At 43.8% G+C, this 71,586-nt stretch overlaps 1 protein-coding gene and 1 pseudogene across 5 annotated transcripts; one reads left to right on the forward strand and one right to left on the reverse strand.

The window, feature by feature from the left end:
* The first annotated feature begins 7,997 nt into the window (after window positions 1-7,997).
* On the forward strand, window positions 7,998-58,623 carry ST3GAL5 (ST3 beta-galactoside alpha-2,3-sialyltransferase 5). Of its 5 annotated transcripts, XM_037159714.2 has the most exons (8): window positions 8,117-8,201; window positions 8,506-8,600; window positions 28,134-28,257; window positions 34,989-35,100; window positions 47,770-48,113; window positions 51,699-51,885; window positions 53,125-53,283; window positions 57,402-58,623. In XM_037159714.2, the coding sequence occupies exons 2-8, from the start codon at window positions 8,576-8,578 to the stop codon at window positions 57,648-57,650; spliced, it is 1,200 nt and encodes a 399-aa protein (XP_037015609.2). In that variant the 5' UTR covers window positions 8,117-8,201; window positions 8,506-8,575; the 3' UTR covers window positions 57,651-58,623. The 5 variants fall into 5 exon arrangements, with proteins under 5 accessions (XP_037015607.2, XP_037015610.2, XP_037015609.2 ...); XM_037159712.2 differs by lacking the exon at window positions 8,506-8,600 and having other exon boundaries at window positions 7,998-8,201; XM_037159715.2 differs by lacking the exons at window positions 8,506-8,600; window positions 34,989-35,100 and having other exon boundaries at window positions 8,111-8,201.
* On the reverse strand, window positions 39,084-42,478 carry LOC119059862 (60S ribosomal protein L13a-like; annotated as a pseudogene).
* Window positions 58,624-71,586: the final 12,963 nt, after the last annotated feature.

The raw sequence follows: 71,586 nt of genomic DNA on the forward strand, positions 1-71,586 counted from the left end.
GCCTAAAATGTGGTCTATACTGGAAAATGTGCCTTGTATCCTTGAAAAGAATGTATGTGCTGCTGCATTGGGGTAAAGTGCTCTAAAAAAATAACTAAACCCATCTTGTCTAATTTGTCAATTAGGCTGCTACTTCTTTGTTGATTTTTCTGTCAGGAAGGTCTATTTATTGATGACAATGGGATGTTAATGTCCTTACTATAACTGTATTGCTGTCAATCTCTCTCTTTATGTCCATCAATATTTGCTTTATATAATTACGTACTTCTATGTTGGGTGCCTAAATGTTTACAAGAATTATATCCTCTTTTTCAATGGATCATTTATTTTATTATTATGAAATGTCCTTCTTTGTCTCTTATATAGCCTTTGTTTTAAACTCTATTTTTGTCTAAGTATTGCTACTCCAGCTTTTTTTTCATTTTCACTTTGCATGAAATATCTTTTTCCGTACTTCGCTTTCCATTTGTGTGTGTCTTTTGATCTGAAATGAGTCTTTTGTAGACAGCATATGTAAGAGTCTTGTTTATTATCCCTTCATCCACCATATGTCTTTTGATTGGAGCATTTAATTAATTTGCATTTAAAATAATTGTTGATAGATATGTAGTTATTTCCATTTTATCATTCATATTTATGTTCTCTTTTGTTTCTTCTTAAAGAACTTCCTTTAACATTTTTTGTAATATTGGCTTGTCCATGATGAACTCCTTTAGCTTTTTCTCATCTATGAAGCTCTTTATTTCTTCTTCAATTTTAAATGATAGCCTTGCTGGGTAGTATGTCCTTCCTTTTCATCACTTTGAATATTTCATGCCAATTCTTTCTGGACTACAAAGTTTCTATTGAGAAATTAGCTGACAATCTTATAGGGGCTCCCTTATATATAACTAACTGCTTTCCTCTTACTGTTTTTAAGATTCTCTTTGTCCTTAACCTTTGGCATTTTAATTATGATATGCCTTGGTTTGGGCCTCTTTGGGTTCATCTTGTTTGGGACTACCTACACCTCCTGGATTTGTGCGCCTATTTTCTTCACTAGGATAGGAAAGTTTTCAGTTGTTATTTCTTTACATAGTTTCTCAAACCCTTGTTCCTTTTCTTCCAGTAGTCCTATAATGCAACTTTTGTTACACTTCATATTGTCCCAGAGGTCCCTTAAACTATCTTCATTTATTTTTGGATTCTTCTTTTTACTATTCTGATATATGCTTTCTGCTACCTTGTCTTCCAAATCGCTGATTTGATCCTCTGCTTCATCTCATCTGATGTTGATTTCTTCTAGCGTGTTCTTCATTTTAGTTATTATAGTTTTCATTTCTGACTATGTTTTATGGTTCCTATGTCCTTTTTAATGCTTTTTTTATCTCTTTTTTGAAGTTCTCACTAAGTTCCTTGAGCATCCTTATGGACGGTGTTTTGAACTCTGCAGCTGGTAGTTTGCTTGCCTTCATTTTGTTTAGTTCTTTTTCTGGAGTTTTGTATGGTTCTTTCATTTTGGACATATTTCCTTGTATCCTCATTTTGGCTGTTTCCTGATGTTTGTTTCTATGTATTATGTAGAGCTGCTACATCTCCCAATCTTGGCAGAGTGGCCTTATGTAGCAGGTGTCCTATTGAACCCAGTGGTGCAGGCTCCCTGTTCACCTGAATCAGGTGCTCCAGTGGTGTCTCTTGTGTACATTGTATGCGCTCTCTTATTGCAGCTGAGCCTTGATTGCTATTTGCAAGTTAGTGGATGGGGTTGACACTCAGGCTGATTAGTTGGTAGCTGTCTGTGGGTGGATCGGAGGCCCCTGGGAGTGGTTACGCTGTGAGCCAAGGCTAGCTTCCACTAGCACTGGGTTTGAAGCATTGTAAGCCAACTTGCAATCTTTTTGATAGCCCCACCTTTTTCTGTCTTTATACACTGTGTCCCTTTTTTTCCCCCTTTGAACATAGTTGGTTTTCTACCAAAATCTGTGTCTCCTGGATTGCAATTCCTAAAAAAAAACAAAAACAAAAAACCCCCACCAAATAAAGGGTTTTTATTTTATCTTGCAGTTCTTGGTCAAAATTGATTTCTGCCTCCCTCCAACAGGTGTCCTTGAGCTCTGAAGAGCTTCCATGGCCCTTTGTCAATTCATAGTTTTCCTACACCTCATCATGTCACTTGTTTTCTTTGTTAATTTAAGATATCCTTCTTTTTGGTTAGATCATTTGGTCCTTCAGGGCAAGGACCATGTGTTATGTGGGCTCTAGAGTATGATGGCCCACATTCAAATCCTGGCTTTGCTATGTCTTAGCCATAAGAACACGGACAGTTTACTTCATTTCCTGAAGTTTTTGCAAGCCTCACCTTCCTTAGATAAGATATGGGAATAAGAAGAGCCTGTCTAAAATGGGTGTTTTGAAGATAACAGTGAATTAACTTATGTAAAGCACTTAGCATAATACCTGGCACATAATAGGCACTCAACAAATGTTTGTGTAATTTTACATAATGGACAGAATGAGTGCCCGAATTTGCATGTTTCGGGTCCCACGGCTTCCAAAAGAATTTCATCTGTGTGGAACGGTTTCTTCAATCTGAACGTCCTTCTGCCAACAGAAAGCCTTCCCTGCCTGATGTTTTTGTCTCTTTCTCCTTGTTTGTTTTACTCCCGTAGAAAAACCTCAAGAGATTGACTGACTTCCTTTGTGCTTTGGGGCAGCAGACAGAGTCTGTGTTCTGTTGGCTGCAGCTGTGCTCCAGCTCCCTCGGGTTCTGAAGGAAAGACAGCATCTCAGGATAATGAGAATGGGAGCTGAATAAAAGGTGAAGCCCACCGGGAGAAAAAAATGAAGGCCATGGCTTGGCCAGATGAGTTGGTGATAGAGGGCAAGGGGGATTCCTGATCCCCTACTTTGCAAACATCCTCAGTCCTCCTTTCCTTTCTCTGGCCACCTATAAAATAGTCACATTAGTATCACCCCTAACAGCTTCGAAAATGACAGGTCCTAGGGAAACCACAGCTTTTGTCTTGGTGTCAGATGAGTCACTTGGCTGTCTCAAAGAAATAGTTCATCTGGAAAGGACTCAAGACCTCAGTAATTCGAACCACTGATCCTTCTCATTTTTATTTATTGTAACAAAAATAGTGTAACAACACGAAAGGACATTTCTTTAAAAGGAAGAAAGGATTACTCATGATCCCACCATCCTAACACCACAACTGTTTCCTTTTTCTAAGCTCTCTTCCAGGTTTGGGCCACATGACAGAACTTTGCATATAATCTATGTCCAATTTTTTGTTTTCACTTAATATTATATCTTAAGCCTTTTCCAGTGTTGCACATTAGCCTCCCTCTCCCTCTCTCTTTTTTTAAACTGCAACTATGCAGTTTACCATTGATTTGATTGAGGCATATTTAATGATTCCTTAACCCCTAGAGATTCTTGCTTACTAACTTGAATCTTTGATTTTGACTCTTTTAAAAATATTTTATTTATATATTTCTAGAGAGGGAGGGGAAGGGAGAGAGAAAGAGAGGGAAAAAAACACCAGTGTGTGGTTGCCTCTCACACACCCCCAGCTGGGTACCTGGCCTGCAACCAAGGCATGTGCCCTAGCCTGAGAATCAAACTGGCAACCCTTTGGTTCACAGGCTGGCACTCAATCCTCTGAGCAACACCAGCCAGGACTGAGGATGAGTCTTGGCAAATTGTAAATGGAATTTTGTTTTCTGGGCCCATCTGCACTCCTTACAGATCTTTCCTTCCTGCTAGACATTTTAGCCCAAGAATTCTCGCAGAATATCCCAATCCTGACCTACCCTCTGAGCCCATTCAGTGGACTATTAAAAAAATAACAATATAGCCCTGGCTGATGTGGCTCAATGGATTGAGTGCCAACCTGCAAACCAAAGGGTCACTGGTTGGATTCCCAGTCAGTGCTCATGCCTGGGATGCGGGCCAGTAGGGGCGCTTGAAAGGCAACCACACATTGATGCTTCTCTCTCTCTTTCTCCCTCCCTTCCCCTCTCTAAAATAAATAAATAAAACCTTAAAAAATAACAATATAGTTCTAGTTTTTCCATAAAATAAAAGCAGTATGTGCTCATGTTGTCCCATTTGAGTAATATATAAAAGCAAACATAATTAAAAATCTGCTATAATCTTGCTGTTCAATATCACATGCCAGTGTTCTTTATTGCTCTCAAAAATGTTGCTAGCACTTTTGATCCCCCTTGTCTCTGCTAGGTTCCTTTCCTCAAAGACCCTGCTCTGCCTTCTAACTTTACTTTAGAAGCTAACTTGTGTTTTAATGATCACAGCTGAATGAGTAAACCCTAGAAGTATATTACCTGAGACACTAGGTACTTGTTTCGGTAAAAATAAGCACAAACAGGTACATAATGCATCAGTTGGGGCACCTGAGGTTAACTAGTCTAACCTACAGTGGATTTCATTGACTCATAAACTTGGAATGTGTATATATAGCAAGCAATTAGAATGGGCGGCAGGGTGTTTTGATATAGTGGCTCAAAAACGTCAGAAAGAAAATGGTTTCTTTCTAACCTCTCTCTCTGCTTCCCACAGCCTACTCTTTTCCTAGGATAATCTCTTCCTGTAGTCTAAACTAGCGGCCTTAGCAGCTTCCAAGGCTACTTACTGCCTTGCTCCTGTCTAGCAGGAAAGGAAAGCATCTCTCTCCCACCAGCCAATAAAGTCCCAAGATTCCCTCTTCTTGGATCAGTCTGATTCCTACAGCCACCCATGAACCAATCCTAGAGGCAAGGAAGGTGAGCCAACCCTGGGTGGCTGACACCAGCATTCCTCCCCCTTTACAAATTCTGGTCTTTGGACCTCTTCACACTTCCCAAAATTACTGAGGATCCCCAAGAATCTTTTTAGTGGAAGTTTTATCTATTGACATTTGCCAAATTAGAAATTAATTAATTTCTATTAACCCAATTATTAATTGGGTTAATAGAAGACAGCTGAAGTTTTATATCTGCTTCTGCATTCAACCCATCGCTTTTTTTTTTTTTGGTTAAAGTAAATGAAGAAAGTCTGCTTCACTTCAATATGTAATTGGAAGAGAGAAGAGTATTTTAATGGCTTATAAAGAAAATTGTGGATATTCTTTTTTGATATCACACCAAAACTCTCTGAGAGATAACTTCTTAAAGATCTGTTGCACCATGGAATCTGAAACCTTATCTATAAACTTTTCATGTTGTTGAATTAACATTCATGATCTGCCTTACATATAAAATGAATGATTTTGTAACATCACGCATTAGCCATTTGGAAAACATTGATTCACTGGGTAAATGCAGATTTTCCAAATATTGACACATTATACCTTATCCAATATTCAAAAATCACATTGATTAATATCACCATTGATCCCATCAGAAGTGTCCTTAAATACTGAGAAGCTGTCAAGCTCATAATGATACAAATTTCCCAAAATTCAAAAATTTTTTTGAAAACTGGAATTTTTTCATCATTGGTAACAGTGAACTGCTTTCCTCAGACAGGCTTACTTAGTTCATTTTCAAGAAAATATACACTAAATATCCCAGATGAAATTAATCATAATTTGTCGGCTCTTTTCTCAAGTAAAAACAGTGTTCTGTGAAATAAAACAAACAGCTAGTCCAGCTTGCAGTGCAGATGATTGCACAAGTGATGTGGCGGTAATGGCTGAGTGGTTAAGGCATTGGACTTGAAATCCAATAGGGACTCCCTGCGCAGGTTCGAATCCCACCCACAAATGGTTGTACAAGTGCTTCCCCTTAGTTCTCACACTTCAGTTTGTAGTAGGGCTGTTTTCTGTGCAGTTTTTATTTTGTCATTTATTACAAAGATACATATGCAACAACTGAGATTTTAATAAAGTTAATATTTTTTACTACTCTATCAAGAACATTCTTAAGTGAAACTGCATTTTTTTTTTTACCACGAGTATGTGGTGGTAGACAGTAGTAGTGTGGTTTGGGGCCATTACCCTGATTTGTGAAGGCACCAGAAGTTTTGCACATTTTTGTTTTTAAGCCATTACCTACCTTTTGACAAAGGTAAGTAATGCCTTAGATTATTGTGAAATAATTTTGACTTTGGAGAGTCCCTGAAAGGTCCTCAGGGACCACCAGGTGTCCACGGACCACACTCTGAGAACCACTGACTTAGACCAACTCAGCCCCACTCATGGAGCTAAGTGGGGCAAGCTTACCTAGGAGAGGAAGGGCAGGATGAATGCTGAGGACAACCAAATGCCTGCTAACAGAATGACCAAAGTCATGAGCATAAGGATCTAAAGAACTGAAAAATCATGGTTGCTGTCCTGGATTTGCAGTCCCTTTGCCAGCAGGGTCCAGAAACTCTTTAAATACCAGTCACTGACATGAAGAGATTCCAGGGGAGACTTTGATATCTGGTGGTGGATCCTAATCTAATGTTTGGGGGTCTCTGCCTTCATCCAGAACAGTAGTAGCTAAAGATGGCTCTAAGGCCAACAAAAGGATGTTTTGGGGCAGGGTTTATCTTTTTGTGCAAGTGGGTCAGCCTGTCTCCCCACCAAATGTGGCTGGTTTGAATGAGGTAGTGGGTACAGGGCAAGCTAAATAGCTGTCCTATTAGGCTGAGATAGGAGGCGGCTTCAAGCTCCAATTCCTCCTTCCCACCACCTTACACCCACTCTTTCAAGCCATGGTACTGCTGGCTTCCAAGCCAAATGTTTTCAGGGCCTGGTTCTATGGACGAGGAGTATCTGGGAGAAAGGGGAAAGAGTAGATGAGGCGAAGAGAAGTGAAGCGTCCAATCAAGCAGGCAAGCCTCGGGCTGGCCTCCAAGACAGGCAGGGTGAGGTGCTCTCAGCATTGTCCTTGCAGCTGTCACTGAAGCAGGCAGCTGTTCTGCCTGGTTGGCCTTGGCCAACCTTCTGGATTAGATCTCCCAGTGACAGCTTTTCCTCCATTTTTTCTTTTTTCAAAATGCTCAAGTGTCCTTGCATTAGAATAATTCAGAAACATTTTTATGGCAAAACCTCTTTGGGAGATGTGAAAGCAGTCTTCCTACCCTTTCCTTTTGAAGGCTTGCCTCCTGATCTTTGTTACCCAGATGCAATTTTTTTTCTAGAACTCCTGACCCCAGAGAAGAACATAGACATCTTCAAACCCTGTTGGGAATTGGGCCGACCTGAAGAAGCCTTTGCGATGCGTGATAAGACCGTCACTTTTACACAAATATGTTTGGTTCAAAACATAGGACCATCCTTTCAAACAGAAAGTGGTGTCACAGGCACATAATGATGACATCGATCTGAGTTCATTAATCTAAAGGAAATTCTGAAAGCACTCAAGAGTCAACAAAATTTAATTTCTCAATTTTAGGATTCACTAATATTTACATTTTTTTTTTTTTTAATTCTAGAAGTAAAGGGGACTCCAGAGGTATGGAAATGGGGGCTCTGAGTACAGGTTCTGATTGCTCTGCCACTGAATGATTTGGGGTGACACCTGCTCTCTGGGCCTCAGTTTCCCACCTGTAAAACTGGCGGATAATCAGCACATTCTCTCTTATCCTACGCGTGGAACAACACAAGGCTGTCCACAAGTTGCCGGACACGCCCAGGCTGCCTTCGCGCTGGTCTGGAGGGCCCCAGGAGATCAGAACCAGTGTCAGTCCGGTGTGCTGCGGTGACGAGTAAAAAAGCTACGAAAAGCCCCTTCATTCACTGGCTCCGCACCCAGTCCTCTGTGCAGTGAAAGCCTATGACCGGTCTGAAAACACCTTTAGTTTCTTCCACCATTTAACCACACACATAGTTCAAGCAAGCTGCTGGTGCCTGGAACCCCCGCCCCAGCACGCAAACCACCCTAGATGAGACCATCCAGGAGCACTGGCTCCCTCAACCCCGCTGGGTGGAGGGACTGCGCGTCCTAGGGGCGGGGCCGCGGCTGTAGCCTTCAAGCCCTCCGACTGGTCTTTCGTGTCCTCGTGATTCGCCGTCCTGCCCTCACGCCCCACCTCCGCATCAGCGCCGAGGAGCCTAGGGTCCAGACTGAATGGGGCGAGCGGGGTGCTGGGGGCCGGTGGGTGCGCTGGGCCCTGGGGCTGGCTGTCGGTCGGCGCCGGCTCCCTAGTATGCGGATGAAGGAGGCAGGCAGCGTGGAGCGGCGTCCTCTGCAGCCGCGAACCAAGGCGGTGGCGGCGGCACCTGCCGGCCGAGGTAAGTGGCGCAGCCCCCTCCTCGGCTCAGCGGGGCCCAGGGGCTGGGGGCGGTGGTGTCAATCCCTCCTAGCCTCCGTCTGGTAGTGCCTGGTGGCTCTGCCCCAGCGCCTGTGGGCAGCACCCAAGGCACGGCACCCCCAGACGTTTTGCCGGGATGCGGGCTGAGAGTCGTGGCCTCGGGCCGCGTGGACTGGCGTGGGGCGCTGCGGCCCGCGCAAGTGTGGAGGCGGAGGAGGCGCAAGGATGAACAGTGGGGATTTCTTGTGGAGCCGCAATGGCCTTTAACCCCCAGTTTTCTGCAGCAGCTCAGGCTTTAATTCATTGCTGGAAGCTTCCAAGCCAAGCATAGCCGAGTTAACTCATTGCCGGGGGATGGAGTTGGAAGCTGCTTTAGAAGGTAACTACCAGCTCCTGAGAAACTGACCCTTGCATCCATCAGGAGGGCGTAGTGTGTGATATCTGCAGGTAGAAATTACCCAGTGGCCTTTCCTGCCTCCACTCTGTGCCCAGCCCTGCGGAGGAGGCACGTTTTAGTGACCTTTGGTTTCTTCTGAATTGTAAGCAGCGACTTGACTTCCTAGGCATGCATTTATTATGTGCCTTTCCTGCATTAAGTAACACAAGGTTTTTGGAGAGCATCTCAGAGGAGCTGGGCAAATAGGAAGAGGCAGTGTTCCACCCCTACCCCATACCAGCCGGGTGACCTTGGCCAACACTTCTGCCTCTGTGGGGCTCGGTCTCCTGGTCTGCTGGGAGGCTTGACTTGCTTATTGCCGAGGTCTCTTTCAGGGTTCCGTGGTTCTGGCCGCAAAATGTGTTTAGGAGTGAAGAAGATCCTGCAGAAACACTAGCTGACTTGAAAGATTGATTTTATGGCCGTATGTCTTAGTTTATGTGTTATATGACCTCTGCTTAATTAGGTTTAGTACATTTAGAAGAAAATTGCGTGTTATGCTTTATCTGGCACCTTTGGGTTGCCTGCTCGTCGTGATGGTACTGGGCTGGGCATTGGGGTTATAAAGAGGAAGGAGACTGACCACCTGCCCTTTGGGCTTGTGACTGCTAATCCTGTTCCACAGAAGGATGTTTGTCCTGAAGCTGTGGAAGAGAAGTCTGTGTCTATTGAGTGAAGGGCACATACTCAAGAACAGGATGGGCTTGTGTAATTCTGCAAGACTGACAGCTATGAAGAATGTCTTATATCTCTCCTGATGATCTGGAGATCACCTGAATTCCAACCAATGCTAGCTCTGACAAGCAGAGGTTGCTGCTGTGAGCTGCCTGAGCGAGAGCGCTGTAACCAAATGTCACAGGTCTTTTTAAACGTCTCTCCATAATGTGAGTGCTGCTGGTCCTGTGAGATGAAATGAACCTCGCTTGTAATTAGTAGCCATTTCTTCCTCTAGGGGAGAAAAGAAATGGGTGAAATAAGAAGGAATGAAAACTTTATGGAAAGGGAAAGAGAGGGCTAACAGGCATAAATTCTAAAAAAAACTTTTATTTATGACTTTAAAAAGTCATACTTTTTTAATGCTTACATTAAACATTGAAAATGGTTACCATTTTGGCACAAACTACCAAATTGTCACATGTGATCAAAATAGATCGGTATTGAATTCTAAGGATATATTCAAGGCAGAATAAGAACAACCCCATTGTTCTTTGATTTGCCTCCTCTAGTTCTTCCCTCTTTCCTTGCTGGGCTCTTGGGCAGCAATGAGGGATGTTTATCTAGCAAGTTGGTTCTTGGGAGGTGAACGAATGATAAAAAGAGGGTGTTACCAATTACCTGGCTGATGTTTCGGTCTTCATTTCTTTCTTTTTTTTTTTTTAGATTTCATTTATTTATCTTTAGAGGGGAAGGGGAGAGGGAGAGATGTCAATGTATGGTTGCCTCATGTGTGACCCCTGCTGGAAACTGGCCTGCAACCCAAGCATGTGCCCTGACTGGGAATCGAACCTCGATCCTTTGGCTCGCAGGCCTGCACTCAATCCACTGAGCTACACCAGCCATGGCTCAGTCTTCATATTTTTATGGGGCTCCCCCATGTATGTATTAAATTTGGTTTGTCTCTCTGTCTTATGTCAGTTTAACTATTAGGCAAGCCAAAGAGCCTAGAAGGGAGGAAGGGAAAAATTTTGTGCCCTTACATTCTCTTCCAGTCACTGCCTTCTTGAGGGTTGTCCCTGCTTGGCTTCCTGTGCTTGTATAAATGGAATCCAACCAAGTATTTGTCTTCTTTTCTCGCGAGTTAGGTTTCTGTCGTAGTGTGTTCACTCTCTGATTTGGCCACTGGGTGAATAATATACCACATACTTATCTGTGCACTGTTGATGGACATTTGGGAAGTTTTCAGTATTTGGCTTTTACAAATGCTGCCGTGACTGTTCTTTTACCGGTCTTTGGTATACATACATATGCATGCATTTCTAATGGGGGCGTACAAAGGAGTGATTGCTGGGTCATGCTTAGCTTTGAGAGTTACAGACAAAACTATTTTCCAGTTTTGGAATAACTGTGTTGGTAGTTCCTCACTACTAGCTGATGAGTACAACGTCACTTTTCACTGCATCTTTTCACCAAGGAGGTTGAGGCAGGAGTTGGACCAAGACTCAACATCGGATTCTACCTGGCTGTGCCCTATTTGTTCTGGGTGAGTGCAGTCATCTCTAGGCCCGTTTCCCGAGTCAGGTCGCAGGACAGGCTGATCTGTGGGAACCCTTTCAGCTCCATGAGTCCCCTGTCTCTAGGGAAGAATTTCTCTGGCCAAACTGCTTTGCTTTGTCCCAGCTCCCCTGCTTCTTACTTAGCTTTTATAATATTGTACTTTCTAGACTTTCCGCTTCTACTTTCTACTTCTCTGACCTGCCTTCCTTGCAGCTCTGGATTTTTGCTTAAGAATTCTCCTGTGTTTTAAGCGGTTTTTCAGCTGGTGTGCTGCAAGAATTTTTAAAACATGCAAAACCTGACTCTTTAGTCATGGGCACTGACCTCTTTTCTCTTAGATTGTCAAATATAAGAAATGACCACAGCCAACGCAACAATAGCCATCTGGTGTGAATGAATCAAAATGATACCTATTATTTTTGTTAGATGGGCAAAAATATATATATGTTTTTGGTGTGCTGCAGAATTTTAGTAACTATTTCATGTTATTGCCATGACATGAAAAAGATCACAAATTGCTGCCCCAGAGGAAAAGCCTATTTTTGTTTTGTCTTTTGAGGCCTTATAAGACATTTTTGCTCTTCTCTGACATGCCTTGGAAAAATATCTAAGATTAAGTGATTAGATGGTTCAGCAACTCCTACACCCATGAATTTCCCCATTTTCCTGCAAGCTTTTAATATCTGGAATCATAGTAGTTAAGTATCGTGATATGGTCCTGGCTGGTGTGGCTTAGTGGACTGAGGGCGGCCTGAAAACTGAAAGGTTACCTGTTCTACTCCCAGTCAGGGCACATGCCTGAGTTGTGGGCCAGGTCCCCAGTTGGGGGCATATGAGAGGCAACTGATGGATTTATCTCTTGTGCATCAATGTTTCTCTCCCTCTCTGTCTCCCTCCTTTCTCTTCTCTCTAAAAATAAAGAAATAAAATCTTTTTAGAAAAGTGTCATGATATGATTTGATTTATTCAAGGAGAGAAAATTGAAAACAAATTAAATTTCAAAAGTCTACTGTGATGGAATAGTAGTTCTGTCTTTTGAACTTAAAGTCTTTTTTTAAGGCCAGGTGTCGTTTTCGTAATTAAAGGCTTATTATATGTATTATATTCAGAGCAGGGCTGTTTTTCCATTACCTATAAGAGTTCCTTCTTCCTTAGCTTCCTCTCCCCCTGGCTTCTGCTTGTATTTGCTTATGCTTTTTCATTCTCTTCTGTCAGTTCTTCACCTCCATTCTGTGGTACTTTACAAAGCTGCCAATATGCTCCTCTCATTGCTTGTCATTTTTTGTAATCAAATCCTTAGCCATCCAGAACTTGGCTGGCACAGGCTGGTGGCTGGTGCAGGCTTCTTGCTTGTCCTCCCCTAGACTAAAGCTGTCAAATGGAAATATTACCCAAGCCACACATATAATTTAAAATGTGCAAGTAGCTGCATTTAAAAAATTGAAATAAGTGGATTGAGTTTTCATTTTCCAGGGAGATAAAAAGTTCTCAAGTTCTGAATATCTAATAACACAACTTCAAACAATATAAAGTAAAATGTAACAGAATAACAAAAAGAGTTGACAAATCAACCATCATAGTGAGAGACTTTAGTATATCTCTTCAGGTAACTGATAGAAGAAGTTGACTAAAAACCAATAATGAGTTATTCTAAAAAAGAAAAACCCACAATTAACCCTGGCCAGGGTTAATTGGTTCAATTAAAACACATCATCCTGATGTGCCGGGGTTGCAGGTTCAATCCCCAATCAGGGCACATACAAGAATCAACCAATGAGCGCATGGATGAGTGGAGCAACAGATCTCTCTCTCAAATTAATATATGAAAAATTTTTAAAACCCAACACAATTAATAAGCTTGATCAAACTGATTACATAGAAAACATAATCCCAGCAAGTAAAGACTATATTTTTATAAAAATGGAGTATACAGCAGGTCATAAAAATAATTTCCAACATATTTAAAATAGTACTATAGAGACAAAGGTTTCTGAACACAATGCAACTAAATTGCATATCAATTTTAAGAAATAATTTTTATTATCTTTTTAAATTAGATTTGAAAGTGTTTAAATTTGAAAGCTAGAGAGGTAATAATGAAAATATGTATCAACACTTTAGGATGAATTGTACACTTACAAAACTTGTGGGAGAGAAATGTGCAATATTAATTGCTCATATTAGCAAGAAAAAAGGCATGAATGAGTTAATCAGCTAAGTTAAGAAGTTAGGAACATAGCAATTAAAATAAATCCAATAAATGAGAAGGAAGGAATTTAAAACAAACACAGGTGAAATTAATTTGAATGATATATTTTACTTAATCCAGTATGTTCCATATGGTATCAAATCAAATTATAAAAATTGCTAATGAGCTCCTTTCCATTTTTCTGTTCAACTTAGTCTTCGAAGCCTGCTGTGTCTCTTACACTTACACAGAGCACTTCTCAGTGTGGTCGGGCCATATTTGAAGTGCTCAGCAGCCACACGCCGCTCGTGGCAGCTGCACCAGACAGCACAGCCCTAAATCTTAGCCAGTAAACGTGAGTGATTCATTTTGATAAAGGAAACAGTCGGAGCTAACGATGGGGTTCAGTTATCTGCCAAGTGAATCTCCAGTGGTAATCTAGCAGTGTTTTTGTGGCTGACAAAGAGAGTGGGCTCTTTGTGAAAATCTTGATGCTAAACATGCCTCCCCCCAAACCCACGTGCTACAAAAGAACAGGAAAAAGGATGAATACTCTACCGACTCACTTCATCCTCACCTGTTCTAGATATGTTATATATGTCAGCCCGTTTAATTTTCACAAAAGCCATGAGTTTGGCACCTTCCCATTTTACAGATGAGGACACTGAGGCTTGAATAAGTTAAGAAACCCCAGGGAGAGAGCTGGGATTCAGACGTGGGCAGTCCGGCATGAGATAGTAGGTGAGGCAGTGCTTCCCCATCTGTGTAGCATAGAGCACATTCCCACTCCGCCCCTCAGAAAGGCTCCTGTGGAAATTCTTCAGAGGGTTTAGCCGAGGCTGGTGAAATGGCTCCGTTCCCTGGTCCAGGTCATGCGTTCTCAGGCACACCTCCTGACTGGTCTCAGCTCATGGGAGGACTTCTCCATCACCAGTCTAGTCTCCCGAGAAGTCTCTCCAAAACCCAATTCCCGTTTCAGTTCCCTCCCTTCCTGCACTGGCTCCTGTGAGGATAGTGGTCCAACCTGCCATGGCACAGTCTGCTTCCTCTTCTAGCCTCTCTCGTACACTGTTCCTCCTGGGCCGGCCCTTCAGACACTCACTGGGAGTTTCCCCTCCGTGCCCGCGGTCCTGGCTCAGGGGGCACCTGCCTCCCCCTGCCCCCTACCCACCAAGTCCTACTCATTCCATCTTGAGGGGAGCCTTTTCTAAGCTCCCTCCCAGACACACATGTACACATGGGCACCCCAAATCTAAAACATCTCCTAACACTGCTCGTCTGACCTTTGTGGAATAAGTTAGAAAGAAGTACTATGAAAATAATTACATCGGTGATAAATCTACTTGTCTGATTTTTGAAATGAGATTGTGAGAGCCTTTTAAGAGAAGAGACTGTTCCTGTTGCTTCATTTCTAATGAGCTGATATTATTTCTAATGTTGCTAATGTCCACGTTGCTTTTTTCTAAATGAGGTGCGTGCTCCATGCTTGATTAAAAACCGGGCATGTGAATGAAGGTATGCGAGTTTGGGAGCCTGCCCAAATGCTCCTTTCCCTGACTTTTGAAGCAAAGAGAAAAGGGGATGTACAATGGGGGTGTAAAGGAAAACGGGTTCGTTTAGCCATGCCGCCTACAGACCTAAATATATGTTGTTGGTTTTAGGAATTCAGACATGTTTAACTTGTTTCGAGGTTATAGTGTCCTCATAGAATGTTCTTTTGTCTCCTATGCCATGACTGCCTCTCCTTCACTCTCTGAACTGCCAGGGCCTGTCGAACTCCAGGTTGTTTCAGGTGACTGTCCTTTTGCGAGGGTCATTGCCACTTGCTGATTTGGGTTTTTATATGAACAGTCTGGTTCCTCTGTTTCTGTAGGACAGATGGGATTTTTTTTTTGAATAGCAGATTATTGCATAAACTGCCTATGGAATCCTTCACCTTCCCTTACTCATCCACCCAGCCTGGCGCTCCCTGAGAAGTATTACAACGAAGGTCCTGTTGCGTGATACCACTTCATGGTCCCATATCTGAAGAAGCCACGCCCCTACCTTTTCTCTTTGGGCGTGGGTTCTCGGTTATTTTAGAGTTTGCACGCACTCTTTCCCATTACCCCATTCCATGCTGTTCCCATTACACCGAATTTGGGGGAAGGTCCCTGTGTTGGGGCCTGCTTGCATTGGGTCCCAGAGGTGCTCTTGTTAACTGTTAATTCTACTAATTTTCACTTTCTGTTATTAAGGATTATTTATTCAGCCCAACTACTTGTATTTGTTATGGTTAATTAACAGTGAACTCTTTTACTAAAAAGGTAACTTTGAGGTCTCACTTTATTTGGGGCTTCCACGGGTCTGCCACAGACTCGTTCTCCTTTGGCTCACCCTGCACTTGGACTTTGCTGTCACAGGCCCACCACCCAGAGCTGCTTCCCAAGGCCTGCTGTTGGGGCTTGGAGGGACGCCCAGGGGAGGGGCAGGTCTATGAGCACTTTCCTCAGTTTACCACAATATCATATCTTTCTCCCTCTGGCCCTCACCTCTGCTGTGAAATCACCTCAGGACAGTGGCCACATGCAGAGCCTTCTTGCACGTTTTTTTCTCTTTTTTTCATTAGTGGCCTGAATTTGTTATCGTGCAGGCCAGTCTCGGCTGACTGGGTGCTGTAAGTACAGTCCCTGCCAGTTCAGTCACCAAGTTCAGTGGCATCTTCTTCCTGCACATCTCTTGGCCCCCTTCTAGCCATCCCAGCGGCCTCAGCGGCCCCTGGACCACCCTGTCCTGGGTCACCTTCATTCCAGGGTGAGCTCACTATCCCCCTACTTAAGAACCACTTAGGGCCACCCAGTGCCTCCTTTGGAGGGCCTGGTTCCTTCTTAGCCACATCTCCCACGGGTCCCCTGTGATCTGGCCTGAGCACACCTCTGGGCATTTGGCGTGCCCTTCCTACCACCAAGAATGCCTGCTCCTGTCTTCCTGTCTTTGCAGTCTTGTCCATCCTTGAAGGACCCATTTACACACCTCAGCAAAGCCTCCCTGGTTTCCTGTGTTGGAGCTAGTGGTTCCATGCCCAGGGCACTCCAGGTCAAGGCATTACTCAGTATTTGGGGTATTTAGGTATTTTCGCTCTCCCTGGCTAGATGATTCATTTAAAGAAGAAAGGAGTTGTGTCTTATTTATTTTTAGATTCCCAGTGCCTGGGTTATGGAAGGTGCTTATTAAATACTTATTTAATGGATTATTAGGTGAACAAAAATATAAACCAGCCCTTTTCAGTTGGGCTCTACAAGAGAATTTCGCCCTAATACTCTAAGGCAGCCAGTTTATGTCATGAATAACTTCTCTCCTGTGCCTCTGGAATGAATCTGAGGATAGACCATCCTTGGGAGAATTGAGAAAACGGACACTGAGATCCTTCTCTGTAATTGTCCAGTGTGGCCCATCTTGAGAAAGGCTGGTATAGACAGCATGATCCTAGTCCTGATAAAATACACGTGTGCAAAGAGAAAAGCCCCATAGAATATAGACCAGAATGTTACCAGTGGGTATCCCTGGACCGTAGTGTAACAACCAGTATGTGATTTTAGAATGTTCTCTCTGCTTTTGCATGATTTCTGAAGTTTATAACTTTGTGATAACAGTTTGAAAAACTGTTTCTAGAGTAAGTGAAATCAGAGTTCACAAACTTGGTCATGCCTCAGTATAAAGTGGTAGAGGGTTTAACGCTTTTGTTTTCAAACCCAGCTCCCTGTGCCCTGCCACAGCAGACCAGGAATCACCCAGCTGAGCACCTCATTGTTGCCTCTGGAGAACTGGGCCTCAGTGTAAGGACGATGGTCTGCCAGGTCTCTCTGCACCCGGATGTCCCTTCGTGCTGCCGGTGGACACCTCGTAAACTGAAGGGCTGAGTTCTCAGCAGGCATGGCGCACCGTGAGAGACCCTACGTAGCATATTCATGAGTATTCATGGCTCTTCTCGCAAGCAAATCCAGAGGTGGTGTTTTTTGTTTTTACAATAACTCAGAGTCAACACAACCTGTAGTCATTTGGATTAAATCCGACAGAAGAGTTGCAAATGCTTACCAGCTATCGCTGCGACCAGCCCTAGTTTTTTCCCTGGAGTTTGACCTTGTGTGACATCATACACAATTTATCTTTATCCAGGCAAGAATCCACCAGTGGGTGGTAAACCAAGAAGATTTGGTGAGGAACAGGATATTTGCTTAGTCTCTAGCTCCCATCAAGTTACTTATTAATTACAAAGGGAAATTGTAACTTGACAGCAGCGAAACGTGCCTTCCACCACTTTTACCAGTTGACCAAATTTAACACCAATTCTGAGACAAATCAACATCGTGTGCCTCCAGGTGAAACACACTAAGAAGGGCACAGAATCATTTCCGTGATATTCCCACCCAAAATGGGTAACTGGAATCTAATTATGAAGAAACAGACAAACCTCAGTTTAGGGACATTCCGTAAAATAACTGGCCCATACTTTTCAAAAAATGCCAAGGACATGAAAGATAAAGGAACCATTTCAGATTAAAGGAGGCTGAAAAGATATGACAGCTGAATGCTGCTCATGATCCTGGTTTTTCCCTAAGGCGGGTGTGCCAAACTCATTTTTACTGGGGGCCATATCAGCCTCAAGGTTGCCTTCAAAGGGCCGAATGTAATTTTAGGGCTGTACAAATGTAACTACTCCTTAACAGTTAAGTGAGCGCTCGGCACCGCCACTGGGTAGAAACAAGGTGCTGGGCCAGATAAAACAAGGTGGGGGGCGGGATTCAGCCCTCGGGCCTTGTGTTGCCACCTGTGTTCTAAGGCCATTCGGGGACTACTAGAGAAATTTGTATTTCTCTAGGTCTTTAGAGTAGTTAACACTATCGAAGAAAAAGCAATTTCCTGATTTTTATCATTATACTGTGGTTGTTGTGTAAGGGAATGCCCTTGTTTTTAGGAAATCCTAAAACATTTAGGCATAAATATCATGTCTTCAACTTTTAAATGGTTAAAAACTAATCTGTGGGTTATATAATAGAATGCGGTAACAGGGCAGATGCGTTGGATATGAGCGACTGGGGAGTCTGGGTGAGGGGTGTCTAGGAATTCTTCGTACCACCTTGCAATATTGAGATTTGAAAGTTTGAGATTATGTCAGAAAATAAAGTCTAAAATCTCGGAAGCCTCTGGGTCACGGTGCTGCGGCCCATCCAGTACCAGAGGCACGGTGGTACTTTCGGTGTCTGCCCTTCCTGCCGTCCATACTGAAGTTGTTCCCCGCAGCACTGAGCTCTCCTCAAAGATGCCTTTGTTACCTCTGGCATCGGCAGAAAACGGGGGACCGCCACAGGCGGTGCGGCTTCACCTGACAGGAAGCTTTCTTCCTTCAGCCTCCCGTGGCGGTGACTGTGGGTGGAGACTTCGCTCCTGCTGGCCGTCCTCAGGTCTCTGGTTGACCGTCTCTGATCCACATGTTTACCTGTAGCCCAGACCCACAACTGTCCTGCCAAAGAGGCTTTTCAGGCAGAATGGGACTTTAAAAACATATTTAAATGCAGTTGAGAGTGTTCGTGCATGAATTCAGTGCACGTCATCAATGTCAATGTAAGAAACACCGAAACCTGCAGAGAATTTTTATGAGTTTGTTTGAGCCAAACTGACAACACATGCCAGGAGGCAAGATCTCAAATGCTCCAGAGAATAACAGTTTTGCATTTTCTTTTTTGCATTTGAAATTAAGGAGGGGAGATGAGGAAGACTGGAGAAAGCAAGTCAGGGATTTGATTATGGGATAGTTAACAAAATGATACCCTCTCTCGAGGGTTAACACCCCTTCAAAAGGTATTACTTCTGGTGTTTCGAAAGTGTGTTAACCTAGATGTGCAAAAACAGTGGACAGGCTTGGCTTCAAACTTTCCGCTACAGAAGTTGCAGCCCTGACTACCCACCATGACCTGCCCTGGGGCTCCGAGGGGGAACTGCATGCTGGGGCCTGAGGTTGGTTTGTGGATGGGTCTGCTTATCAGAATTTGCAAAGAGGAGTTCCTCTGAAACATGTCCAGCCCCCGAGGACCAGAACATGATAAGAATGGTGGCAAAACAGTTTCTCCTCTCTGTCTTTCCTTTCCTGCTCTTTCCCAGAAAGTCTTGTCTTTCACCCCACTCTATTTTTTCCTCTCTTGTGCCCCACCCCCTCTCCCCTTTTATATATTTTTTAATCCTTACCCAAGGATATGTTTATTGATTAGAGAAAGAGAGAAACATCAATGTGTTGTCTCTAGTAGGTGCCCTGACCAGGGATCAAGCCCTCAACTTAGGTATGTACCCTGACTGGGGATTGAACCCGCAACCTTTTAGTGCATGGGACAACGTTCCAACCAACTAAACCACTCAGCCAGGGCTCCCCCTTTTGTCTTTTTAAGTCTGCCTTCTTCCACTTGTTCCATTTTCCTGTTTGTCTCTCCTAACTGGCCACTCAATGTTAGCATCCACTGAAGCTAAGTTTTGTGTTTCCTGTTCTTACTTTGAAAAGTTGGTAAGTGAGGCGCAAAATTTAAGTGGACAAAGGGGTGGTAGAAATGTTCTTGGCCAAGCCTGCTTTTTATATATTAGCAAACATTCTCACAGAGGTGACTTGGCCACAGTCAAACAGGCAACAGAGGAACGGCTGAGTATTTTATCTCTTTCCTCTTCTCTTCAATGTCAACAGATCCAGTTGCTCCTTTCCCTCCCCCTCCCCGTGGTGGTGGGTGGGACAGTCATTGGATTTTGTTTATCTCCTTCTGCAACAGTGATTCTTGTTTGAAAAAGATTCATATCCCTGTTCTCCAAGTGCCAGGCTTGAGGTGGGCACTGCATAAATACCCAGTGGCTCTGGTATCTGGAAAGGCCCTGTCTTCTCGTCTGTGCTTGATAGGACCATGCTGAACTTGGGTTAGCTTTTCTGTGGGGATCTAAGTGCAGGCCACTGATCGGTGCACTTATTCATCAGTTCATTCAGCAAGTATTTGTTAAGTGCTTTTTACATGCTAAGTACTGTTTCAGGTTCCGAAGTTATAGCAAGAAACAAAATGGAGCAAGTCCCTTCTCTAGGAATTTTCAAATGGGGAGAGCAGACAACAGGCAGGCAGGTATGAGTAGCGGCGGGTACCCGAAGGAAAGCAAAGCAGGAATGTGAATAACCAGGCTTGAAGAGTGGAAATGCTGTATTGCCTAAGGTGGTCAAGGAGGGTGACTTTTCAAAAAATATTTTATATTGATTTTGCTATTACAGTTTTTTCAGTGTTTCCCCCTCTCTCTCCCCAGGAGGGTGACTTTTGAACAAAGACCACAGTGAAAATGGTGAGGGAGGGGGCCTTCTGGAGGAGGCAGAGGAAGCTGCAAGTGGAGACCTGAGGTGGGGATGGAGTGGGTAGGGGTCTGAGGAACAGCAGGAAACCTTCTAGACCGAAGTGGAGTGAGGAGGAGGAGGAGAGTGTAAGAAAAATGGGGCGGGGAGAGGGTTCTGGATTTGACCCTGCAAGGGTTGCTGCCCTTTTGGCATCTTTGCCACCTCAGTGAAATCTTAGAGAATTACCATGTATAGTTGCTGGACATGGTCTAGTTTTGGCAAATGTTTTTGTATCCTGAGACTCAGAATAAATTGCCTTAACGCTTTTAAACATGTGAAAAGCAGGCAGCTGGATGGTAGTAATGATGATGTATTCTCAACATTAGAGGAATACCGGCCGGTTGATTACAAGTAAAATTAAAAAGCATACCTCAGTATCACTGAACTGCTTGCATCTTGGCTAGTGGTCAAAATTAGTGGACTGTAGACTCTCCACTACACAAAAGTGTTGCATTCACAGAGCAACACTTTTATTTTTCATTGTAGGAGACAGGTCCTGATCATTTTGCACAGATTGTAGGATCTGAACATCCTTAGGCTAAAATCTGTTGTAATTACACTGCGAAAAGCTTGCGGAGAGCAGGGCTTCTCAAAGCTCCACACCCACATCACTCAGGGGAAAACTTGCTTCCAGTGCACATTGGGTGTCCTTACCCGGCCTTCCTGGGTGGGAGATTCTGAGGATGAGGTCCGGGAATCTGACGACATTACAGTGGTTCTTGTGCATAGTCAGACTGGGGGATCACCAACCGAGACAGCAGCCGAGGTATCAGTGCATTAAATTGAACAAATACTGTGAGATATCAGAGATGACAGGGTGTGTTCCCAGCACCACTGCTCTTGCTTGCACTTTTTGGTTTTCATATCGTGGGGAAATGGCACATTTCTAAAAGGCAAATGAAACGCCGCCCAACCAGTGGAAAACAGGGAAGTACCACACAGTGGGGGGTCCCCCCTTGGGGGTGGGAGTGAGATGAGATGGTTGAAGGAGCTGTGCTGGAGACGTACGCATCCAGGAACGAGTGTTGTCCTTCTGCCCATGTGCACACGTGTGAACTCCGTCCCAGCAGGCTCATGTGCCATGCGGGCCTGTGTGTGTCTGTTAGTTCCCACATGGATGCTGGAGCTTAAGTATCATCAATTTTAACCCAGTCTTTGAGTGTTCAGTTTTTGCACTGAGTTTTTCTTGTTTTTTTTATCCTCACCTGAGGACATTCTTCCATTGCTTTCACAGAGACAGGAAGGGAAAGAGAGAGTCATTGATGCTAGAGAGAAGCATCGATCAACTGCCTCCCATTTGCGCTTGGACCAGGGATTGAACCCATAGTCCTTTGGTGATGAGACAGGATGACGCTTCAACCAACTGAGGCACCCCTGCCAGGGCTGCATTAAGTTTAATTACCTTGCTAATCTATAAGTAAAAGGCCAAAAATAAGAGGCAAGGGTTTATTTGAGATCCAAAAGGATAGCTACTCAGAAAGTGCTGATTCAGGCAGAAACCCAAATGGTGTTTTGATTTAGGTGAAGGCAAGAGGTATTTATGAGACAGGGAATAATTACATGAATAGAAGGATAGGTATAGATTAGCCAGCATTTGATCTTAGCCAAAAGGCCCAGTGGTGATGTGATGCTAATTCTAAAGAATGTCTTTCATTTTCAGTCCCAGGAGTCAGAACAAAGAGTTGTTTGGAATACCGTATTTTGCTGTGTATAATGCACACTTTTTTTGCCCAAATCTTTGAGGGAAAAATAGGGATGTGCCTTATACATGCGTAGTACCAATTTGTTACTGGTACACAACATTTCTTGTACCTTGTATATGTTCTTGTGTTTTATAATTATTTGTTATACAGAATTTCTTGTACCATAGTACGTTCAAAAACTAAATGCTTAAATTTCTTTGTAATATAAAAAACAAGTATCTAAATGTAAATAAATAAGTTAATTAAAACATTAAAATGAAAGGTTTTTTCTCCTGAAAGTTTAGGCAAAAAATGTGGGTGCGCATTATACACCGCAAAATGCAATACTTTAGGCCCAATTCAGAGGTTATTTTGCCCTGTTTTCACATCCCAAGGTTTGAGGAGTAAAACATGCAGCACAGTTCCTCTAGGATGGCTGCTCTGATTCCATTTGAAAGTAGCTCTACTTATGTTGTTTTCTACACCTTCAAGGCTTTGAAGATACAGCAATGTTGGAATTTTAATATATATAAGGACGTCATCCCAGTGGGTAAAGTTGGGGTGCTTTTGCCCCCCAGGGGACATTGGCAATATCTGGAGACATTTTTGGTTGTCACAACTGGAGGAGGGGGAGGTCCAGAGATACTGGTGGCATCTAGGGGATAGAGGCCAGGGTTGCTGCAAAATGTCCTGTAATGCACAAGACAGCTTCCTACAACAAAGAATTACGCAGCCCAAATGTCAGTAGCGTGAGGTAGGCAAACCCTGCAAGAGAGCAATTGAATACTTCTTACCTGTGTTATGTTTTAGGATTCTAAATCTGCTTTCAGATTTAAAAAAAAAAAAAAAAGAGTTCCAAAGCTAAAACTAGTTTGAAATTAGCTACCTAGACCATACAAGGATGGTAGTCTGCTTGGGAGGAAATCGACTTCTGCAGTCAGTAAGAGAGAAATAACATGTCACCAGGAGGTCCACATGACAACAGTTAAAACCCTGTGTTCCCAGACAGACAGGGGCCTGGCCCTGAGTGGGTCTGCCTAGGGCCAGCTGTAGTGTGTGGGTTCTTGACTTCGTGTGGGAAAGATTTCACAACACGTGCCCAGATGACTGCGAGGATACAATTATTAAAGCTGGGGAGGGTGAAACAAGGAAGGGTTTAGTACAGAAGCAGCAGCAGGAGAGCCTAGGCTGGGCTGCCTGAGCTCCCTGGGAAGTCAGAGAAGAGGGGGCTTTGGGGACAGGTTCATGGGGTCAGCCTGGGACAAGCTGCCAGCTGCCCATTGCCTTAGAGTTGAGGGGACTCATGCCTGTGGGGAAAGAAGTGGGGGGAGAAGAAGGGAATGGCGCAGGCTCCTCCCCAGATGGAGAGCGTGCAGGTGCATGCTGCGTCCTTTGTCTTTGGGCTTTTCCCCCTTTTTTGCAGGCTTGGGGTCTTAGGGGAGGGTTTCAGTGGAATATTCATCAGTTCTCCAGGTGTGCCCTTTCAGGGTCATGGTCCCCTCTGGTTGGTCAGTGACAGGGCAAGGGAGTTGTTAGTCATTGCAATTGGCTCTGGCGTAGCCCACCTGGTATTGCTGCTTTTCTGGACCTGGAGCTGAAATACAACTGAGGCATAGGTGTTATCTCCAGGGAGGAAAGTTTGCCTTGAGGGCCAGGTCCTTGTTGTCCCAGTTTTGCCCCCTGCCAGGTCCTGGTGACCATCTGCACCTGGCTGTAAATTGCTTGGCCATTGTGTTCAGCTGTCTGTCTCTGTTTCCCTATTATACTTGTCAAGGACTTTTCCTAGCTTCTCACTATCCTGTCTCACCTGCACTGGTGAGATTTTGAGCATTTTTAACTAAACCGTTGTCTCCTCACCCCCAAACCCCCCTCCCTGTTGGGTGAGAGCAGAAGAAAGTTTGGAAGTACGCTTGCATGCACCACTTTCGTCATGGTGCCCATGGATGGGCTTTGGCAAGACAGCCTAGGGAGTCAGCGGTCTGACCACACTGTGCATCTGTGCTGGTATCGGACGCCACACTTCTGAGCAGTCTCCTTTCTCAGCCCTTCCCACACTGTTGTAGTTACATTCCCACTATCATTGCCCTACACTTTGGGTTTCTAGAAGGCGGGGCCTTACCATCTCAACAGATTTCCCTCCTCCTGTGACCTCTCTGTACTAAGGGCTGCACCATCCTCCCTGTCACTTGAGTTATCTTCCCTCCTGCCTGCTCACCACGCCTGATCTATCTCCAGCCCTGTCATTTCTGTGGCCGGGAGCCGTTCCTCTCACCCGGCCTCTGCCATCTTTGCGGAGACAGCCAGCATGGGCTGTGAGAGCGTGATGGTAGCTTCTCAGCAGCCTGCCATCCCAGACTTGCCTCTTTCTCCGTTGCTATCCCTGCTTCTTCCCCCGTGATTTTCTTCCATGTGTTTCATGATCGCTCATGAACAAAATCCTCAAGGGCTTCTTGTGATCGTCCATGACCTTCTGTGATTTTCCCATATGTTGACCCTGCTGACCTAATGGCTGTCTTAGGTCATGTTCTTTAGAAGCAGAGCCTAAAATGGGAATTCAAGGGCTCCTGGTTTATTGAGGGAGCTGCCAGGACAAAAAGGAGAGAGGGAGGGAAATGAAGCACGAGAAGCCGTTGAGCAAAGCTGCGGTCTCAGCTGAGTCCTCAGGAAGCTTTGGAGCTTGATTTGCTCTCCCAAAGTGATCCCACCTGGAGACAAGAGGTACCCCTGTCAGTCAGCCAGTCATTGGCTGGGGACAGAGAGCAAGCCTGCAGAGAAAGGGACAGCTGTGTTCTGTTGGCAGCCAACCCTCACAGCCGAGATACAGCATCAGCCCTGGGGTGTCCAGTAGGACCACAATATTACCCTTAACTCTTGCCTGCACCCCCCGTCTCCACCCTGTGCCATACTTTCTCAGCTATTCCGAGTCATTTGCTGTTCCCCCAAACGAACCAGGCCTTTGTGATTTGCTCATTCCATGCTTTCTGCCTATAGGGACGTCCTTTCTGGGTCTTCCCTCCTCACTCGGCCCCTCTGCCAGCTCCTGTTGCTGCACTGTGGCTGTCGTGCATTCTCCTTGCCATTGTGACAGGTTTCGTCTCTGTGCTGTCTTCTCCCTGAGGGCAGGCGCTCTGCCTTCTGTTTTGCTTTATCAAGTAGAACTCTTCATCTAAAACACAGAACCCCAAACACGATCTGAGTGAATTTTCTCACCTTTCCCGTGCACGGTGTGAAACCTACCAGTCTGGGTTTACAGGAGAGAAGTTCATTTGTTCCCTACTGTATGGATGCCTTTGGGCTTAAGTCTATTGGACCAGCTGAGAAAGGCTGGCTGGTGGAATAGACCATCCGTTGAGCGGCCTCCTGGACAACTGTGTAGTTATTTATCTTCTCAAATTCATCCCATGATCATAACTAACTACAAAAATTGACTTCCATTCCTATTTCTTTCTATAACCAAGACCCAGATTTAACTTTGCATGCTTCTTTTGATCATCATTTTTCCTGTTGCATTTGTCAGTAGATCTCTGTCCTTGTCCTTTGCTCTCCATCCTCACCAGGACGGGCCCCAGGCTCCCCTTCCGCCTGGACAGTGTCGTGCCTCCAGTCTTCTGTCTTCTTGTCCCCAGGCAGCCCTGTGGGCAGTAGACCAGTCTTCCTCCTCTTCTGCTGTGAAATCCTGCTTTCAGAAATCTCCCACCTTAAAAGACTTGCTCTTTCGGCTGCCCTAGTACCATCTTGTTCGCTTTCCCACGCAGTCCACTCCAGCCGTGCTGGTTTATTCACTGTTTTCTCAACTTTGGATTTTTGTTTATAATAATGTGCGCCTTGGCATGCCTTCATCGTTAAAAAACAAAGCAAAAGACACAAACAAAAGACCAGTCCCTTATATGTGTACCCACCTGTTCTGGGACCTGCCTTTCCCAAGTACCTGCAAGTGGAAGGGCGTGGACTTAGAGGTGGACAGGTGTGGGCTGCATTCTCAGCTCCTCGGTGAGTCACGTGTGGCCTCTGACAGGTTAAATGCAGCTAGCAAGGGAGTGAAGTAGTTACTTCTAAGACTTAGTGAGATCGCGTGTAGGCTCATTCCTTTGCCAAAATATTAACACCATCCCCACCCTTGTACTAGTAACTGTGTGCAGTTAATTTGGCAGTTTATCGTGTACTACTTTGTGGTGTTTTGAATGGTTAATCCTTAATTTTGAAAATGTTAGTGCTGGTTTTTCAGATGAACTGAAAGCCCCGGTCTTGCCCTTGTCTATCTTCATCAGGGCTTTGGTGAGAAGAATGTCTTCATCGGGCAGGCAGGCATTTAAGAAGAATCTGTTATATTTTTATGTGTGAGTAGAAATATATAATCTTTGAATACCAGGTCTTTCCTGCATGGAGATGATGGGTGAAGCCATGATGTGGAGGCGCTCTCCCTGGCAGTCTGAGTGGGAAGAGGCTCAAACTTGTGATTCCTGAGGCGCCTGCTCATGTAGCAAGGCTTTGAGGACTACAGTGTATTCCATGTGGTTTGCACCGTAATTTACCCACAAATGCCCTGTTGTTAGACATTTTAGATCTTTGAATAGAGTGTATGCTTTATTCTTTGCTATTATAATTTCCGTTAACAGTCAGCTTCAGTTTTAGTCTTAAATGTAACTGAGAAAATACAGTTTGTATGTGGGTGGGGAGGGGTGGTTATCTTATCTGATGACAGGCCAAAGCCACATAATACACGTTGCATTTAATGTCACATGTTTCTTGAGGGCCCGTATGTGCCCAGCCTTGTCCTAGATGATGGAGATACAAAGACGACAACGTTCTGGCCCCACAGCTCAGTCCTCTGGGTGCTTGGAAAAAGGTAGAGGAGACCTCAGTTAATTGTAGTAAACAGGTAGTGGAGTACAGCTGTGGTATTGAAAAATGGTCCTCGCAGAGAAGGCGAGCATTTAAGGATGAAGAGTGGTTGACAGGCAGACTGTTGGAGGGATTCCCACCGGACTGCGGAATGAGGGTGCATCCTGTGCAAAGGCACATCCAGGTTTCCAACAGTGCTTCTTTGTGTCGGTTTTTCCTGCGGTACCTTTGGGGATATTGTTTAGAAATTGAATATTTGAGAATAAAATTAACTCAAAAGAATAAGTACACAAGCATACCTGAGAACATATATATTTTTTTAAAGAAAAATTTCTTTTAAAATTGCCATATTTCCTTTTTTTCTTAGTTTAACAAATTTCTTATTACACTCTATTTTTAAACTGTGGTATTAACTGAACTTCATACAGAGAACTTCATACAGAAGTGTAAGAGGATGAGAATTGTGGGAGCCCGTCCCCACCCCCAGCTTCAACAGCCGTTGGTGTAAAGCTGTTGAGAGTCTTGTCTCATGTGTTCCCCTACCACACACTTATCCCCTTACTGATTTTTCAACAATCTCATTTCTGCCCTTTTATCTGTAAATATTTCCATATGTATTGCTAAAAGGTAAAGGCTCTTTAATAAATTAGACTTTTTATCTTGGGATAATTGTAAATTCACATGCAATGGTAAGAAATAATACAGTGAGATCCTGCGTAATCTTTACTCAGTTCCCCTCAGTGGTAGCATCTCACAAAACCATAGCACAGTAGCACAATGGGGATATTGACGTGCGGACAGGCAAGTCACGGAACATTTTCATCATCACCAGGATCCTTCATGGTGCCTTTTTATAGACACACCCACCACCCCGACATAACTCCTGACAACTACCAGTCTGTTCTCCATTTCTATAATTTTGTCATTTCAAGAATGTTCTGTACATGTAGTCATGTAGTCATACAATATGTAACCTTTTAGTCTTTGGCTCAGCATAATTCTTTCTAGGTTCATCTAGTTGTTTGCTTGTATCCATAGTTTGTTCCTTTTTATTACTGAGTAGTATTCCTTGGTATGGATGTACCACATGAAGGTTCTTTAAAACCATCCTCCACTTAACTCCTCCCTTTTCCTCCTCCTGTTCTCTCCCTCTCTCTTCACAGCAATGCCAAGTGAGTATCACTGTGTGAAACTGAGAAGCGATTGCTCAAAACCCTCCCTGCAATGGTACACCCGAGCTCAAAACAAGATGAGAAGACCCAGCTTGTTGTTAAAAGACATTTTAAAGTAAGTACAAGCCCTTGGGCCATAAGATCCCCCTGATTTGAGTCAACTGTGTAGAATTAAGAATAGAATACAGTGAGAGCCTTAATAATGACTCTTGTACTTGATCACACTTGGGCAAAGGATCATTTAAAGGCACATCAGTGAGATTCAAGGCACAGATGCCCTGAGTTTATGCATCAAGCTGTACTCAGTAAGAGTACAGTGCCCAGCCAGGGGGCCCCTCGGGCTCTGTACCCAAGCGTGGAGGCCCAGGAGGGCAGCTCTGATGGTGCACAGCTCTTCCTGCTGTTATTTAATGAAAGAGGGCTTTTTCCCTTAGCTATTTTCAGTTAATCTAAAATATGATTAATTAAAGGCCCCTAAAGGCATTTGAATCACATTAAATATTGAATACTAAAAAGGATGACAGGTGTCTCAGCCAGGTCACCTGTTTATGCTAATAAGTGGTAGAATAGTTAAAGGGGGAACTTGTCAGTTTTATTTGGTATCAGCTGAACCACGTTGAAAATTACCCCTTTCATGACTATATACAGAAATGTTACCCTGAAATCCAGTTTCCCTTCTCTCTTTACTAATGTATGAGGTGTAGATTAAAAATGGTGTGAAAAGGAAACATACATTCTTAAACACATCATTTTTCATCTCCTCTTAGTCATCAGCCAGTGTTTACTGATGTCTACACAGGCCTGGCACTGTGTTGGGTACTGGCTACATGGCCACAAACAGAACAGACCTGCCCCCCACACTTCTTACAGTGCAGACAAGACAGACTCGTGACCAGGAGTGGGATCAGTGCTATACACACTGGGCCTGCTTTCAATACCATTTTTCCTTCATTTAAAAAAAAACAAATCAAAATAGGGGAATTATTACATACACTGAATGTAATACTTTTTCAGGGGGCTGAAGAGAGGAATAAATAATACTATATTCACAAGATTAAAAATTTGATAGATATTAAAGGTACTCAATAAAAGACCTCCTCTCTGCTCCACACATTTTCTCTTCCCAGTTACAGATAACCAATACTTCCAGTCTTCTATATGTAAGAAATACTGTGTGTGTGTATCCATTCCTCCCTCCAGCCCCACTCTGCCCTGCTGCTTTTTTACACAAATGGTAGCATCCTATTCACTTAACGTTGTGCTTGTCCAGGTTCACATGGGGAGACTATTACAATGAGAATTAAAAAGTGTTGAAAATAACTTCCTAGCAATACTTTCTTGTACCAGAATCCTCAAATATTAAGAAATATTTAGAAAACTACCAGTCAACATGGTAGCATAGATGAACACAGCTAGCCTCCTCACACAACCACATCAAAATTACAATTAAAATACAGAACAACCATCACTTAGAACCATCAGAAATCTGGCTGAATGAAAATCTGACAACTACAGAATTAAAGAAACCACATCCATCCAGACTGGTAGGAGGTGCAGAGATGAGGAATGGGCTGGTCCCACAACCATGTGTGGTAGATAAAAATTTGGGAGGGATATCTTGGGAGCACCCTACACCAGGCCCCCCACCCTAGGGTTCCAGTGACAGGGAAATAAGTCCCCATAATTTCTGGTGGCAAAAACCAGTGGAGATTCATTTGGTGAAAGAAACTTCTACAGTCTCAAGCAGTTTCTCTTAAAGAACCCACACACGGATTAACCTACTCAGACTCATTCCCTCTGAGCTCCAGTACCAGGGTAGCAGCTTAAAAAGTACCAGTGGCAAAAGGGAGAAACTGAAGTGTCTAACATCAAGGTGAGAGCTGGGGGACAGCTTTCTCCCAGACACAAAGGAGGGCAGAGGCCATTGTTCCTTTCCTGAAACCTTCCCCAACAGCCACAGAGCCAGCAGGTGGGCACCACATCTAAGACTACATCAAACTGGCTAACATGGTTTCCTCCCAACACCCGCCCTGCTTGGAGATCCCATAAAACTTCCCTCATGGGGCTCAACCAAGCTGTTAACAGAGACTTTTCCATATGAATGGCTGGTTTTGGCTTATACTTCACGACATCCCGAACCCTCTCAAACAAGCAGTAGCCAGCCTCAGTGAGCCCCCAGCCCAGTACCTCTTGCTAAGTGGCCTCAGGCCCAGCAACTAGCAACAGCCAGCCTAGATTCACAGGTTGGCTTCACCTGGAAATCTCCAAGCCCAGCACAAGTAGCAGCCCTCTCAGACTGCTTTATAGCCCAGGCACAGTGGCTCTGGGCAAAACACAGGTTGGGGCTGACCTTGGCCTGCACCACCCAGGAAACATCAGGGCCAACACACCCAGTGGACAGCTACAGACCACATCAGAACACTATCACCCCAACCCTGTACAGCCGATCCTTCACTGAGGGCAGAAGTCTGTGGTCAGTGGTCACAGACAGTCCTTGCAGCTGACTGGTCTGGGTAAATGCCTCCCATTGACCTACCAACAGCAACTAAAGCTCAACTACAAGAGGAGGGAGTACTCAGCCCACACAAAGGGTGAACCTTGAGTACCCAGCTTGGTTGATAGGGGAGGCTGTGCCACTGGATCCTACAGGACACCCACTATATTAGGCCATGCTATCAAGACAGGGAGTCACAGAAGTTTTATCTAATACAAAGAAACAAACACAGGGAGGCTGCCAAAATGAGGAGACAAAACAATATGGTCCAAATGAAAGAACAGATCAAAACTCCAGAAAAAAAACTAAACAAAAGGAAGGTAAGCAATCTTTGAGATGCAGAGTTCAAAACACTGCTTATTAGGATGCTCAAGGAACTTAGTGAGGACCTCAACAGTGTAAAAAAGATCCAGTCAGAAACAAAGGATTCACTAATTAACATAAAGAACAATTTACAGGGAAACAACAGTAGAGTGAATGAAGCTGAGAATCAAAACAATGATTTGGAACATAAGGAAGCAAAAAACAACCAATCAGAAGAACAAGAAGAAAAAGAATCCAACAAAAACAAGGATAATATAACCAGAGTCTGTGACAACTTCAGGCATTCCAACAGTAGCATCATAGGGGTTCCAGAAAGAGAAGAGACAGAGTAAGAAATTGAAAAAATAATGAAAGAAAACTTCCCTAATTTGGTGAAGGAAAGAGACATGCAAGCCCAGAAAGCACAGAGAGTCCCAAACAAGATGGACGCAAAGAGGCCCACTCTAAGACACATCATAATTAAAATGCCAGAGGTTAAAGATAAAGAGAATCTTAAAAGCAGCAAGAACAAAGAAGTTAGTTACCTACAGCTGAGTTCCCATAAGACTGTCAGCTGATTTCTCAAAAGAAACTTTGCAAGCTAGAAAGGATTGGCAAGAATTATTCAAAATCATGAAAAGCAGGGACCTACAGCCAAGATTGCTCTACCCAGCAAAGCTGTCATTTAGAATCAAAGGGCAGTTAAAGATTCTCAGACAAGAAAAAAACTAAAAGTGTTCATCATCACCAAACCATTATTGTATGAAATGTTAAAGGGATTATTTAAGAAAATAAGATCAAAACTATGAAAACCATTAAAATGGCAATAAATACATATCTATCAACAATTGAATCTAAAAACCAAACTAAGCAAAAAAAAAGCAGAGACAGAATCATGGATATGGAGAAGGTTTTGATGGTTGCCAGGTGGGAACAGTGTCAGGGTATGGGTGAAGAGATGAGGGGACTAAGGAGTACAAACAGGTAGTTACAGAATAAACAGGTAGTTTATTAGTAGTTACAGTACAAACAGGTAGTTACAGTACAGGAAATGGAGTAGTCAAAGAACTTATACCCATGACCCCTGGAGACAAATAATGGTGTGGGAATTGCCTGAGGGAGTGGGAGGTGTTGGGTAGGGGGATAAAGGGGGCAAAATTGAGACAACTGTAATAGCATAATCAATAAAATATAAGTTTTTAAAAAATGCAAGAAGGAAAAAATATTTAGCATCTAGTGTGTACAGTGTACTATGCTAGATGCTGTATTTTTAAAACTGCCCCTTTCTTTAAAAAATAGGTTATTTTTCCCCTTAAGGTTATTCCTTAACTTTTCAAACACAAATTCTTTAAAGCAGTGGTTCTTAAACATTGGTTTAATTTTTTTTAACTTTTAGTTTGTTAGTATTACTTGGGGAGTTTATTAAAAATGAGATTTCTAGAACCATAATGAGGCCTCATTCTTCTCTCCAAATCTTGTGTGTATGTGTTTGCCCATGTGTATTTTAAACTATATAATAGTGTGACTGTATCAGATGCTTAAAGCAATGTTTTAGATGGTCTTAAGGGTGACTGGTGGCACTGTCTCCCCACAGTCAGCCTCATTTTTGGGTAGAATTCTTAGAGAAATAATGAGATTGTTTAAGGACTCACTCACTCTTTTCCTCCATTTTTTTATTGTGGTAAATAAAATACTCATACTATACAATTTACTATCTTAACCGTTTCTTTTTTTTGCAATCATCTCAATTTTTATTTTTTAAGTATTTTTATTGATTATGCTATCACAGTTTCCCCAATTTTCCCCCTTTATCTTCCCTCCCCCCTGCCCCGCAACCACCCTTCAGCATTCCCTCCCCAGTTCATGTCCATGGGTTGTACGTATAAGTTCTTTGAGTCCTCTGTTTCCTACACCATTTTTATCTCTCCTCATCTATTTTATGCCTACTAATTATGCTTCTTCTTCCCTGTACCTTTCCCCTGATTTCGCCCTTCCCGTCCCCGCTGAAATCCCTCCATGTGATCTCCATTTCTGTGATTTGTTCCTGTTCCAGTTGTTTGCTTAGTTTTTGTTCTTGTTTTTTAGGTTCAGTTGATAGTTGTGAGTTTCTTGTCATTTTACTTGTCATATTTTTGACCTTCTTTCTCTTAGATAAGTCCCTCTAACAGTTCATATAATAATGGCTTGGTGATGATGAACTCCTTGAACTTGACCTTATCTGGGAAGCACTTTGTCTGCCCTTCCATTCTAAATGAAAGCTTTGCTGGATAGATCAATCTTGGATGGTGGTCATTGCCTTTCATGACTTCGAGTACTTCTTTCCAGCCCCTTTTCGCCTGTAAGGTTTCTTTTGAGAAATCAGCTCATAGTCTTATGGGCAATCCTTTGTAGGTAACTGTCTCCTTTCCTCTTCCTTCTTTTAGAATTCTCTCTTTATATTTAATCTGGAGTAACTTAATGATGATGTGCCTTGGTGTGTTTCTTTGGGTCCAATTTTTTGGGGACTCTCTGGGTTTCCTGGACTTCCTGGATGTCTATTTCCTTTGCCAGATTGGGAGCATTTTCTTTCATTACTTGTTCAAATAAGTTTTCAATTTCTTGCTGTTGTTCTTGTCCTTCGACACCTCTATGATTCAGATATTGGAACATTTCCGATTGTCCCAGAGGTTTGTCAGACTCTCTTCACTTTTTTGAATTCTTGTTTCTTCATTTTATTCTGGTTGTATGTTTATTTTTTTCTTTTGTCCCAAATCGTTGCTTTGACTCCTCATTTTCTTCCTGTCGCTGTTGGTTCCCTGAATATTTTGCTTTATTTCACTTTGGGTATCCTTCATTTATTTTTTCATTTTTTGACCAAGTTCGATCAGTTGTGTGAGCATTTTGATTACCAGGCCCTTAAACTCTCCATCAGATAGGTTGGCTATCTCCTCATCGCTTAGCTCTCTTTCTGAGGTTTTGCTCTGTTCTTTCATTTGGGCCTTATTTCTTTGTCTCATGCACCTGATAAGCTATAAGGGGGCGTGGCCTTTGGTGTTCACCAGGGCAGGGCAACCCTCTACGCTGCCTGTCAGGGAGGGGCCAGAGAGGGAACAGTGCAGCTCCCCTGCTCTTCTCTAGCACACTTTCCAATGGACTATGAAACTGGGAGTTTCTCCCACTGCAGTGAGGCCATAGTCCACAGTCAGCCCTGAGTTTCAGTTCACCTTCAGCCAGCCCTGCTCACATGGCCTGCCACCTCCCCACAGTTCTTCTGAGTCAACTGGTGCAGTCTGCTGCCTTACTGGTCTGGTTGTTCTGGTTGATTTTTTCTTTAATTCCTTGGTTGTCAAGAGTTTCATGTGGTTTGATTTTCTAGCCCTTTTGGTTGTTTATTGATTTTATATTGGTTGTTATGCTCCTTTTCTTTGTTCGAGGAAGCGAAGGGTTTCTAACCACACCTCCATCTTGACCAGAACCTGATTATCTCTTGACCATTTCTAAGAGAACAATTTGGCAATGTTAAGTACTTTCACATTGTTGCACAACCATCACACCACTCAGCTCCAGACCTTGCAAAACAGAAGGTCTGCACCCATTCAACACTAACTCCCCATTCCTGTCCCCCCGCCCCTGGCAACCATCAGTCTGCTTCTGTGTCTGCAGTTCTGACTACTCTGCCTCCTTCATATAAGTGGAATCATACAGTATTTGAAGGATTGACAGTATCTTAAAGCAGGAAAAATTTAAAGCTGAGATTGTGTAGTTCAAAAGCTATTACTTGCTTCTTTAAAGTCCAGTAAGCTGCATTCTGATTCAGATTTTATTAGGGTGCCTTGGTGGGGAAAGATTAAAAAAACTTTTTTTGTAATAAAGATGATCATAAATGACTAATTTATCTGCTCAGAAAATAAGAAGTTGTGCCTTCAGTTGACCACTGAGGTCAACTTTAAAGATGGTACTTTTATGCTGCATGACAGGCAAACTCAATTTGGGTTAGGTTTTCACTTATTTCACAGTTGCTCCTGATTATCACGTGACTGCATCATTCTACCTAATTGATTTTTTTCTAGGTGTATATTGCTTGTGTTTGGAGTGTGGATCCTTTATATCCTCAAGTTAAATTATACTACTGAAGAATGTGATATGAAAAAAATGCATTATGTGGACCCTGACCGCGTAAAGGTTAGATATTCTTCCATTGGTGTGGTTTAAATTAAAACGTTTCTGAGCATACATTTAAACAGTAATATCGTCTCTAAAGTATTATAAATAAATGTTCATGAAAGTTATAAACAGAGGGGAAACACTTAGTCTTAGCACTCTAAACCCAGAATCAGAGACAATCCACCCTAAAAAAAACCCATCCAGCTCAGCCAGCCGACTCTCAGTGTTCTTCCCCTTTACTGAAGCCGTGGGGTGGCGTGGGGGTGCGTTCCATCCCACACGCTCTCAGACACCTGCCCTGTAATTCGGAGGCCATGATGCTCTGAGTGCACATGTTCTTGAAGCAGAAGGGGAAGAATTTCTGTTAGCATCACCTGTCATTCCTGTGTTTCATTTTGCTTTGTAGTGATTTCGCATTGTATTTCATGATTTTTCCCTTAAATTTATATTTATTTTTCTAAATCAATTGACCTATTAAATGCTAATTTCACTGATTATTTGAGTGGTTAAATTATCCAATAACATTCAGCCTTGGATGAAAGAAGAAATGATTTTAAGTAAGGTAGCGTGGTAATAATGATAACCAAACACGTACGGGTGCTTCACATATATCTCATTCATTAATTGTCATGACTGGGAGGTTTCTCCGAATCCTCCTCGTTTTATAGATGATGGCCTAAGAGGTTAAGCTCTTGCCCAAGTTCACATCTACTTTAGTTAACTAATCTAGCTAATCTACTTTAGTGTGTACTGTGTAACTGTTCTAAAAGTGCTCTGATAATATAAATTCATTTAACCCTCTGACCAATCCTGGGGCTGTAGGACTGGGGGATGTATTAACCCCAGGTTAATACCTACATTCTATTATTACCTGCATACCTAATAACTACATCCTACTACATACCTATTATGAACCCCAGCTCACGGGTAAGGAAGTGGAGGGACAGGATATTATCACCTGTCCAAGGTTACCATACCTGGTAAGGGGTCAGGGCTCGGACCCAGCAGTGTGATTTCAGAGTCTGAGCTCCGGGTGACTCTGCTCTCTGCCTGGTGAGGGAGTGCCCACAGAGAAGCCAGAAGATGTGGGCAGTGTGATAACAGAAGAGAGCTTAAGTTTCTGACCTAGATTCAAGTGTAAATGTCACTTAATAACAATGAGACCTTAGGCAATTTACTTAATTGTCTTGAGACCCAGTGTTCTTAGCTGTGAAATATAGTTAACAGCATCTATGTAGTTGGATAGTCATCCAAGTTGAGTTAGATAGTGTCCACAAAGCTCCTCTTCTGATCCTGATTTTTATTCACGTTTCTGATTTTGTCTGTCTGTCCTAAGTGCCTCAAAGTTTTGGTGGCATAGACAGGTATAAACAAGTAAGTAAAAAGAGTGTATCTAATAAGTGCACAGGCTGGCCTATGCAGACCCTTGTGTCTCAGGGGACTTGCTGTCCCAGCTGCATCTGCCCTCACTTCACTGACTCAGTTCATCGGTGTTAGCACATCTGCTTTGCTGGAGCAGGGTGTGTCCAGTAGCCTCTGCTCAGGCTTTCTCTGTCCTCCTGATGTGGTGGCCTTGCAGACATCCCCAAGGCCCTCCCCAGCGCTCTTGGATAAAGTTTTCAGACATCCTATCTCTTTTTTGTCTCCTGTGAACTCTTCCCTTTATTCCTTTGCTGCACTCCACATTCTCTATGCATCCTCTTGTGTACTGCCGACCACCTGATCAGCTGCAAAGATAATTGTTGAATGGGGGTTATCCGAGGAATGTGAGCTGTCTTGTGCAGGGTCGAGCACACCATTTCACAAGTACAGATTGGGGAAGAAGTGGTTTAGTAACACCCTGGGGAAAGTTAATTTTTTGGTTTTAGTGCCTGGCCAGTGCTATCTGCGTCAGTGTGTGCCATGGCTGCCTATTAATAGACCAGGGGTGGTTTGCTGGTCCCCACAGTGTTCAGATCAGTACTCTGAACATTATGACTGTCACTCTCTAAGGTTCCCCCAAGGAATCATTGTGACTTCTGAGAATGACCAGAGAAGAGACTCAAGATCATGTCCGTGAGGAAACTTTTAGGGAATGAGGACGTTTATGTAGCCTGAGGGAGAGAAGACCTGGTATAGGGTGTATAGCAGCTACTGTCAACAAGCCAAGGACTGCCCCATGCAAGGGTCACCCTGCCTAAGTGGCCTTAATGTCAGAGATGCAGACCAGTGGGTGGGAGCCAAGCTGAATGAAGGGTTTGATGTTCCAAGGCTTTCAAAGATGGAATAAACAGTCCACCTTTTTGACAAATCTCTGGAGGTCTTTAAGCAAAGCCAGGATAACTGTTTTGGGGGCTCTATAGGTAGAATTCAGGCCTCAGACAGTAGGTGGCTAGATCCTTTCTAGCCCTGAGCTTCTATGGTTCTCACAATTGACCGGTACCTGGCTACATTGTTTAGACTGGTGTCATAAGTTGGGGCTTTCCCTGTGCTGAAAGCGGGTACCTGGGCACCACTAGTCCCCAACTCAGTGACTTTCAAACTGATTTCAGTGGTACTTTGAAGCTTCTCTGAAACTCACCAGACTCCCTCTGGTATTATGATTTATGTAAGCATCTTGTTGCCCCCTCTAATGTCAGGGCCAAGGTTTATAAAAATACATATTTTCTGGACCCTGGCCAGGTAGCTCAGCTGGTTAGAGCATTGAGCCACCAGGGTTATATGGTGGCACCAAGGTTGTGCCACCAGGTTCAGTCCCTGCTCAGGGCACATACAAGAATCAACCCAGAAAAAGTTCAGCTATTGTTAATATAATGAGAACAGTTTGCATGACATCGATATAACCTGGCAGCCAAGGAAAGTGGCCTGGAATGTGCATCATGAACAGTGACAACTTCACTGTACTAGTCAGTGGGGCAGTAGACACCAGTGAGTGAGCATGTGCACTGTGTGGTCATCACATTCAAAATGACTGAGGGAGTAGAGCAATGAATCTTCATCAAATTTTATGTTAAGCTTGAACATTCCTACATGGAAACTATTCATATGATTCAGAAGGCTTTCAAGGATGATGCAGTGAGTGCAGCATAAATAAAAATTTGGCACAAAAGCTTCAAAGATGGTTCAGAATATGTTGAAAGTGATCCACATTCTGGGAGGCCTGCAACAAGCAGAACACCTGAGAATGTTGAATGCGTATGGGCTGCAATCCACAAAGATTCATGACTGACAGTGTAGGAACTAGAAGCTGATCTTGGGATTCCAAAACCTACTGTTTTGGACCTACCCTCTCCAGGCCAAACAATTAATAAGGAGTACAACCTTAATGTTCTTCATTGGTTGATAAATGCAATACGACAAAAATGGCTGCAGCTGTAGGCAACTGGTAATTGGCAGCTTCATCACAACAATGTACCTGCTCACACATCATATTTGGTGCAGAGATTTTTGGCAAAACATCAAATCACCCAGGTGACTCAGCCCTGATACTGCCCAGATTTGGTGCCTTGTGACTTCTGACTTTTCCCAAAACTAAAATCACGTCTGAAAGGGAAGAGACTTCTCACCATCTGTGAGATTCAGGAAAATACAACAGGGCAGCTGATGGTGATTCCAACAAAGGATTTTACAGTGCTTTGAACAGTGGAGGAGACACTGGGAGAATTGTGTGAGGTCCCAAGGTGCCTACTTTGAAGGGGACTGAAGCATCATTGTCCTGTATACACTGTTTCTTTAATCTTGCATCTTCTTCAGTAAATCTCTCTATTTTTCATATTACATGGCTGGATACTTTTTGGACTGACCTTGTAAATAAGTGGAACAGTAAATCGAGGCATCTCTCTCTGTCTCTCTCTTTCTCTCTCTCAAATTAGTAAATAATGAAAAAATTTAAATATGTAGTATCTGGAATTTCAAGAAAAGGATCATGATCTCAGGTTGCCCTTGTGTCTCACCCATTGCCCCAAATTCATGTCTCCTTACCCACCTTTTTTTTGAGGAATCAACAGTCAATTTTATTGGATTCAGACTAGGAATCCATGGGTCTCAAGGACCTCTGTGTATCTGTCAGTTTTCTTCTTCACATTCTTTTCAGCCTGTTTCTGCAGCCTCATGAGCTGCTTTTCCTTTTGGTAATGAATCTTGGCCTTCTCCTTCCTCATCTCCTCCATTGTGTCTGTGACTGCCAGCTTCATGAGCCAGGCATACTACACGGGCAGAATCTATGTAGGCATCAGACGCACAACCCTGAGAGCAGCAGGAACTGCCATTTGCTCTTTCTTGTTGTAGGGTGGCAGGAGCCCATCAAACACATTGAGGCTACCCAGGGCAGCCTGGCCCTGCTTGGTCTGGGGGGGCAACATGCCTCTCAGGGTCCACCAACAGATGTGGCTGGAGACTCAGAAATGGTAGGTACTTCAACTTGTTTCTGCAGAAATTGCCAGAAATGTTGATGCCCTCAGAGCACACGACCACCACCTTCCGGTCCTGCTTTGCCATGATGGCCGCCAGGCGCCCAGGAGATGGTGTCAGCCACTGGCACCCAGACCTGCCCCTCCGCTATCTTCTGCAGCTGCCTGGAAAAGCTCCTTACCTGCCTGCCTGCATCCAGACATGACCCACTCATTGAATATAGTTGAATCTAATGTGTTGCTTCTCAGATTCAAATTTCTTATTTCTCTTCATTACCTTTAGGAGAATATCCAGACTTCTGAGTCTGGCCTGTAGGGTTCTTCATGACTTGATTTCTAGCAGTCACTTCAGCCTCCCTCTGCCATCTCCACGACCCCAGCACTGCCTGTATCAGGTGCACCGAACCCCCTCACAGGTTGTCAGTTGAGCCTCTTTCTTCTTCCTCATTGTGGTTGTGATTTTCATTTCTCTGATAAGTAATAATGTTGAACATCTTTTCATATGCTCACTGTCCATTTGTATATCTTCTAGGAAGAAATCTCTATTCAAATTCTTTGTCCAATTTTTAATTGGGTTATTTGTCTTTTTATTATTGAGTTGTAAGAGTTCTCTACATATTTAGGGTACCAGTCCCATATCAGATATATGACTTGCAAGTATTTTCTCCCATTCTGTGGGTCGTCTTTTCTCCCTCTTCATTTTTAGCACAACCATTTCTAATTTTGATGAAGTCCAGCTTGTCTCTTTTTCCTTTTGTTCCTTGTGCTTTTGATGTCACACATAAGAAAACATTGTTTAATGCTATGTTTTCTTCTAAGAGTTTTATAGTTTTAGATCTTAAAGTTTAGTGCTTTATAGTGTGTGTCTTTGATACATTTTTGTGTTAGTTTTTTTTTAAATATTTTATTTATTTATTCTCAGAGAGAGGGGAAGGAAAGGAGAAAGAGAGAGAGAGAAACATCAGTGTGTGGTTGCCTCTCATGTGTCCCCCACTGGGAACTGGCCTGCAACCCAGGCATGTGCCCTGACTGGGAATCGAACCGCGATCGCATGGTTCGCAGGCCCGCGCTCAATCTGCTGAGCTACACCAGCCAGGGCCATGTGTTAGTTTTTATATATGGAGTGAGGTAGGGGTCTCACTTCATTCTTTTGCATGGGGCTCTCCAGTCATTCCAGCACCATTTTTTGAAGACCTTTCCCTGTGATGGCTGCATTCTTTCTTCTCTGCCTGGAGCCCTTCCCTTCCTTTGCCTCTCTGTTACCTTCCTGTTACATCAAATCTCAGCTTGGGGATTACCTTTTCTAGAGGCGTTTTCTGCTCATCCTTCTATCTGGCTTCTGCAAGCCCCTTCATACCTTAATCCTAACACTTGCCACTGGTATTTTGACTGTCTTCCTCATGGTCCAGCAAACAAGCCCTTGGGGAATAGGGATTGTGTGCTAACATTTTACATTAATGAAAATGTACTTATCTATGTTTATCTCCAGAGGAAAGGGGAGATATTACTTGAACTACAGTTTTATGTCTCATCTTTGATCTCCAAATTATACAGAAAATCTACAGCTTAATAACAGGAAGTTACTTTCAGTAATACAGATTAAGTTTAAAATTTCTTTGAGAAGTAGGCGATACCTCTTGTTTAACTGTCTATATCTATCAGAAAACAGTAGATAGAAAAAAGCTCCCCAATCACTTTCCCCCTAAAACATGGAATACGAGTCCTCCATTTAGGCTTATGGGGCCAGTTTTAAAGCCTAAATTTGCTGCTGGACCAACAACAGATTCTGACAGCCAACAGCGCCCTGCCCTGATTGGCTCCAGTGATGATTCCTGACCAGTCACTAACAATGGGGATGGGAGTACCTGATAGCCAGGGTCAGCCTCCCAAGCCCACTGGCCAGGTGGAGAAGGTGTGGACAAAACTGTGGTTCCCTACAAAGAAGGAGGGAAGTGGAGACCCAGGAGGCAGCCCACGGTAACTACCACATCAACCCAGTTCTGAAAGATTTCTAAAAGATTATTTTTTGCAATGATAAAAGTTCAGATAGTACAGAAATTAATAAAGTAGAAAGTTCCCTGTTATTTGTGGAGACAGGGGGAAGAATAAGGGGGCACACCTGTGTGTGACAGTCTCATTTCAGAAGTTAACAAAATAGAAAGTAAAACCATCCTACAACTATGGGGGAATTAGGGGTGTCTTTTAGTCTGTTACCTTGAGACTTTTTTTAGTGTAGCTTTTTAACATTGTTGACCCTGTCAGAATGCCACACTTTCCACAATGGTCCTCACGGGTTGTGATGCTTCATTTGAGGCAGAGGGAGTTGTGTGTACAGAAACAGGTGCCTCAGAGGGCCTTGCAAATTAGTGGGATGCAAGAGTTGGATATTGCTGAGGATTCGGGGTGAGAAATAGCAGAATATGAGACTGAAAATGAAGTAGGGCTAGAAGTGCAAGTCCTTGTATGCCACACTGAGCAGCTCCTAAATTTGATGGGTAGTTGTACATCATTAAAAGGAGAACAGAAACTCTCTCTCAAGTACCCAGAATAGGGGAAATATTCGAGGAAGCTGGTCGGGTGGTCATGGTATTCTCAGTGGCCATGAGATGATGTTCAGAATGAACTCTCCACAAAGAAAACCCCACCTGCCTCCAGGCTGGTGGTGGAGTGGGTCTGAAGCTTTTGGATAATGTGAATTATCGTGGATGTGTATTAGCAGAAGAGGGTCTCAAAGCCACAAGGCTGGGGTGCTGTTATCTTTGTTGATGACATTCAGCAACTTGTTAGTGGAACCCTACTGATTCTGTTGAACTCAAAGTGTTTGTGTTGCAATTGCCTGCAGTACTACAGAGATGTGTGGCCATGTTGGTTGAGGGTTTTGTATTTTTTATTTAAAATTATCCCTTAATGTGCTACTTGTTAAGAGACTAACAGTGGTCCCTGCAGGAATGCTCGGACACTTTGAAAGTATGGCTCACATGTGAAATTGCACTTACCCTCGTCAGCATCTCCCACTGCCTTCTCCTCTGGCAACCACCATACAGTTGGTAACACAAACACGTGATGGAGTACTGCTCAGCCATATAAAAGAAGGAAATCCTGCCTTTTGCAACAACATGGATGAATGTCAAGGGAATTGGGCTAAATGAAATAAATCAAACCGACAAAGACAAATCCGTATGATCTCACTTGTATGTGGGATATAAAATAAAAAGCAACATACTTCAATTTTTTTAAATACCCTTCCATGAAATTTCACACTGGTTTTCCATGGCAAATCGCCAGTCAGTGATGTTTGCAACTGCCACATGTCTGTTTATTCTCAGTTGTGGGCAGCCAGCAAGCTCAGCCTGGAAGACCTAAAAACTGAAGCGCTCATTCCCATGCCTTGATTTGAGAGATGTGGGAGTTCCTGTGTCTTTGAGAGTCACCAGCTCTGCTTCCCAGTGTGTCTTCCCTGTGAAATGTCATCCACACCCTTCCACATCCATCCTTGCTGCCTACCTTGGCTTCCAGCCTTGGAGCTGTCTGCAGCAGGGGGGAGGAAGTCCTTTCTCTCTTTATCACAGCCCTGCAAGGCGAGATCCCCCAGGCAGAGAAAGGCTGGGATTATACATCTTTGAAGGAATTAAAACAAAAGAAGAAAAAGAATTGCTGCAGCTTTAGGCATTTCTGGTGGCATTTGGAACATTTTCCCTACTGCGGTTGATTTATTGCACCTGCTGTGAATGAGGTCCAGGAGGGGTCACAGTCAGGGGCCGATTCTAAACTTGTGCTCTGCTCATAGTGTAGAAAATTAAGTTTGAAGCCTGAAATGGAACTCTGCCAAAGTGGAAATGGAATGAAATTTCACTCTTTCCAAATGAACCTTCTAAACAGAACATTTGGCAGCCCAGCAGCGTTGTGCATGGGTTTCCGGCTCGGTCACCTACCTCGCTTTACAGTCATGAGTCAGTCCCTGAGCTTCTCTAGGTCTCTCTTGGCACCTCTGAGATTCCATTTCTATCCTGGGAGATTTGTAAAGCTGGATGCTCGGGATGTCACTGTGTAGTGAAGAATTAGATCTTTGTTCCCTAAAAATTGCTGTTTCTAAGCTTCAGACCCAGAATCTAGGGACAGATGTGTTCAGTGGGCACAGCCCCTCTGCCCTGCCCCCGCCAACCAGGCATTAAGGGCTTGCTGGGTGGCAGGTTAGGTCAGGAACCGGCCCTCAGTTCTGGGGCTGCTCAGGTCATGACCGGTTCCTCGCTGGGCTTTCTCACCGATTCTTCCTGAAGATGCCAATTTGTATTCAGACAACTGTTGTTGTCTGGGATGTTTGTGTGCTCTCTGTCTGTAGAGGCTGTGTGTGGCTTTGGAGTTTGGGAAGTAATCATTAGTGCAAGTTAGCTTGGCAGCTCTGCCTTTACTAGTTATGCTACCTGGGAAGTGAACCCACAGAGTGATGATATTGATGAAAGTCTCTCAAGGTGTCATAGGCACCGAGACACCTTGACATAGGAACTGAGGCAGTGATTATGCATAGTGTCTACAGCATTGTCTGAGGCTGAAAGACTATCAGTTTCCCTTGTCAGAACCAGGGTCAGAGCCTCAAGATGTAAACAGCGTGATCTTTCCAGGTAGAGATAAATTTTCAAAGCTATAATTTGTTTAAAAGGAGGGGGTTCTGTTATAATAAGACAGGTATGTTTCTACAAGAAAATATATTATAGTAGCTGCACACAGAAGTATGGCGGCAGCCAGGCCGCGGAGTGCAGAGCTGTGGGGCCGCCGTGGGTGGGTGGCCATGGAGGATATGTTCAAGGTGGGGCAGCGTGGCTCCACCAGCCACCCCTGGAACAGGGAAATCTAAGGCGGAGAGAATACTTGACCAGCAGGTTCCCTGAAGAGAGGAAAGCTGAAAACATTGTCCAAGGAAGATTTTATTAAGTTTGCCAAGAAGTAGATGATGCTAATACAGAAAGATAAAACAAGATGTATAGATACTGGATTGAAAATATTCTTCACCCCACTACCATTTAATCACTACTATTTAACTGGATCTGCTTGCCAGCAAATCCAGTAAAATCTTAGTGTATTGGAATCTATTATTGTTTAACATTCTAACCATTTGCCTCTGATTTTTTTATTATCTCACATCTTGAAACTGCAATTACCTTTGAATTATTAAAATAAAGTCAGAGAGGAGGATTTTTTAAAAGATTTTACTTTCTTATTTTGAGAGAAAGGGGAAGGGGGAGAGAAAAATCAATGTGTGGTTGCCTCTCACATGCCCCCCCCACCAGGGACTGGGCCTGCCACCCAGGCTTATGCCCTGCCTGGGAATCGAACCAGAGACCCTTTGGTTCACAGGCACTCAATCCAATGAGCTACACCAGCCAGTGAAGGAGGGTTTTTAAAAAAAATGACTTGTTAAAATTAGGCACATTTTAGATTAAAGACTTAAACATTAGAATCCAAACCATAAAAATTCTGCAAGAAAATAGAGGCAGAGGCAGTAAACTTTCCAGCATTGCTCTTAGTGGGGTTTTTGGATATGTCACTTTGGGAAAGGGAAACAAAAGAAAAACAAACACATGGGACCACGTCAAACTAAAACATTTTTGCACAGCAAAGGAAACCAGCAACAAAACTAAAAGATCCTGTCAAGTGAGAAGATATTCACCAGTGATATATCCAATAAGAGGTTTATATTCAAAAAATAATAAGGAATTCATACAACTTAGCACCAAAAAGACAAACAATCCAATTAAAACATGGGCGGAGGCCCTGAACAGACGTTTCTCCAAAGAGGACACCCATATGCTCAGCATCACTAACCATCAGGGGAACGCAAATCGAAACCACATCGAGACACCACCTCACACTGTCCAAACAGATGTCAGCAATAAACAGGTGCCGGCGAGGATGTGGAGGAAAGCGGACCCGTGTGCACTCACTGTCGGTGGGGATGTAAACTGGCGCAGCTACTATGGAAAACAGTGTGGAGGTTCCTCAAGAAATTAAAAGCAGAACTACCATATGACCCAGCAATCTCACTTCTGGGTATTTATCCAGAGCAATTCAAAACACTGATTCAGCATACTCTGGTTTCTCTTCAGATCGCATAAATCTTTCGCCTTTTACAAAATAGTGATTCAGAAAGATATATGCATCTCTAGGTTTTATTGCAGTATTATTACAATAACCAAGATATGGAAGCAACCTCAGTGTCCATGGATAGACGACTGGTTGAAGAAGAATATTCCTCGGCCATAGAAAGATTTAAATCTTGCCATCTGTGACAACGTGAGTGGTCCTAGAGGGTATTGTGCTAAGTGAAATAAGTCAGACAGAGAAAGACAAATACCATATGATTTTACTTATATGTGAAATCTAAAAAACAAAATAAGTAAATAAACAAAACAGAAACAAACTCATGGTTACAGAAAACAAATTGACCTTTGCCAGATGGGAAGAGAGTTGGGAGCTGGTAAAAAAGGTGAAGGGATTAAGAAGTATAAGTTGGCAGTTATAAAAATAGTCATAGAGGTCCTGGCTGGTGTTGCTCAGTGGATTGAGTGCCTACCTGCAAACCAAGGGTTGCAGGTTAGATTCCCAGTCAGGACACATGCCTGGGTTGCGGGCCAGGTCCCCAGTAGGGAGTGTGTGAGAGGCAACCACACATTGATGTTTCTCTCCTTCTGTCTTTCCCTTCCCTTCTCGCTAAAAATAAATAAATAAAATATTTTTAAATGGTCACAGATAAATAAGTACAGCATAGGGCATATAGTCAATAATATTGTAATAACTATGTATGCTGTTAGATGGGTACCAGACTTACTGGGGTGGTCACTTACTAAGTTATGTAAATGTCAATCACTATGTTTTACAGCGGAAATTAATATAATATTGTATGCCAAGTATAATTGAAAAATAAGAAATACAAAAAACGTGTTGTACAAAAACCTGACAATTAAAAATAACAAGCCTGAGAAAAAACATAGTTGGGGCAAACATTTAAAACTATTACAACAATAATAATCCTCATAGTTGTGCTGATGCAGTTCAAAAGACATGCTCAATCCTAAAAATATGCCAGTAAATTTAGAACCATGCACACGCGTGCACTTGCTGGTGCTCACATGCTCGTGAAGGTAGCTTGGTGGCAGGAAGTGTAAGGGAGGACCAGGGCTGCTGGGTGCAGAGATAAGGACAAAAGGCACAGTGATGGGGGTGAATTTTCTGCCAGTCGGTTGGTTCTAAGGCAGCATTTGACCAGACTAAGCCAAGAGGGAGACTGGGGCAGATGGGCATTTGTACCATGTTCTTCTGTGAGTCACTGTGCACAGCAGGGCTGGTGTACTTGGCATTCAGTAGTTCCTTGTTGATGCAAAATGTTAATGTACAGGGGAAATTGGGTAGGAAACCAAGGCAACTTCTGTGTTGACACATCATTCCCTGATTAGACTTCAAGTGATCTGCGTTTTAGACTATGTGAAGGTCATTGCCCCAACTGATAAATAAGCCTTGTTTCTCATCCCACTAGATTGGAAGCTGAAATATGAAAAAAATGTTTACTTGTGGTAAGAAACACACAATATAAAAGTTACCATCTTAACCGTTTTTAAGCCTTAAGTATATTCATTGTGAAACAGATACCTAGAACTTTTTTATCTTACAAAACTGAAACTCTACCCATGACACAAGTACTTCCCATTTTCTCCTCCACTCAGTCCCTGGTAACCACCATTCTACTTTCTATTTCTGTACATTTGAATACTGTTGATACCCTATATGAATGGAATCCTACAGTATTTGTATTTTTGTGACTGGCTTGTTTTCGTTTCTTTTGTATTGTATTTTTTTTCCATTACCATGTAGTCCTCTTACACTGCCCTCCCCCCTCCAACCCTCTGCAATCACCACATGTGACTGGCTTATTTCACTTAGTGTAATGTCCCGAAGGTGCGTCCATGTTGTAGAATTTTATGAAACATGAAATCTTAAAACCTCAAAATATATCTCCTATTCCCCAATTGTTTTTGAACAAGGTTAGGCTGGAGATGGTACAAGGTGGAGGTCCTTTCTGCTTTACTAATATAATGAAAAAAAAAAAGTTCCGGTTCAGGCTGCCTCCTTGCCATGTGATTCTCCCAGGTTTTTTCTTCAAATTTCTAGCATAGATTAACTCTTAAGATCAGATGATCTGTGGTAAAAAAGAATCCAAAGGGGAGCTACGTCAGACACCTTACAATGCCTGATATGTTTCTGATGCTCGGGAGTGTGTTAAACTCCGATTGGCATGATCTCATTCCAGAGAGCTCAGAAATACGCTCAGCAAGTCTTGCAAAAGGAATGCCGACCCAAGTTCGCCAAGAAGTCCATGGCACGGTTGTTCGGGCACAGGTACAGCGTGGACTTGCCACCTTTCGTGAAGAAAACCCCTGAAGTGAACGAGGCCGAGTACAAGTACGACCCTCCTTTTGGATTCCGGAAATTCTCCGGGAAAGTCCAGGACCTCTTGGAAGTGCTGCCTGAGCACGACTTTCCCGAGCACTTGAAAGCCAGGAGTTGCAGGCGCTGTGTGGTTGTCGGAAGCGGCGGAATACTCCGAGGACTAGAGCTGGGCCACGCCCTCAACCAGTTCGACGTGGTGATAAGGTACCTTAGTTTCCAACCAGCCCTTCTCCTCCAGAGTTGAGTTCACGGCTGTTGGTCCGTGCGGCACCAGGCACCGTGAGGACACGGCTGTTGGTCCGTGCGGCACCAGGCACCGTGAGGACAGGGCAGCACAGTATGTCCCTGCCATCAGGGAGTTAACTGCGTAAGAAATTGAAACAAAAACATGAAATGATTATTAGATGTTCCAAAGTGCTGAATAGACCCCAGTTTGGCAAAACGCTTTCAGAAGAGGTGAGGTTTGGAAGGATGGGTCGATTCAGATCAGCCAGCAGAGGAGGAAGGCTGCGCCATGCAGGCGGGGAGGAGGATGGGGGAGACCGAGTCAGTGGGATGCCTGGCCTCTGGGAGCGGGCTCGGTGCGGGGGTCCTGGACGGTGGGGGGCTTGCGGTACGGACGGCAGGGGAGTTTTTATGCATCCAACGGGCCATCAGACGATCAGCCGAGATTCTTCTCAGTTTAGCTAGCTATAAATTTTTCTGATTATAAAAGTAAAATGTTTATTCTTGAAGATTAAAAATAGAGGAAAATAGAAGAAAGAAAATATCACTCAGTGTAAATAACCAAGCACTATTAATTTGCTGTATTTTTTTCACGTTTGTTCTATATACATACTAATGAGTACATTTATATTCTTATGGAATATTTTTCTCTTTTAACTTAATAGTGTAATAGTTTCTGAAGCCATTAAATGTCTTTGGGAAACTGACTTTACTGAGTGTTTAATATTCCTCTAAATGAGTGTATCATAAGTTATTCAGCCATTCTCCAATTGCAGGACATTTAGAATGTTTCCAGTTCTTTGTTTTTGTAAAAATGCATCACACATTCCCATACATATGTCTTTATGTACATCCCTGATTATTTCCTTGGAAGTAATTCCAAGAATTCCTAGAATTGTTGGCCTAAAGATATTTGAATGCTTTTAAGGCTCTTAATTTATTTTAGTAAATTGTCCCTATCTTAAGGGTGTGCAGAACTGGGAGCATGATGAAAGGTAGGCGCTCATTAAATTTGTCGGAGTAGGGTGTGGATTTGATTGAAGGCAGGAGAAAATAGGGATGGGAGCCTGGGTTTAGAGGTGGCGATAAGGGCCCCAAGGCCCCCCAGTGTGCGGGCCCGACATGAGACAGAGAATGGAGAAATAGAGGCTAAAGCACAAATATGAGAGACATACTGGAACAGTAAGTTACAGGACTTTCTGACAGTTTGATAATTACTGTCAGAGGACACCAGGTGTTCTACTCTGAGGGTCTGAGACAGGAGTGGGACCACTGGCAGAAATAGAGCAGTTGAGGGAAATCTCTGGTTAGTGAGAAAAGGTGACAAGATCCATGTCAGATATTTTAAACTCAAAGTGATGATGTGACAATGTAACACCTGTGTCTCCAGTAGCTGAGACCTCAGGCAGTTTTCCTAACTGGACTGTGCCTTCGTTTCCTCGTGTGTAAGTGGCAGCGCCAGCGCAGACCTGACAGGGTTACCGTGAAGACGAAATGAGCAAACAGATTAAAGGCACTTAGAGTCGCGTCAGGCCTAGAGTAAATGCTCAGTGAATGTTAGCTTCCGTTTTGGGGGGAATGTGGAGGAATGTGGGGGCTAAGGAGGAGAGGGCAAGGGGTATAAGGTATTTGTAGGAAAGAACCACACTTTTTGAAGTTTCAAGAGATAAAAGAAACAGGTGAGAACCAAGTTTTAAGTCAAATCAGGTACCATAGGCCCAGACCAGAAAGCAGGAACAGTGTGAACTGGGAGTGTAAAGATTCAGGTGAAGGCAAGGGTATCTGCTGCCTTTCACTGGCAGATGTCTGTGTGACAGTGCGTGTCGTGTGCTTTAGATGTCCTCATTCCTTGGCAAAGCTCTCAGCATTGGCCAGTGTTATAGATGAGAACACCATAGGCCCCAGGCTCCAAGCCAGACCCCAGCATTCCAAATGCAGCATTTTGAAGCTTTGAGAACCTCAGCCAAGGCCTTCTGTGAGCAGCTGAATGGTCTCCCGTGCACAGGCTGCATTGGGGGAGGCAGACAGGACCCCATGCCCATGTGTGGGGCACGACTGGGAGATGGGAGGTGAGGAGGTGAGAAACCAGGGGTGCCTATAGTACACACTGTGGTCCAGAGGGGAGATGTGAGACAGACGGGCAGCCCTGAGCAGTGGAATAGTGGGATTGGCTCTTCGGGGAGGAGGGTGAGCAGTGAGACCTGGATGAGGAGCCTCACCTGGCAGGAAGGAGGAAGGGCCCTGGGAGAGCAGGAACGGGGGCTGGGAAGGCGCCTGGTGATGGCAGGTACCAGGCTGGGGAGCGTGGATTTTACACACAGGCACTGGGAGGCCCTGAGCACTGGCGAAAGAGAAAAGGTGGCTGTAGCATAATTATGAGGGAGAAGCTCAGTTAAAAAGCTTTTGGGGGTAACTGTTAGACTTAAACTGATCCCAGGCCTAACAGAAGTTGCAAAAATAATACGAAGAATCCCATTCACCCTTCTTCCAGGTCCCCCAACTGATAACACTTTATCACATCAACTTTATCATTCTCTCTGTGTATATACTGTTATTTTTTTCTGAATCATTTCAGAGTTAGTTGCAAATATGTAGCTCCTTTACCTCTAAATCCTTTAGTGTGTGTTTCCTGAGAACAAGGACATGCTATTATAGAACCAGAGATAATATTCAGAATGAAGAATTATAACACTAATACAATAGGCCTTACCTACAGTTTTTATTCAGATTTCACCAGTTATCCTTATAAAGTTCTTTATTTTAAAAAAGAAAAGAAAGAGGGGGAAAAGCAGAAAAAGAAAGAACAAATAACTGGTCCAGGATCATACTTGGCATTTAGTTGTGTCTAATATCTTTTGATAATCCAGGGGTTAGGTGTCTGAGATCTAGAAGAGGAAGTGACAGCAGAATAGAAAAGAAAGGTTAGATACACGTGACACAGTTCAGGCGAAGGACCAGACTACAAGCCTGTGTGACAGGGCGAGTGTTCTCACTTTGGGAAGGATGCGTAGACTTTTCCCCAAAACAACTACCCTGGTAAAGCCTTCACTGCTCTAACAGTTGTATGTCCCAAATCCTTGCTTAAGACCAGGCTGCGCCTGGTCCCGCTGCTGCCCCTGCTTCAACCCTGTCCATATGTAACTGCCACTCTTGCCTCCCTTGCCCCGGTTTCTAGGTTTTCCTCTCTGGTTACCTTTTTGAAATTCTAGCAAGAGCCACCAACATTTGAGCACAGTGGGAGGCTTTCAAGGAAACATTACCAGTACCCAGAGAAAACCCCAAGTATGATGTGTTTGGATTGGCTTAAAGCAGCAGGACTAGAGAGAATTGCGTGACATTCAGAGTCCCTCAAGGGGGACTGGAGGCTGCCTTCATCAAGCACCTGGGAAGGGCTGAGCTGTAGGGGAGAGGAGGCTGCCGGGAGGGCATCCTACCGCCAACCTCGTACTCATTCCCAGTCCCCCCAAAAGAATAGAGAACATGAGGAGGGGATTTTTTTTTGTAATGTGATAAGGTGGTCAATGTCCTGCTCTGTCATTTATCTTGTCCTTTTTATTTAAATAGGTTAAACAGTGCACCAGTTGAGGGATATTCAGAGCACGTTGGAAATAAAACTACTATAAGGATGACTTACCCGGAAGGCGCCCCCCTGTCTGACTTTGAGTATTATTCCAATGACTTGTTTGTTGCTGTTTTATTTAAGAGTGTTGACTTCAACTGGCTTCAAGCAATGGTAAAAAACGAAACCCTGGTAAGCACTAGAAATTCAACCATCAGATGTGACTTTGTGAAAAGTGAAGGGGTCTCTTGTTGTAATTATAGACTTGCCTTTGAAGAGACACAGTGGAAGGCACACTTTTGTGTTTTCTGTAATAACCACTCCCTGTAGAAACTCCGCAGAACTTCTTGCTGGAAATGCCTTTCAGAATTTGATGGAGTCACAAGTGGAAATCATGATCATTACTCAATGAGAATATCCAGTTTGGGACCAAAAGTGTTAACATGAACGGTGATGATCTACCTTATTCACCAAAATTAAACTTATATGGCTTTTGGCTCTTTCTAGAAATTGGGTTTATACAGATTAATGTAAATCATTATTGAGGATATTCAAAAGTATATACATAAAATCTCCTAGGAATGTTCTCAGAGAACTTCTCCAAAAGCACTGTGATTGGTGGTATTCTTGTAAGCGTAAATTCACAGCATTCCACAGGGGCAGATCTGGAGGAGATGCCCCTCACTTGGTTATATTCCTGTTGTTTGTCTTTACAATGACCAATCACGTTACTTTATTACCCCATCCATTGTGCTGAAATAAATTTCAGAGGCCAGCTGTCACAGAGTACGTGTGCATTTATAAACACTTGAACCAAATAGCTGTCCATAATATTAATAGAACAGATTAGACTTTTCACATAAGCTTCACATGATGGAGACTTTGTATCTCCAGAGCTTGATTCTGTACAGGTTATCATGGTCTTCTGGACTTTCTGTTGAGTAGAAGTTGTTTTAGTTGGAAGATGAAGCACATACGAAATGACTTACAGTTACCAAGAGACTTCACAGGACAGGGAAGCAGGGTAAGTGGAGAGAGAGGACACAGGGTGAGGGCCTGATCAGAGCGGACACCCCCAGCACTTCATACTCTTGGATTAGCTCTGTTCACTAGTCTTCCCTGGGCCAATGGTGGTTTTCAACCCTGAAAAGGCTACCATCTCAGGTCTCTTCCTGAAGAATTTCTTCCCCAAGCAAACAAGAGCTGTGTCTGCAGTTTCTGTCCTTGTTCAGTGCCACCTTCATAAATCAGGTCCTTTTGAGTTGCTTTTTTGAGTCAAGATACTGAATTTGCAAAGATCTGTGCTACAGAAGGCAAGCCCTCAAGGGGCTACAACCACGGGCTTGGCCTGCTCATCAGGGGGTCTTTTCTCCCTCCACCAATCAGATGACAACTAAATACTACTAATGATTGCTTGTTTTCTTTCCTTAGCCATTTTGGGTACGACTCTTCTTTTGGAAGCAGGTGGCAGAAAAAATCCCATTACAGCCAAAAAATTTCAGGATTTTGAATCCAGTTATTATCAAAGAGACTGCGTTTGACATCCTTCAGTATGCAGAGCCTCAGTCAAGGTTCTGGGGCCGAGATAAGGTATTTTTGTTGCTACTGAAATTTAACTATTCTCTGCGTTTGAGGGGCGGCATCTGCACAAATTTCACCTGGGCTCAGCTGCATACCTAGAGGCACTTTCCAGTGGAGAAACTAGTCCGTGGTTAGAGGCTTCATCTGTATTCTCCACTCTGCACTTTGACTCCAGGGCTTCTCATTGTTTACTTGCCCTTCCCCCCTGGTGACTCATCTCTTTAGTATAATCAGCACATTAACATTAGGTCACTGAGGTGTTATTTAAAGTATTCTTACTCTGGGACTCCATATAACTAACTTGCAGGATACTGAAAGGGACTGTGATGGTTTGGAAAGTTCTTTACATTTTAACTCTGTGACCTGCTCAGGTGAGAATTGACATTTCTCATCATTTCAGAGGTGATAGTAAATAAAGTCACCCCCCCAGGGTAGTACTTTTCAAGTGATGCATGGGCCCTACCCTAGACACTCTGATGTAATTGGTCTGTGCTGTGAGCTATACCTTGGGATTTTCAGAGTTCCCTGAGTGATTTTATTTTGCAGGGTAATTTGAGAATCTTTGCACACTATAGGCTGTTCACTGCAGTCAGTTCTTTACCTGCAATTAGCCTGTGCTGCCACCAGGGGGGCGGCAAGACCTTTATTATCTGTTTGTTTATGATCTGAATAGTTAGACCCGTGTCTTTAAAACTTGTTAAAGCAGTGGAAATCATTCTTAAACAAAATTTGGAGCAAAACCTTTATATGTAAAGGAAGCAAGGAATTTTGAAATGTGGGACTGCTGCTCACACCGAGGGCCTGAGATATTTCTTAGGAGGTGGAGCTGGCCAGGGTCACAATTTGCAAACACTGAGCCAGACTCTGAGGTATATAGTCAGTGATAGGCAGACTAGCAGGTTCCCTTTTTTGCCATATAAATCAGATTCCAATTATAAAAATTCTTGAAAACAACTGTGTACATTTTAAAGGAACAACTCTGCCGTTATTAGGGAAAATGAACACCTAAGGAGGCTCCTTGAAAACAAAACTTTGTTCTTTACTATGGTCAGTGTCAGCTAAATTCAGCTCTGGATCCAGCCGCAGGCTTGACTGCCCAGCTCAGCTGGGCATTTTACAGTGTTGAAGCTCTTCCCCAGCAGGCTGCCATTTTTCACAGATGCTCTGCCCTCTTTGGTGCTTCCTGCCTCTCCATCCACAGCAGGCCCACAGATAGTTCCCGCCCACTGCAGAAGTGTGTCCGGGACCAGTTTTCCAGTCCAGAAGTGGTAGGTTTTTCCTCTCAGGAAAGAGGCCCTGCCCCTCACCAGAGACTGTCAGGGACTATGACTGGAATCGTTTAATATGGTACTTTAGCTGCTCTCTCCCACACGGAGTACATAGGGGGCCCCAGAACATGTTAATCTGTTAGCATCACTTTTAGCAAAAGTTTTTTTTAAAGACTTAAGCAGACTTTGGTAAGATTCTTAAACTAAGTTACAAAGGTGGCTCAGCCCATAAACAAAAAGGTCATAGTTTTGATTCCCAGTCAGAGCACATGCCGGTTCGGTCTCCGGTTGGGGTACATGCAAGAGGCATTTGATGTTTCTCTCTCTTGTTGATGCTTCCCCCTTACTTTCTTTCCCAATTCCTCTCTAAAAACAATGAAAAAATGTCCTTGGGCGAGGCTAAAAAAAATATGTTTTACTATAAATATACTTAGGTATCTTCCAATTGTTTTAGATTTCTGTATCTTTTAAACTAGCCTGTTTCTTTATTAAACTCCATAGTATTTTTTAAACACAGGCAAGTGCTCATTTGTTTATAAGGAGATTTTATTAAAAGGTAACCTTTAAAAAATGGACAAATTTGATTTCATAAGATATGAAATTGCTGAATGGCAAAAGGTATCAGAAACGAGAGAACAAAATAAATGAGGGGAATGTAGCATGTATATTACAGAGTAAATACTCTCAAAGACAAAGAGATCTTATTAAATCAAAAAGATGACCAAACAAAAAAATAGGGAAAGGACATGAGCAGACATTTCACAAAAGAAGAAATTAGCACAGCCAAGGAATACATGGCAAATGGTTTCCAATAATCAAAAGCAAATCAGAGCCAAATGACATTTTTTGGTCTGTTTTCTTACCAAAGATTTAAAAGCTCCATAATGCCCTTGGGGTTTTTTGTTGTTTTTCTGTTATTGTTATTATAACAGTATTGGGAGGGTGAGAGCAAAAAATATGAATGGGGCGGAGCTGACAAGTCTGAGTACTGAACAGAACAGGCTTTGGGGGAAGAAAGCAGATGCAGGCATTGGATTTCATTCCTAGATTTGGGGCAGAACTTAATCCTATGCTTTTGGGCAGAATTATATGATAGTGGGGTAGTCTAGCAATATAGATCAGTTTTTAATTTGAATAATTTTTGAACCAGTAATTTTACTGTAAAATTTTTAGTGTAAGGAAATTAGAAAAATCTGAAAAGAATATCCATTCTAAGATACTCCCCATAGCATTAACGGCAAGTGATTAAAAACAGCCTAAACACTCATCATTAGGAGATTGTATGATTGTATTATGATTCAGTCAGTGAAATATTGTGTGACTGTTAAGGATGAAGAAAAGCTAATGGAAATGAAAACACCTCCATAACATATTAAGTAAGAAAACTAAGTTACAGAACATTTATACAATCCCATTTTTCTTTGAAAATAAAGACGTGTATATAGAGATGCACAGGAAAAAGCTTGGAAATAAACATCCAACTGAAGATGTTCATCTCTGGAGGCTGAGACCGTGAGAGACTTTACGTTATACGTCACAATCCGTTTACATATTTGAATTGGAATAGTTCTTTATTTTTAAAGTGGACACGATGGCATTTTTCTTTTGGATGAAAACAGTAACTTTAAGATGACTTCTGATCTAAAAAATGACATTGTCCAGCCCTTCCTCATGCATGTGGCCTTCCACAGAGAGGGCAGTCTGTTCGATAATGATCAGGGGGCATGTTCTAGAGATCACATGGTGTGGGTCGTTTCAGCAGTTTCCGAGCTTCTCTCCGCGCATTGCCCCTGTGAACAGTTGATTTCGGAACGCTTCTTCCACTTGCTCTGACTGAGTGCTTCCAACGGGCTGGGGGCCAAGCTGACCACAGGTGGAGATGGCAGGACACCGCCTGGGGCTCCTAAGGCTGAGCCGGAGCAAGGCTTCCTTTGGGCTGATTTCACTCAGTTTCTGTTTTCAAACATGCAGAACGACTGTCGAGTTCCTTTTTAACAAGTGAGGTTGGCTTTGAGAGGTAGATGCAACACAACAGGGGAGCAGGAAGCTGCTTTCAGTGACTGGTGGCTTCAGCAAAGGCTACGTAGTTACTCTTCAATCTGGGAACCCTGAAGCATTCACTTATCCTGTTTACAGAAGATGAAAGTTGGTTCTGCAAGCTGCAGGCTTAGCTAAAATGAACAGATGAGGTCCATTCACACCTGAAAAAATGCACAACAGAATATATCAATTAGTCCAGCAGCAGCAGCCTTCAGTAAGGGCTGAGACAGCTGTGGGGCTTTCTCTTCCTCTCCGTCCTGTGTGCTGTCTGCAAGGCTGGGCTAGTGATCCCAAAAGCAGGGATCCAGATTTGCAAGTGGCAAGATATCAGCCGCGAGGAGGGAGTGCTGGTACAGTCAGAACCCCGAATGGTTTAGACATTTGGGGCCAGGTAGGGACGTGTCCCGAGGAGGACTGTGGAAGGACCTCTAGCCTCTTATCCCAGAACAGAGCTTAGAGGTTTGTTGTGTGAACGAGGAAATGGGCTTGTTTTGCAATGCTGGTCGTCACATGTAGGACCCGTAGGTAGAAGTTTTAGGAGAATAAACCCCTTAGCTTGGTGCAGAAAGAACTGAAAGAACTGGTGTGGCACACCGCCTCTGGGTGGTGTGCTGAAAGTATTTATACCACAGCCCAGGTTTTACAGTCTAGAATCTTGCCTTGGACAGGGAGTCACGCTTTAGAACTCTGTGGTGTATAGAACTGTGTGATGTTTAAACGCACAGCCCCCACTGCAGGCTCTGTGACTCAGCATGTCATCTGTACTGCTTGGGAAGCAGCAAATCGTGCTAAGTTTTCTGTGTCTTTTTTCTTTTTCAGAATGTGCCCACAATTGGTGTCATTGCTGTTGTCTTAGCCACACATCTGTGTGATGAAGTCAGTTTGGCAGGCTTTGGATATGACCTCAGTCAACCCAAAACACCTTTGCATTACTTTGACAATCTCTGCATGGCTGCCATGAACTTCCAGACCATGCACAACGTGACCACGGAGACCCAGCTGCTCCTACGGCTGGTCAAAGAGGGCGTGGTAAAGGACCTCAGCGGAGGGGTCCATTGCGAGTTCTGAACACAGAAAACCTCACTTGAAAGTGCACCTCTGACTCGGAGGGCTGTTTTTCATAGCCTTCTTGAGGCACTTCAGCCTGCAAATACTTTGAAGAGCAGCTGGTGTTTTTAACTTCTAATTTAAAAAACAAACAAAAAAAAACAGTTTAGGTCTTCCCACTTCCTCCCCCCCCCCTATTTATTTGAGATCAGTGTTTTTGCACAATATTTTATAAATTAATTTTAGGAACTGAATCGGAAAGACCTTTCAAAGAGAATTGTATGTGATGACATTCTATTGTATTTTAAGGAAGCTATTTAATTTGTAAAAACTCTGCCCATGTCTAGCACACATAGAATACCAGGTAATGAAGTGGGAGGAGAAGGCGGGCAGCCTTCGAAGAGAGCCCTGAATGCCTGATTCTGGCCTTCGTTCGTTACTCCGTGTGGCAGGGCAGATGTCGGGGGCACTTCCAGGGTGACATACCTGGCCAGGCTGTGCTGCAGGGGGAGGCCTGGGCTGGGTGGAGAAGCTCACAGTTCCTCTGTGTTGGTCCGCCTCCTACAAACCGCCTGCAGGAACCCACCCGCGGAACTGTCCTGAAGGTTCCTGGTTGGGAAGAGACAGGGAGGACGTTTCCTGTTCTGCAGATCTGCCCTGGGCTGCAGAAGCCACTGTCTTCCCTGTAATTATGACAGCTCCTGAATTTCGTGTGAGTTCTTAACTGCCCGTCTAATGCACTTAAATGGCACTCTAAGGCATTCCACTGTCTGTCTGAGGTGGCTTATAAAAATGGGACAAAACCCCTGTTATCCAGAGTTGTGGAAGAATAAAGCCTTTCCAAAAATAACCACATTTGCTGAAACAGTGAAATGCAGTTCTCCCAGTGATATAAAGTGCCCATTTAAAACAAAAAAATATTTCTAATGTTGCAGTATGTGCCAGGCAGTGTGCTGGTCAAAAAAAAGGAATAAAAGTTTTTGAGGAGTTCTCACAGCATAGTTAATTTGAGTGATTTAAAAAAAATAAATCTATAAGTCTACCTGAAACGTCTTTTTGGGGTGCTACCAGACGGAGGCCTCACTGGGTGCCAGCATGAGGGACCGAGGATGAAGGCTGCCTGTCCTGCGAGTGGCTTCACCCCAGATGGCCACAAGCTCTCCTGGGGGGGGGGGGGGGGGGGGGCGGGCATTCAGTGTTGGTGGCTTCTTCCCAGACAACAGGCTTCTCATTCCGGCTTTTGTTTCTTAATTTCCTTAGTCTTTGAGATGTCGCTCCCTCTGACTCCTGCTGCTGCCTCTCCCTCAGTTCTCATCGCTCTTAACTGCTTCTGCAGCCCCAGGGCAGCTTTGGCCCCAGCCCAGCTGGTGTCTCCCGAACTTGCAGGTCAGGTAGCCAGGGCTCTGGGGTCAGCTCAGGTTAGCCAGCCTAACAAAATAGTATTTCTCTGGGTTTGTGTCTTACAGTTTTCTTTGGACTTTGCTTTCTACTTTGTAAGATACTATTTATTTAAGAGAAAAGGCTTTTAAATTCTCCCCAGTAATGACTTAAGACTTGAAGATGGACACTCAGGAAGATGGGCCACAGCTGTCCTGTGACTCAGGTCTGGCCAGGCCGGTCCCACACATGTCCTCCAGTTCCTCATCCTTCAGGGGCTATTCGAAGCCTGATTGTTTTTTTAAGCCAAGGCTTGTAACTTCCTCAGACAGCTTGCCAGTGCTGTGAGTGCCTCCCCGGTGGCTCATGTGGACTCCTGTCCTCCAAGGCTGCTAGGCAGTGTGTAGCGCAGTGCCACAGATGTCACACCTGGTCTGTCCCCACCCCTCCTCATTTATGTCCTTTTTTGCATCCTTAATATTGCTTTACCCAGGACTCTCAACTTTTAGTTACTAGCAGGCAGTAAGTGCCCTAGAGGAATAAAAATGCATATTCTTTCAGACGTATTGTGGAGTCTCCCAGCCAGCTGGGGTTGGTCAGAGGCCACTCCACAAACAATAGCACTTGGGCAGTTGCTCGTGGAAGTTGTTTCTTTGCTTCAGAGTTGCTCCACACTCGCTTTTCTGGAAGCAGACCTCTGGGTGCTTCGGGGTGTCACAAGGTTGAACTCTAGTAACTCAGGCTTCGCCACCACTCTTTTGGCCTCTTGTAACACACATCCCTCGCACACGGTCATAGTCGTGGGTTTTGGGGCGACTTGGGAGGACTTACACGTGTTAACACACTGCTTCCTGGAACTTTGAGCCACAGACAATAATATCAGTGAACCTCATGTATTTTTTTATTTTTCTCCTATGGAAAGCATACTCTTTCCAGAAACCTACGCTGGCCTTCGAGAAATGCTCTGGGACTGGGGTGGGCACCTCCCAATGACGTGTCTCGTATTGTTTGGGAAAAGCTAAGTGGAGGCCTAGACCACTGTGTGTGTTCTAGCTGTTACCTTGCCTGCTTCTCTGCCCCGTTGGTGTGACGCTGATTTTCCTTCCATGTCCCCAGAGGACATTAATAAGGCATTGACAATGTCTGTTTCCACAGAATCGGGGGAGTCTCATCATTCTCTGGACCCATTAGTTGAAACAAGTCATCAAACCAGCTTTTTGACTGGACTGCATATTGAACCTCTTGGCCATCAGTCCGGTCTGTGTGGTGGACAAGAGCTTAATTGTAAAGAAACAGCGGTGGTCACACCGGGTCTCTCCAGGTTGTTAAAGATTTCTAGAACCGAGCCCCACTTTTAGTTACATTCTAACTCCAGCACTTTGAGACTTGATATCGAAGGGATTGCTGAATTTGCCTTCTTGTCTCAAGAGAAACTTTCAGTCCAGTGTTACAGAAGATTAAGAAATGGTAACTTAGTCTCCAACTTGGCAGGTTTAGAGCATCCGAGTGTGGGTTATTTTTCATCTGTTCTTTGGGACACTTCAGTTAAGTCCATTGAGAAAGAAGAAAAGGAACAGTACCTTGATTTAGCAGAATTCCCCTCAAAACGAAGTGAGCCTTCAGTATCCTTAAGCAGCAAGCAAGGACTGTGTGATGCTGGCTCCTTCCTTTTATTCACACGCGTGCAAACCAGAGTTCCCTCCGAGGACCCTGTGTTTGCTGCCTGTGAGGCCGGTCCCTTCTTCGCAGACACTGGCCCTGCGTGAAGGCTCCCAGGCAACCACACACAGCTTTCAGACCGGAGCACGGACAACAGGGAAGCAGATCCAGTACATAGAGCGCAGCCGAAATCAGGTCTCCATGCCCTTTTTCTGGAGGTGGAGACACCCTGGCCCAACCTTCCGAGGCTTTATTCTCCCCTTTCCCATTTCCCAGGGTCTTCTTAGCATGGATTTGTGCTCTCAGACATGGCGTTTAAATGCATTTCCCTACAGCCAACACTCGGTATAAGACTGATGTAAATTGGACGCACTATTCATTAAACATACCCACTCAAATTTTATTGACTAGAAATTAATGTTCCCTAAAAGGAAACTTCAGTCTCAGTAGTTTGACCTTCTTTGTCAGAATGATTAGATTTTACTTAATTTCCAATATTAAATCTCAACGCATCTGCAAGAAGAAAGGCACCCACCCTGGCGGGGTGTGGTGCAACAGCAGTGAGCAGCGGGCTACGCAATGTAGTTCTAACTTTCTCAGAAACAGATTTTCCAGTGAGCTACGTCCATAAAACATGTGGGAGGAAGACACGTTTACAGAGTTCCTTCTGTCTGGAAGGCAGTGAGAAGACAAGTGTCGCGTTGGTGACAGGCTGCCTGCCGTCCGAGACTTGGCAGGTGTAGCCATTACAGCCTTTGTGCAGATGGAAATGTAACAGTGAATTTTCAGAAAATGGAAACATTAAAGGAACTGTTCAGTAGGTACCTTTATAGCAATACTGATAACTGTACACTAAAAATGTGTAACTTCTAAAAGAGCAATAGGTTTCCACTGTATCCTCTGCTAGCCTGGCTTATTATGTGTGACTTATCGAAGAAAGTACCAAGAAAAATTTATATTAAAAGTGATGAGTTCATTTAAAATGTTGGTTAGATCCTTGCTTTGAGCAAGAGCATTCTAAACTACAATGCCAGACAGTAATCCGAATGTGACGGTTGACTTAAGGACCCAGGGTGTGCAGGGCAGTGAGGGCCAATTAAGGGCAATTAAGAGCCAGGGTCAAGTGCAAAAGTAGTCACCCGCCAGGCAAGCTTGTTTGCAGTGGGAAGGAACTGACCACCGGGCCTACAGCACTGAGGATTTCAGAGTTGCATCTATAACAATTATAAGCCCTAGTGACAGAACGTTATACTTTTACTCTATCTGTAGAACTTTTAACAAGGCATTGCCTATTGTAGGATTATGTTTTTATTTTATGTGATATCTTTCATTGAATTTAAAGATGGGCAGCTGATAGTTGATAAGAGTGAATACAGTGGAGAGCTCGGGTCTAGAAGTTAGGTGAAGAGTATGTTTTATGCTAAGAGCAGCAGAATACAGGTAACTGAGGCAATAAATGAACTTTTTTAATAGGTAATTGTCCTGGTGATTTAAATGGTATTTTAAAAGGATATGCCAAAAGCTGAATAGGCTTGTTGAATGGCTGTGTACGTTATCCATACATTTCGGAAAACTAACATATTGCTGAAGTATCCAAAATAGGTGTATTCCTTATCGTTTCCAAGGCCTGCTGTGTGGTGGTTTATAATAAGAAATGAATATTTGGTTTCCTCCCTTGTCTGACTCAGAGCTCCCAGATCCTTGGAATTTCCCATATAGTAAGAGTGATGAAGTGCCTGTCGCTCTGTTAATAATGACTTTTGGAACTCACCTAATGATGGGGGCTGGTTGCCAGTGGAGCCAACCAAGTGACTAGAGAGTTGGAACCTTCAGCCCCATCCCCTGACCTCTGGGGAGGGGAGAGGGGCTGGAGGTTGAATCAGTTGCCAGTGGCCAAGGATTGTATCTGCCTATGTCATGAAGCCCCGTAAAACCCTGAAAGGACAGGGTTGAGAGAGCCTCTGACTGGTGAGCGTGTGGAGATGCGGGAGAGCAGAGCATGTGGAGAGGATGCAGAAGAACCTCGCCCTTTCCTCGGTCCTTGCTTTATGCTTATTTTCCATTTGGCTCTTCCTGAGCTACATCCTTTTACAATAAACCGGTGATCTAGTAACAAGTTTCTCTGAGTTCTGTGAGCCACTCTTCAATTAGGAAATTAATGGAACCCAAGGAGGGGGTCTTAGGAACCTTTGATAAATAGCCAGTCCATCAGAGGGACAGGTGGCAGCCTGGGTTTGTGATCGGCAGTTGGAGGGAGTTGTTGGAACTTCCCATTTGTAGCCAGCTGGTCAGAAGTACAAGCCCGGGCTTGGAACTGGCGTTTTATCTTGGGGTGGGGAGCTGTCTTGTGGACTGAGACCTCAACCTGTGGAACCTGACGCTGTTTCCAGGTAGATAGTGTCAGAATTGAGTTGAATCAGACACTCTGCTGCTATCTGGCATTGCTTGTCAGAGGTTCAGGGGAGCCCCCCCCACACACACACACACACATCGAAATTGGCTGCTGGGAACACAAAGAACTTGCCACAGTACATCGAGTGTGGGTTGAGGCTTCAGATTATAACAGAGTAGTTTCTGTATCAAAGAGTTTATACTTTATACTCAGGGCAGACATAATGAGTTTATTATATGGAATTTGGAAACCAAGATAATACACCACTATGTTATCTACATATTTGTCTGCTTTTGAAAAAAAATTGATTTATTTTTAGAGAGGGGAAGGGAGTGAGGACATCAATGTGTGGTTGCCTCTCATGTGCCCCCTACTGGGGACCTGGCCTACAACCCAGGCATGTGCCCTGACTGGGAATCAAACCTGTGACCCTTTGGTTCACAGGCTGGTGCTCAAGTGACTGAGCTGCCTTTTTTTTTTTTTTTGCTATGCATATTTTAGTCAACAAAAACTACTTTTTAAAGATGGCAATTCTAAAGATCTGATTATTTTGAATTATGCAGCCCTGTCTTTAAAATAATGGTGGCGTGGCGAGCCCTGGCTGGTGTAGCTCAGTGGATTGAGCACGGGCCTGCGAACCAGACAATCACGGTTCGATTCCCAGTCAGGGCACATGCCAGGGTTGCAGGCAGGTTCCCTGCAGGCCAGTTCCCAGCAGGGGACGCACGAAAGGCAACCATACATTGATGTTTCTCTCCCTCTCTCCTTCCCTTCCCCTCTAAAGATAAATAAATAAAATCTTAAAAAAAAAAAACATTTAAAATAATGGTGGCGTAAACAACAAACAGGTTTTATTCTGGAGTTGCTTTCTCTTCCAGTGTGATGTTCAGTATGAAGAATGAGTGAGATTCAAAACATACACACACATACACATCAGGCAAACAAGATTCTTGTCTAAACCCAGGGTCTCATCCCACAGTGAAACATTGAGTGGGATGTCATGGCAGTGGCCTTTTCCTCCCCATCTTTTGCCTGTGGCTCACCTATGTCACTTTTCTCTGCAAACCCGACCAAAGTGTAAAAACACAGGTGCACTGTGAACCCCGGGGGTGAGCTGAGGCAAGGTCAGAACCCTCTGTTCTCTTGCTAACCTCTCCTACTCTCCCAACATGGCCACTGCTGGTCACATGGTAGGCTGACGAGGAATGAGGAACCACCTGGTGCAACCTCTCGTACCACAGAGACGTGTTCCTCCGAAGGTCCATGCACACTAGCCGGCACCTCCTCTGGAAGGGCTGGCCAGTCTCAGTTCCAATTACACCACCCAATCAGCAAGTTTACTTTTGACAGTGTAACTCCCACAGTACTACTTTCTAGTGACCTATTTTGTGTTTTTTAAAGTATTGATCCAGAGACATTTGGAGTCACTTTCAGGAGGGGTTCTTCTGAACACTTCCATCTCAACCTGCAGCTACTTCAAAGTTTCCAGAATTTTCCCCAGGACAATCTTCATAAAGAGCTAGTCCTGATTTTCTTCTACTCTCCTTCCTCTCTGCTCAACCCCACCCCTGCTCATGTCCTGTGAACGTGGACACTGATTTAACTTTCCTCCTGCTAGAAAAAAACTCTTCCTCTTTAGGAAGCCAGCAGAATCGGGCTGGCCATCAGGAAGATTCCGGCCAGAGGCGACGACCGTTGCCTCATGCCTGTTTGTCATAGGTCAGAACTTCCTGCTGAGACAAAGGACTCCAATTGTTACGTCCAGTTTCCAATACTCCTGAACAATCAGACTTTAAATATTATTTAACATTGAAATATGAAATAGGAGAGCTTATTTAGATCATTTTTTCATTTATTTAGCCTTTAGGAAGTCTCTGTGAATGAAGAGAGAAGTGACCTCATTTGTGTAGCAAACCTCTGTTAACACACACTGATGCAACTCTGTGGTAAGAGAGGAAGGAGAGGGAAATATTTTGCAGTGCTGGTTCTATGAGCCAACAGCCAAAACAGGTATGGCTTGCTGGGGGGTGCTTGTCCACCGTCAGCTTTGTGGGTCCCTCCACGTTGCCATTGCTGTCTGATCTCAACTCTGGGGGGGGCTCTGACGAGGTCAGAACGAAGGCCAGGCTGAGGGCCACCTGCTCCGCATGCACCCCCACACATTCCAAAACTTGGAACAAAGCTTAGACTCAATGATTGCTTTACTTTCTTTTTTTTTAAATAAGAAACTTGTATCTTTAAATTTTTTTAATTTATTTTTAGAGAGAGGAGAAGGGAAGGAGAGAGAGAAACATCAATGTGTGGTTGCCTCTTGAGCAGCCCCTACAGGGAGCCGACCTGGTGCACAACCCAGGTATGTGCCCTGACTGGGAATCAAAACAACAGCCCTTTGGCTCTCAGGCCGGAGCTCAATCCACTGAGCTACACCAGCCAGGGCAATGACTGCTTTATTTTCAAGCACATTAGACTGTGGAAGTGAGACTGACAGTGGGAGCCTTTGTGCAGGACACTCAATTCTGTGGCTCTGGCTAACCATTCTGGCAAACATTCTGTTCTGAGCACATTTGCTCAGATGCTGCTGCTCTGCCCATAGTGCCAGACAGACACCCATGGCTGTATCTCAGTGCCCAGCAGGGCTGTCCTAAAGATACCGCCCCAGGACGCCTGGCACCAGCTCCTCTCCTGCTCTGCCATCCTTAGTCCCCATAGCCTCAGAGAGCCAGGGCTGGACCCTGGCATACAGGCTGCCAACAAAATGGACCTGCCCTGACACCCCGGGCTCAGTCCAAGGAGGAAGAGAAGCGAACATGACAACAGGTGCTAGAGCAAAGGGGAGGTGCGCCACGGAGAAGAAGAGGGGCGCTTGGGGAAGGCACCTTGAAACCAAAGTGGTGGCTGGAGGGGTGAGGGATGGAGCAGGGAGGAGCAGTCTGACAGAGGAACAGATTTGCTGGGTGGCGCAGCATGACAAGTTTTGTCAGACAAAAAAAAACCCCAAAAGGCAAGATGGCTCAGGGTGCTGCTTCTAGAGGGACATGGGGCCGCAGGCCAGGCTAAGGGAAACGTCAGGGTAAAGAGCATTTTGGAGCCACCAGAGGTGTTCATGGGGAAGTGATCTGACCCAGTTTATACTGAAAAACATCACTTTGGCCGCAGGTGGGAAGAGAATGGGGGCCGTGAATGGGGGACGTGGTGAGCGAGGAACTGGAAACAGGGTGTGTAAAACAAGGAAGGTGAGCAACACAGAAAAGTGAGTGGTGCTGGAGATTTCGGTCTGGTGGGCCTCATGACCCTCCAGGCTTCCTTTGAGGTCCTTCCAGCCATTTTTCTAGATTCATCTTCAGGGAGGAGGGTGGCTGGAGAGAGAGACTGGGGCAGGAACCAGGAGATTAGGAGGTAGGCCTACCTCTGCCACGAAACCATATACTCTCCGAAGCCGGTCTCAGCCCCCTCTGGGGTGGAAGGTGGGGTCTCATCTGTTAAACAGGGCATTTGCAGGGCCCCAGCGCACAATTTCTCTAACAGATAAAGGCCAGGGCTAAAAGGAGTAGCTGGTAGAGTGGACCACAGTGCCACCTAGTGTCCATGAGGGGTGTGCCCTGCAGCCTAAGTTCCCCAGGCTCAGGTCCTCCTTCACTGCTAGGCATTTCCCACCTTCCAGCACTCTCTCTGACCAGGTCTCCAGCCCCCTTCCTCCTCCCATGCCTCTGCCCTTGATCCCCTTTGTCTTCTTTCTCCCCTGCTTGCTGTAATCTTCCTGGAAGATCAGCCACACCCTTGGGTGAAACTACCCCCTTTGTTACTGACTTTTTATTCTCATACCCAGGTCTGCATTGGGGCCCCCCATCAAGTCTCCAGAGCCCCAGCTCACCCTATCCACCTTCTTTGCCCCCCACTAGCCACTAGCCTAGACCTCAGACTCTAAAGGCTGAACACACTAGGCCTCACGTGGCGTCGACAGCTCATTCTGATAGGACCAGCGCACAGGCACCGCCACTCACTTCTGGAAGGTCAGGCGGATTCTCCCTCCACAATGTCTCTTACATCCAACTTTGCCACTTGTTAAATGGATGGTTGGGAGGAGCGATGTGCCGAAAACATGCAGTTCTTACAGACCCTGCAGGGCCCCTTGACCTTCCTCGACTGGCTGGTCTCTGCCCAGCCGTAGCCCCCAACTCCTTGGCCTGACACCAGAAACCCTGCTTGTGTTTTTTCTTTATGGTTAACAGAATACATGTCAAAGATGGAGGTGTAGGTGGAAACATTGTGCCTCTTCGCACAACCAAGTTTAAAGACAACAAAGATTTAGTAACAAAAACGCAATCAAAACAGACAGAAAATTGAACTGTACAGAAGTCCAACAGCAATGAACCATTCATCCAGACCGGTAAGAGGAGTCGTGCAGAAAAACTGGCCAGACCGACCCAGGCACACAGGCAGCAGTTGGCAGATCCCAGGCGTGGGGTGGCAATGGGCAGACCCAGTCAGGGCGCAAGGCAGCTGGCTAACTGCAGTCACACATTCGCACACAGATAAACCAGGTGAAAAAACAGACAGTGAGACATGCTGTGCAATCCAGAACTGGTTGATTATAGTCACAAATTAGAGGAATATATGAAGGCTAAACTAATTGAAATGAATAGAAATGCACAGGAAACCAATAGCAATGGAAAGGAAACTGGGACTCAAATCAAAGGAGTGGACCAGAAAGAGGAAAAAAATGACCAAACAGAAAAGGATGAAGAAACAAGAATTCAAACAAATGAGGAGAGGCTTAGGAACCTCCAGGACATCTTTAAACGTTCCAACATCAGAATTATAGGGGTACCAGAAGGGGAAGAGGAACAGCCACCAGTGGAAAACTTATTTGAACAAATAATTAAAGAGAACTTCCCCAATCTGGCAAAGGAAATAGACTTCCAGGAAATCCAGGAAGCTCAGAGAGTCCCAAAGAAGTTGGACCCGAGAAGGAACACACCAAGGAACATCATCATTACATTAGCCAAGATTAAAATGAAGGAGAGAATCCTAGAAGCAGCAAGAGATAAGGGGACAGTCACCTACAAAGGAGTGCCCATCAGACTGTCAGCCGATTTCTCAAAAGAGACCTTGCAGGCAAGAAGGGGCTGGAAAGAAGTATTCCAAGTCATGAAAACCAAAGACCTACAACCAAGATTGCTCTATCCAGCAAAGTTTTCGTTTAGAATGGAAGGACAGATAAAGTGCTTCTCAGATAAGGTCAAATTCAAGGAGTTCATCATCACCAAGCCCTTACTATATGAAATGTTAAAGGGACTTATCTAAGAAAAAGAAGATTAAAAAAATGAACAGTGAAAGGACAGCAAACTCACAGTTATTAATAACCACACCTAAAACAAAAGCAAATTAAGAGGACAGCTAGATCAGGAGTGAACCATAGAAATGAAGATCACATGGAGGGTTAGCAACAGGGGAGTGGGAGAAGGAGAAGGGGGAGAAGGTACAGAAAATAAGTAGCATAGACAGTAGATAGAAAATAGATAAGGGGGAGGGTAAGAATAGTAGGGGAAATATAGAATCTAAAGAACTTGAGACACGTGTTCATGAACTAAAGAGGGGAGAATGGTGGAGGAGGGGTGTGCAAGGTGGAGGGGAATGGAGGAGGGGAAATAGAACAAATGTAATGGCATAATCAATAAAAAAAGTTAAAAAAGAATGATTATATATAGATTAGATTTTACAAATGGATCATATGGGCCATACTTCTCTGAGATACCTCCCAGCTTTAATATACCCATACATGTTATTCATAGAGATCTACCTAATCATTTCTATGGCTATGTTTGAAATCACCATAATTTATTAAACCAATTTCCTAAGTAAAGACAATTAGATTGAATTAATTTTTCAGTATGTATTTAAATTTTTTTTAGATAATTTTCTTTTTTTTAAGATTATATTCACCTATTTTTAGAGAGGGAAGAGAAGAAAAAAGAGAGACAGGGAAATAGATGTAAAAGAGAAGCATCAATCGACTGCCTGCCTCTCTTATGTACCCCGACCAGGGACTGAACCTGCAACCCAGGCATATGCCCTGGCTTGGAATCAAACCAGTGACCTTTCACTTTGTGGTACGATGCCCAACCAACTGAGCTGCACCAGTCAGGTCTAGATAATCTTCCTAAGATAAACTTCTTGTAATTCAATTGTTAGGTTAAAGAAATACTTTTTAAAAATAAATCTTGGCATATTTATCAAATTGTTCTCCAAAATGGTCATTGTAATTAATACTCCCCTCAAGCCTGCAGGAAAGTGTCCATTTACATGTGGCCTGCACAATGCTGGGTATTGACAACAATTTGATCACAGAAAAGTGACACATTCTTTTGAGTTAAATGTATTTGACTCGAATATTTTTGAGTCACTCAATATTTTTCTATTTTAATTGATCATTTTATTGCTTCTTTTTTCTTTTTTTAAAATTATTTTATTGTTGTTGAATTACAGTTGTCTGCATTCCACCACCACCACCACCCCCATTTTTATTGCTTCTAAAGTAAATTGTCCATTGCACCTTGCAGTTTTTTCTGGAGTGTTTATTTTTTCCTAATAATTTTATAAGAACATTTTATATGTTAAAAAAATTCTTTGGTTCCACTTTCAAGATGAAAGCATGAGGAGATCCACAGCCCCTCCCCAGTAAAACAAGCAAAACTGGTGAAAACTATTAAAGACTTTCAAGTGTCTGTCTCAAAATGGTCCTAAGGCAGCAATTTTTTCAACCAGTGCACCAGGAGAATTTTTAAAACATGCACTACCTATTTAGTTGGGGGCACTGACCTCTTTTCCCTTAGATTGCCAAATAAAAAAGTAACAACAGCCAACACAACAATAGCCATTTGGTGTGAATTAATTAAAATTATGTCTATTTTTTGTCAGATCAACAAAAAACTTTTTTTGGTGTGCTGCAGAATTTAAGTCATTAGTTTGTGTGTGCCATAAGATCAAAAAGGTTGAAAATTGCTGTCCTAAAGGCATACAGCAAATGAAGAAACATTTATTCAAGAAAATCTACTAAAATTTGGTAAGGACAGTAAAGACTATGTGGTATGTGGGCCACCAATGTCTCCCTCCCACCCGCCCTCAACCATCTCAGTTTGATGAAGGCTTCACACAGGAGAGTGTGGCCAAGACGGGTTTCTTCACCCCTCAGCAACTGATCAACAGCTATTGCATCTCACTAGCTGCGACAGGCGACCAGCGTTTCTCATCCCCTAATGGGCAGGTTGAAGAGGTGTCCCTGGGAGGTTGGGGATTCCTTTCTCCCACCTAACCCCTACCCGTAGAATGGAGGCTGTACTCCAGGCATGGTAGGTGAAGAATACTGGGGCCTCAATCGCCTTCACATGGCAGGCTGACTAGGTGAAGAGAGAAATCAGCAGTTCAACAATAGGACCTGGAAACTTTAGTATCCACTTCCAGTCTTGGATAGAAAACAGGGCAGAAAGTCGACAAGGAAATAAGACTCACGCAGCACTCTGCATGGCCTGGCCTAAGAGGTGTGTGTCTCTAGAACGCTCCACCCAGCAACACAGGATGCACAACCCTCTCAAGCCCACATGGAGGATTCTCCAGGATGAACACACACTGGATCATGAAACAAATCTTGGTAAACTTCGAAAGACTGAATGATACAAAGAATGTTTTCCAGTCACAGTGAAATGAAATTCGAAATTAGTAAAAGAAAGAAATTGGGAAGTTCACAATGATGAGGAAATTTAATAACACTATTGAGTAGCCAAACAGTCAAAGAAAAAATTATAAGAGAGATTAGAAAATATTTTTAAATTAATTAAAATAAAGACACATCATACCAAAACTTATGAGATAGCAACTAAGGCAGTACATAGAAGGAGATTTATGGCTGTAAATGCCCACATTAAAACAGATCTCAAATCGGCAACCTAAATCAAAAAGCAAGCAGAAAGAAGGAGATTATAAGGATTAGAGTAGAAATTAATAACAGAGAATAGAAAAATAGTAGAATCAACAAAACCAAAAGTTGTTTTTTTGACACCTGAAACACTATGGTCATTGCAGCATTGTTTACAATCACCAAAATTTGGAAGCAGCCCAAGTGCCCATCAGCAGATGAGTAGATAAAAAAGCTGTGCTACATTTACACAATGAAATACTACTTGGCTGGAAAAAGAAATAAATCTTACCCTTTGTGCAGGTATGATGGACCTGGAGAGCATTATGCTAAGTGAAAATAAGCCAGCCAAGTCAGAGAAAGACAAATACAATATGATATCACTTATGCGTGGAATCTAATGAACAAAATAAACTAACAAAATAGAAACAGACTCACAGATAGAGAACAGACTGACAGGTGTCAGAAGGGAGAGGGGTTGCCAGTCTGGGTGAAAAAAGTGGAGGCATTAGTAAAAAAAAAAAAAAACCCTCAGAGACAACAGCATGGTTATTACCAGACAGGAGGGGAATGCGGAATAAATAGGGATGGAAGGAGACTTGACTTGGGGTGGTGAA

The sequence above is a fragment of the Artibeus jamaicensis genome, unplaced genomic scaffold (genome assembly GCF_021234435.1).
Source record: "Artibeus jamaicensis isolate MK-2021 breed Jamaican fruit bat unplaced genomic scaffold, CSHL_Jam_final contig_384, whole genome shotgun sequence".
Classification (NCBI taxonomy): domain Eukaryota; kingdom Metazoa; phylum Chordata; class Mammalia; order Chiroptera; family Phyllostomidae; genus Artibeus; species Artibeus jamaicensis.

What these genes read in the sequence shown, in the direction of transcription:
- ST3GAL5 (XM_037159712.2), top strand. Translation starts at nt 8,117, where the DNA reads ATGCGGATGAAGGAGGCAGGCAGCGTGGAGCGGCGTCCTCTGCAGCCG. An exon ending in TTGTTAAAAGACATTTTAAA is followed by an intron (nt 28,258 to 34,988) that starts GTAAGTACAAGC and finishes ATTTTTTTCTAG; the next exon opens with GTGTATATTGCTTGTGTTTG. An exon ending in GGTTCTGGGGCCGAGATAAG is followed by an intron (nt 53,284 to 57,401) that starts GTATTTTTGTTG and finishes TTTCTTTTTCAG; the next exon opens with AATGTGCCCACAATTGGTGT.